The following is a 72,089-nucleotide window of genomic DNA, read 5'->3' on the forward strand; positions in this document are numbered from 1 at the left end:
TTGGTTTTGTTGTTGATATGGTCAATTAAGCTGATAATTTTCCTGATATTGAACCACCCCTACATTTCTGGTATAAATCCTTCCCAGTCATAGTGTATGATCCTTGTGATATATTGCTGTCATCTCTTTGCCAGCATTATTTTTTTAAATTGCGTATCAATATTCTTTAGGGAAATTGGTCTATAATTTTTTTTCTCTGTTTTGGCTCTTCCTGGTTTAGGTATCAGCACCATATTTGTGTCATAAAAGGAATTTGGTAGGGTTTCTTCTTCACCTATTTTTCCAAATAGCTTATATAGTATTGGGATTAATTGTTCTTTCTTTCTTATTATTATTAATTGTTCTTTGAATGTTTGGTAATCTTCTCATGAATCTATCAGGCCCTGGGGATTTTTCTTCAGAAGTCGATTGATGGCATGTTCAATTTCTTTTTTCTAAGATTGGGTAATTTAAATATTTTATTTCTTCCTCTGTTAATATGGGTAATTTATATTTTGTAGGTATTCATCCATTTCATTGAGATTGTCAAATTTATTGGCATATAATTGGGCAAAATAGCTCATAACAATTGTATTAATTTCCTCTTCATTGGTGGTGAATTTGCCCCTTTCATTTTTAATACTAGTAATTCTTTCTTTTTCTAATCAAATTAACCAATGGTTTATCTATTTTATTTTTTCATAAAACCAGCTTCTAGTTTTATTTATTAGTTCAATGGTTTTCTTAATTTCAATTTTATTAATCTACTCTTTGATTTTCAGGATTTCCAATTTGGTATTTAATTGGGGAGGTTAATTGTTCTTTTTTCTAGTTTTTTTTTTTCAGTTGCATGCCCAATTCATTGATCTGCTTTTTCTCTATTTTATTGATGTAAGCAATTAGGATATAAATTTTTCCCTAAGTACCACTTTGACTACATCCCATAAATTTCAGTATATTGTCTTATCATCATTTTCTTTAATGAAATTATCTCTTGTTTCTGTGAATTAATGCTTATTGACTTGACTTAACCATCATTTTTTCATAAATCTAAGAGATGGGTAATCCAGGTATAACTACCAACTTGCAATTCAAAGTTGGGGTGTGAAAATTGAAAGATCATAATAATGATGAAAGCTCACTCTTATATAGGTATATTTTTTTCAGGTGATTACTTCTTTGGCCAGGGTCATGCAATAAACAAAGAAAAATACAAAAATGACCCTTCTGAAGTGTTGGAAAAGTAGGCTTCTACCCAGTGGTGGAAAAGAAGTTAGGAGATGCTAAGACTTGTGCAGTTTCTAGATTATATATAAACATTAACTGTTAGTACTTGAAATGTGAGATAAATATGCATATTATTAGAAGAATTGGATCATTACCAATATTGAGATTTTTGCTATAAATGAAACAAGAACCAGGAAGATAATTGCAGGTTTTTCATTAATATTCAACTGAATATGTATTTATTAAGTACCTGCTATGTACCATGCACTCTACTATGCTATTATAAAGCATTAGGAGGTTGAAAAATTATACAAAGAACTTCCAAATCATATACATAGAGGCATGCATACACAATGTACATGCATGGATAGAGATACATGTTATTCATGTTTATGCATGTGTGTATACAGCTTGCTAAGGCAATCAGCACCATTTGGAATAGCCACATCAGTAAGATGAAGTATTAAAATATTCTTAGTTTATAAAGAATTTTTATTGCAACTACTCCATAAGTAATGTAAGGCAAGTGTCACTGCTCACATTTTACAGAGAAGGATGTTGAAACTTGAGACTTACCCATTATCACAAGGTAGTGTTTCTGTTGTTCTATTTGTTCTGGAAGAGGACCAATGACATCAGGAGGGTGATGTCTTGACTTGCAGGTGAATTGGATGTAAGTGAGGCGGGGCTGTGCAAAGTTACCAGCTTCACTCTCTCTTTCTCCGGAGCCTTCTAGGTCCCGTGGTCCATATAGAACAGGATGACTAGAGATTGTCCCAGATGCAGTGGGAGACCTTGGCCTTTTTAAGCTCACCTCTTTTCCAGGTCTCAGTTTGAGAAAACACCCTTTCAGTGATTAAAGGATAGGGAAGAATTGAGGCAAAAGATGGCTTGGTTTGCCTTCTCAAAAGCATCAGTCTGGGGGGGGTGGGGGGAGGAAGACCCTAAGGGCTTGTGGCCAGAACAGAAATAATCACGATTAATGCTCACTGTGAGCCATCAAAACCTAAACTATGACCAACTGAGGTTTAAGCTGGGACCTATTATTAGACAATCAATGAGAGCCAGAGTGATTTGGGTTTAAAGAAATAATCAAGTAGCTCCATCTTGGGGTTTGGTGGCTAGATTTTTTCTCCCCTACTTATTTATTCTGTTATTTTTTCCCCTGAAAAAACTGGGATAATTAACCCTTTTGTCTCATGTAGTTTTCATCTATGATTTCTTGAAATACAGCTCTGGAAAAGCTTGATAAAGTCCATTGAGATTCAAATGGAGCTACTTGCTTATCACAAGGTAAATCTTAATGTTGGGATTAGAACCTTAGGTCTCCTGACTCTGAATCCCATTGTGCTTTATGATGTATATATAATTGTTTTGGCTCTCCTGAAGACTAAGACATTAAATTTGAAATAACTATAAGATTTGCTGAATCTGGTTTAAATTGCTACTAGGAAAAGATACAATTGTGTCAAGAAATTGTCTATTAAGAAAATATCAATCAGTCTACACAAGACAATTTTTAAAAATCAAGAAAACATTTGAGTAGTAAAAAGGTAATATATTTTTTATTTCAGGAAAGGATTTATTTAATTCAGTTACTGTCAATAATACTTTACAAATGTTAATTTTATAATTTCATTATTTATACATAATTAATTTATAATGATGATGCATAATATAGTGACAAAGAATATACCAGTAGGCAAATGATCTGTGATTTCATCAGCTGGGGAATTCCCAGTATGGGAATTCTCTCCAGGAAGCAACCTATCTATGACTTGGTAGATAAGTCCTAGGGAGTAACCAATCAGAAGTTAAATGACTTGCCCCAGGTCACACAGCTATTAAGTAGGAGAGTCAGGATTTGAACACAGGTCTTCCTTACTCCAAGTCCAGCACTCTATCCACCTTGCCAGTATTTGCATCTGAGCAAAACTGTTTGCATTATCTTTCCTCCTGCTGCTTATTATATATGTGCACTAAAGAAACAGAGACAAGAAAGGAAATAATAATTTAAAAGTAAAAACAAAAAAAATTCTCCTTGATTTGATTTCTTTTTTTCTGTTTTGAAAGAAAATCATCATCTGATAACCTTCAACAGGGAGAGGTGCATTTGAATTGCTCATTAAAATCAAGAAAACTGTGTACCATTGGCACAAAAACAAATTTAATTTGTTTTCATACAAAGGGAATTAAGTAGTTTTAGTTATTTTCTTTAGCCTGGTACTCACATCATTATTCCTATTCATCCTATTAATGCTTCATGATAGCATTACCTTTTTTTTTGTTCATGAAATTAAAATTATTACTATAGATCCATATATAAATTTATAGCCCTAGGTAAACTGTATAATAAATATAAATCATTTTTGTCAACAAGCAGAACTGCTGGTCTTGTGTTCTGATCTTCCATCAGTCTGTCATAATTGTTTACAGGTAAGTAAAATAAAATTTAAAACATTATCAATGCTTATTTAAATTACAAATTATAGAAAATAAGCATTTGGAATGTGCTTTTTAATTTGCTGTCTTGAAACTAACACAGATGTTAGGTGTCCTTATTCTAGAGATCATGGGGGTCTTTGAAGACCTGGGCTTCAAATTCTAGATGGCTCTGCAAAATAAAAGTGAAAAAAGTTAGATATAGCTTTCACTAAACTCTTGTAGGATTCTTAAGGTGGCCCATTTCAAGTGATGACTTAATCATAAGTCTAATTAAAAAGCCTTTCCAAAGAGAGTCCAACAATTAAAATGTCTTAATCCTGTTAAGAAAGGAATGACAATTGGGGAAATGGGGAGAATTAAGTTGCTGCTGAGGGAAAGAGCTACTGAACTGGTGGGAGAAAGTACTTAAAAGTTGCTAAATCCATTCTGTATTATAAGACAATGATCTTATTATCTGTTGTAAATAATTTCAAAACTAGAATGTACAATTATGTACAAGAAATGCTGTCCATATCAAAAGATTGATTTCCTTACAATGCTTAGCAAGGGAGTGAGTAACGGATGAAGGGTATCCTTTTAGAATCTTGGGAAATACAAGAGAAATCTCAGATAAATCCACTCCAGAGATGAAGCCACTGAATCCCTTCCTACACTGTCCTATTACTGCCCATCCTTTAACTAAACCCCAGCCCTGAATTTCTGTTTCATTTTATCACTTTTGCTCAGTAGTTCCTTAATGCCTTTAGAATAAAATACAAACTCCCTTGTTGGTATTTAAAGACTTTCATAATTTGGCTACACCTTGTCTTTCCAGGCACATTACTCTCTCTTTATGCTCTTATCAACTACCATATTTCCCCATGTATAAGATGCACCCTTTTAAAAAAAAAATTGGGGTCTAAAAACTGGGTGCATCTTATACAGTGGTTGTAGATTTTTTTACTTACATTCCCCACTTTTTCGCGCTTGTTGTCTTTGTGCTCATTGTTTCGCATTTGTTACCAGTATATTAGGTTACGTTTTGCCATGTTCTGCCCAGAAATGGCTCAGAAAAGATTTTTGTACAGTGCTGAATTCAAGTGAAAAGTGATCCAGTTTGCAAAAGTGAATGGAAATCATGCTACTGACCGTAAGTTCGGTCCTCCTCCAACTGAGAAAACAATCCAAGACTGGCTATGGGAAGAAGAAACCCTACTGAGAACATCATGGCAGAAAAAGGCCATGAGAGGCAAGTCAGCAAAATGGCCTGATTTAGAGAAGGAATTGAAGAGCAAAGGACAATTGGAATTCCCATGTCCACAATTGTAGATGGTTCAGCGTGAGGCAAGAAGAATTGCTGACGAAAAAGAAGTTACTGATTTCAAAGGAGGACTCAATTGGTGCTTCAGGTTCATGAAACGGAATGGACTAAGCATGTGTACACGCACCAGACTTGCCCAAAAGATGCCTGAAAACTATGAGCAGATGAATAAAACTTGAGTTCAATAACTTTATGTGATACATTTTTTTTCAAATTTCGGGCCCCAAAATTAAGGTGCGTCTTATACATGGGGAAATATAGTAGCTCTCTTTCTGTTCCTCATACACAAAATTCCATTTTCCAGCTCTGTACTATCCTAATTCCTAGAATACTTTTTCTCATCTCTGTCTCTTGAAATACCTAACTCCCTTGAAAGTTCAGCTCTTCTGCCACCCCTCTTTCCTGAATACACCAGTGATTAGTACCTCTGCCAAATCACCACTCATTTATTTTGAATGTATCTTGTATTTGTTGTTACTGTTGTTCAGTTGTTTTAGTTGTGTCCAACTCTTCGTGATCCCCATTTGGGGTTTTCTTGGCAAAGATACTAAAGTGGTTTGCAGTTTCCTTCTCCAGCTCATTGATAGATGAGGAAACTGAGACAAACAGGGTTAAGTGACTTGCTCATGGTCACACAGGTAGTAAGGCCCTGAGACAATGTTTGAACTCACAAAGATGTCTTCCTGATTCCAGGATCAGCACTCTATCCACTGTGCCAAGTAGCTGCCTTGTATTTATCTGTAAGCATTCTTTATGAATATGAAGTGGAAATGATGAGTAGATTTAAGGGATTAGATTGGTAGATAAGTGTCTGAATAACTACAGACAGGTTCCCCATACAATACAGGAGGCAGCAACAAAAATCATTCCAAAGAAAAAGAAGAACAAGAAAGCAAAACAGCTGTCTAATGAGGCTTCACAAATAGGAAAGGGGAAGGGAAAGATATACCCAAGTGAATGCAGAATTCTATGGAAAAGCAAAATGAGATAAGGTTTTCTTAAATGAGCAATGCAAAGAAATATAAGAAAACAATAGAGTGGGAAAGACAGATCTCTTCCAGAAAATTAGAGATATCAAGGGAATATTTCTGGTAATAATGGGCATGACAAAAGACAACAATGGTATATAAAAAATAGAAGTTGAAGAGATTAAGAAGAGGTGGCAAGAATATGCAGAACTATACAAGAAATATCTTAATATCACTGATGACCACAATGATGTGGTTACTGATCTAAAAGCTAGACATCCTGGAGAATGGAGTCAAGTACTAGGAAGCATTGGTAATAGTGGAAATGATAGAATTCCAGCTGAGCTATTTAAAATCCTATAAGATGATCCTATTAAACTGCTGTACTCAATATGCCAGCAAATTTGGAAAACTTCACAGTGGCCACTGAATTGGAAAAGATCAGTTTGCATCTCAATCCTAAAGTAAGACAATGCCAAAGAATGTTCAAATTATAGAACAATTGTGCTCACTTCACATGCCAGCAAGGTTATGCCTGAGATTTTGCAAGCCAAACTTCAGGAACATGTGAAGCAAGAATTACAAGAAGAGCAGAATGGTTTTTGAGGCAGAGGAACTAAAGACCAAATTGCCAACATTCACAAGATTATGGAGAAAACATGGGAATTTCAGAAAACAAAACAAAACATCCACTTTTGGTTTATTGACCAAAGCCTTTGACTGCATGAATCACAACAAAATGTGGCCAGTCCTCAAAGAGATTGGAATATCAGCTCATCTTACTTATCTCCAAAGGAAACTGTGTGTGGGCCAAGAAGTAACACATGGAACTGATTGGTTCAAGACTGGGAAAGGAGTACAACAACATTTTATTTATTTAACTTATGCGCAGAGTACATCATGCAAAATGCCAGGTTGGCCAAACCAAAAGTCAGAATCAAGGATGCTGGGAGAAATATTAATAATCTTAGATTAAACAGACAATACAGAAAGTGAAGAAGAATTAAGAAGTCTTTTGAGGATGAAAGAGGAGAATTTAAAAGCTGGCTTGAAATTTTACATGAAAAAACCACACACAACTAAGATCTTGGCAACAGGTCCTTTTACTTCCTGGCAAACAGAAATAAAGTCAGATTTCCTATTCTTGGGCTCAAAGATCACTTCAGACAGCAACTGCTGCCATGAAGTTAAAAGACGCTTGCTCCTTGGAAGGAAAGCTCTGGCAAATTTGGACAAATCTGCAAAAAAGGTCTGTATAGTCAAAGTTGTGGGTTTTCCAGTAGCAATATACAGCTTGTGAGAGTTGGACTATGAGGAAAGATGAGCTCCACAGAATTGACACTTTTAAATTGTGGTGCTGGAAAAAAAAATACTTGAGAGTCCCTTGGATAAAAGGGAGATCAAACCAGTCAAATTTACTGAGGATTTCCCTGGTCAAATACTGAAGCTGAAGCTTAAATACTTTAGCCACATAATGAGAAGATGGCACTCATTGGAAAAGATCTCGATGGTGGGAATGGTTGAAGGCAAAAGGAAAAGAGAATGGAAGAGAATGAGATGGATAGCATCATGGAAACAATGGAACATGAATTTGTACAGATTTTCGGATATAGCGGAGGACAGAGGGTCTGAAATGCTATAAATCACGGGATCATGAACAGTCAGACATGACTGAACAACAACAAAACATGCAATAGTCCTTTGATACAATGAAAGCTCCAGGGATTATCTCACTTCTGTATTTGTACACACCCTGGCTAGCATAGTGCCTGCAACATAGAAAGAGCATTTAATAAATGCTTTCTGATTGATACAGGATGATAAACTGAGGAGAGGTTCAAATGAAGGCTTTGTTTTTATGAATGAGGATGATGTGGGCATGTTTGCAAGAAACTAATGGATAAGGACACATTTAAAAAAAATAGGAGAGAAAGGAGATGGTTGAGGAGGAAAGCTCCTGAAAGAGAAAGTAGAGAAAGACTATATCCCAAGGTTAAAGTCTATAGAGAAAAAATCATTTCACAATTCCCAGGCAGTGACAGCAGAAAGATACTCAAAACAAACCACAATGGCAACTTGACTGTGGGAAGCCCTGGGTGATACCTCATCTTGACAGATGGAAACTTAAAATATATTTCATATGACAAGAGAGGGCAACTGGTCTTACCCTAGTTCCACTGTGGTGTCTCACAGTTCCTTTGGATACTCTCTTTCTAGGGCTGAAAAGGTTCTTCAGAAGCTATAGAAAATAATAAGGAGCTGTGAGAGCATTGTAGTAGGAGACCCTAAGTACTAATCCACCTGTCCTTTCCTGTAGGTAGAGATTATTCTCCCCACATGGGAAAATTTGCTTGTATATGGCCACCTACTCATTTAGTTTAATGTTATTGAATGAATATGGGTATTTCCAGCGGCTGTTAATACCTTTGAGTCGGGTAAACATGGACCAAATGCTTCTAACAAAAGAGCTTCTTCTCTTACAGATGTTTCATAATCTGTAAAGGATAGCTTCCCATCATGGTCACGATCCTAGGAAAGATGAAGATTAGAAAGTCATAGATTTTGTGACAATAGTGGTTTTGCTAATATTATGTGTTATAATATGTGTAACATTACATACATGATAGAAAAGTAATACACATGATTTTTCTTTTTATCAAGGAGGAGAAGCCGCATGGCACAGTGGCTAGAGAGCTGTTCTCTGAGCCAAGAAGACCTGGGTTTTAAGTATTGCTTTTAATGCATACTGGCTCTATGACCCTGGGCAAGTCATTTAGTTTCCTCATGATCTTGGTATTTCTCTAAGACTATGAACTATGGAGGTACCTGCATTGGTAGAGGGACTTGCCTCATGAGGAATTCCTTGTACTAAGGAAACCACCAGTTCAGTCTCTGTCGTCTATCTCCACCAAAGAGGAACAAAATGGCTACTGAATTTCCCCTTTTTGCTTTTCTCCTATACCCAAATGGTTGTTCGAATTGTAATAAACTGATTATATTTTATTATAATATGCTTACCATTTTCTTAAGTGTTATATCAACTAAATCTTTAATCCCTTCATCTGGATCTTCTTCACTTGGTTGCTTGAGAAGGCTGTTTTTCAGCATGTGAAACATTTCCTCTCGTGAAATGAAACCATCACCATTCAAATCGTAAACTTCAAAGCAATCTTTTAAAAACATAACAAATTGTAATTTTATGAAGTTGACATTTTATTGACTTTCTCTTAAGTAATTTTAGGACATACATAGGGTAGGTAGCTAGGACATCAGCAATTTTAATAATTTTCATAGTGATTTCACTAGTATGTTTAGAGCTATATAATTTCAATTAAGATAAAAATTCATGCAATTAGCCTAATACTAGAGCCAGTTTTGTATTCATATATACAACATCTAAGCACATATCTATGACCTAATGCTGCAATTATAGCTTAGCACAGAGTCTTCTTTTCCTCTCTATTTAGAAACTTACTATATTGGGTAGATTGTCCTCTCATATTACTTGCCCCCTGTAATCATCTTTCATCATATTCACTATGTAATTTCTCTGTAAAGGGTGGGCTAGGTTAATAGAGCCCAGAGCATGCTTGAATTTTCTTAAACAGTGAATTTGGGGCCTGATTCTGCCCCCTTATGTTGATTGATTCCACATGCTATCCATCAGAGTGGCAATATCTACTAGCTTTATCAGTGTTAGAAAATTTGACCACCTCTCAGTAAATGTAAAAGCATCCCATTCTGATATATGCCTTCCAAATCTTCTCAGTGTTGGGGTGGGAGATGAACTTAACATATAAACTATAGGACTATGAAGTTCAAGGACTCCAGCAGGTCCCAGGCTACTTTGGGTGCTGCTTAGACCTATATCAGATTAAGAGATCTGTGTGAGTTTTTCTTACATTGAATATAGTGCTAAATTCAAGTTTCCATTTTATTCTGGGCAAGGTAAAAAATCTTTGTTCAGATTGAGATCCTGGCAATATCCAGAGTATATTACATAGTTCTGCTCCCTCCACACCAGCCCTATCCTCCTGAATATCGTATAATTTGCTAAAAGTAATCTTAGTATGAAACTAGACCAGATGGAATGGCTCTAGTGGAAAGTACATTGATGGTACTGGGTATGGAATACTCAAAGTGCTATATAAATGTTGGTTTTTGAGAAATTCTTAATAGTCCAGTGGGGCCCCAAAAGGTTCAGTGCTTTTTGGCCTTCTATGGGATATATAATGATTTAGCAAACTTCCCTTTTTATCATTTATTTAATATTTTTAGTTTTCAGCATTGATTTCCACAAGATTTTGAATTACAAATTTTCTCTCCATTTCTACCCTCCCCCCACTCCGAGATGGCATATATTCTGATTTCCCTGTTTACCAGTCAGTCCTCCCTTCTGTCACTCCACTCCCCCAACTCAATCCCCTTTTCCCTTATTTTCCTGTAGGGCAAGATAGATTTCTATGCCCCATTACCTGTATATCTTATTTCCCAGTTGCATGCAAAAACACCTTTTTATTGAACATCTGCTTTTAAAACTTTGAGTTCCAAATTCCCTCCCCTCTTCCCTCTCCAACCACCCTCCCTAAGAAAGCAAGGAATTCAACATAGGCCATACATGTATCATCATGTAAAACCCTTCCACAATACTGATGTTGTGAAAGACTAACTATATTTCCCTCCCTCCTATCCTATCCACCTTTATTCAATTTTCTCTTTTGACCCTGTCCTTTTTTGAAAGTGTTTGCTTTTGATTACCTCCTCCCCCTATTTGCCCTCCCTTATATTGTCCCCCCTTTTTTATGCCCTTCTTCCTTCTTTCCTGTGGGGTAAGATACCCAATTGAGTGTGTAGGTTATTCCCTCCTCAAGTCAAATCCAATGAGAGCAAGATTCGCTCATTCCCCCTCACCTGCCCCCTCTTCCCTTCCAACGAACTGCTTTTTCTTGCCACTTTTATGTGAGATAATTTACCCCATTCTATCTCTCCCTTTCTCTCTCTCTCTCAATATATTCTTCTCTCATCCCTTAATTGGATTTTTTTTAGATATCATCCCTTCATAGTCAACTCACCCTGTGCCCTCTGTGTGTGTGTGTGTGTGTGTGTGTGTGTGTGTATGTATGTATGTATATTCTCTTCAGCTACCCTAATACTGAGGTTTCATGAATTATACACATCATCTTTTCATGTAGGAATGTAAACAAAACAGTTCAACTTTAGTAAGTCCCTTATGATTTCTCTTTCTTGTTTACCTTTTCATGCTTCTCTTGATTCTTGTGTTTGAAAGTTAAATTTTCTATTCAGCTCTGGTCTTTTCACTAAGAAATCTTGAAAGTCCTCTATTTTATTGAAAATCCATATTTTGCCTTGGAACATGATACTCAGTTTGGCTGGGTAGGTGATTCTTGGTTTTAATCCGAGGTCCACTGACCTCTGGAATATCATATTCCAAGCCCTTTGTTTCCTTAATGTAGAAGCTGCTAGATCTTGTGTTATCCTGATTGTGTTTCCACAATACTCAAATTGTTTCTTTTTGGCTGCTTGCAGTATTTTTTCCTTGATCTGTGAGCTCTGGAATTTGGTGACAATATTCCTAGCAGTTTTCTTTTTGGGATCTTTTTGAGAAGGTGATCGGTGGATTCTTTCAATTTCTATTTTACCCTCTGGCTCCAGAATATCAGGGCAGTTTTCCTTGATAATTTCTTGAAAGATGATACCGAGGCTCTTTTTTTGATCATGGCTTTCAGGTAGTCCAATAATTTTTAAATTGTCTCTCCTGGATCTATTTTCCAGGTCAGTGGTTTTTCCAATGAGATATTTCACATTGTCTTCCATTTTATCATTCCTTTGGTTCTGTTTTAGAATATCTTGATTTCTCATAAAGTCACTAGCTTCCACTTGCTCCAATCTAATTTTTAAGGTAGTATTTTCTTCAGTGGTATTTTGGACCTCCTTTTCCATTTGGCTAATTTTGCCTTTCAAGGTGTTCTCCTCATTGCCTTTTTGGAGCAATTTTGGCATTTGAGTTAGTCTATTTTTTAAGGTGTTATTTTCTTCAGTATTTTTTTAGATCTGCTTTAGCAAGTCATTGATTTTTTTTATGGTTTTCTCACATCATTCTCATTTCTTTTCCCAATTTTTCCTCTACTTCTCTTACTTGCTTTTCCAAATCCTTTTTGAGCTCTTCCATGGCCTGAGACCAATTTATATTTTTCTTGGAGGCTTTGGATGTAGGCTCTTTGACTTTGTTGACTTCTTCTGGCTGTATGTTTTGATCTTTGTCACCAAAAAAAGATTCCAAAGTCTGAGTCTGAATCTGAGACTGTTTTCGCTGCCTGGCCATGTTCCCAGCCAACTACTTGACCCTTGAGCTTTTTGTCAGAGTACCACTGCTTGTAGAGAGTACTTTGTCCCAAACTTGAGGGGCTGTGCTGCTATTTTCAGAGCTACTCCTACAGAGCAAGCTCTGCCACACCAGTGCTCCTCCTCCCCCAAGAACCACCAGCCAGGATTACAGCTCAGATCCAGGCCGGGCAAAGCAGACTTTGCACTCCTGCCACTAATCTAATCTGCCACTTAATTCCTCCCACCAGGTGGGCCTGGGGACAGAAGCAACTGCAGCGGTAGCTCTGGAAGCAGCCTCAGAGCTGTACCACCTCTACCACCCCCGAGGTGGTAGCTGACCTGCAAACTCTTTTCACTCTGTTGCAGTAGCTTTTCCCACTAACCTTCTCTATTGCGTTTGGTTTTTGTGGGTTGAGAAGTCTGGTAACTGCCACAGCTTACTGATTCAGGGTGCTATGCCTGTTCTGCCTGGCTCCCGGTCTGGTTGGTCCTGGCACAGCCCATGCTGGGCTCTGCTCCACTCCGCTCCCAGCTTCTTGTGATAGACCATTTCCAGCAACCATCCAGGCTGTACTGGGCTGGAGCCCTGCTTCTCTTTGCTATTTTGTGGGTTCTGCAGCTCTAGAATTTGTTCAGAGCATTTTTATAGGTATTTGGAGGGACTGGGGGGGAGCTCAAGCAATTCCCTGCTTCCTAGCTGCTGTCTTGGCTCTGCATCCCAAACTTTCTTTTAATTCTTTTTTTTTCATAAATTTATTTATTTTTAGTTTTCAATATTGACTTCCATAAGTTTTAAATTTTCTCCCCTTCCCTTCCCTCCCGCCTCCCCAAGATGGCACGTAATCCTATATGGGCTCTACAGATATATCCTTTTAATTATAAGATGAAACTATACAACAAGATTACAAAAAATAAACAAAAATATCACACACCTTAAACTCAAATTGCTATTCCTTTCCCCCTTGCCACTAGGATAAATATATTTTATAATTTGTTAAATGAGGTTTATATTTTCTGGGTTTTGCAGATATTCTCTAACTGAAGTGATTTTGAAATAGTAATTAATTATGCAAATATCTCTGTGAAATCTTAAACATCCTTGTGATCCTATACAATAGGGAGAATGTAAACACAATACATAGAGGGAACTAGATGCCTTGAGTCCGGAAGACCCAAGTTCAAATCTGTTCAAATCAGACACTTACTGTGTGATCCTGGGCAAGTCACTTAACCTCTTTTTGCTTTAATCCATTGGAGAAGGAAATGGCAAACCACACTAGTATCTTTGCCAAGAAAACTCCATTTGAGAACACTAAGAGTTAGACCCTACTGAATGACTAAACAATGACAAATATAATAAATACCACTTCAGACAAAGAAACAGACATAGGCCAGACTTGGAATATAGACAGGGTGAGACAGCAAGGTGTAATAGATTGCACAGTAGTAAGGGAAACATGGATTCATAATCCATCCTCTTGCTATTCACTACAAGATCAGGTGACTCAATCTCTCTGGGTCACAATACTCTTATCTGTAAAGGGATGGAATTGAACTAAATGACGTCTAAAGTCTCTTTTAACTCTACATTCTATGATTCTACTGTCCAAGTAAAACAAAAGGATAGAATTTACTGTTTTGATGGTATCAAGGCACAGAACTTGTTTCTGAAGTCTTTTTGTTATCCAGATTGTTTGTGTTTGCTGAAAATGATTTTTAAAAACCAGGTGAAAGAACAACCATTTTTGTGTGGAATCCTTATTGTCTTTTAGGCTCCTGTTCACCTTGATAACTTTTAGTAAATTTAAAATTTCAGTAGTGTTTGCCTCAAACTAATTGCTTTAGCTTAGAATTCTTTACATTTTCTTTTAAAGTTAGGTGGTCACTTCTTTAAATATTTATGTCTGATATCTTTATTACTCTTAGAAAATATGGACCTATCCACTTAGAATTATTATTTTACCCAGGGCCATACAAGGTACTGATAAAAGCATAAAAAAACCCAACACATTAAAGTAGTGGTTTTCAAACTTTTTTTTGTTCAAAGTACATTATTCTTTGCTAAAGGGCACTGTAAATTACTGAATATTTAATTTAACATCACAATACAAAAGAGTTAGAAAACTCATGGTAATTAGTTTTTTTGCAAGTTCAAGGTCTGATGTGTTTTGAGGTTAGTACACAATCTTATAGGTAAATTGATTTTTTGTTTCAAATACTGTACTTAACATACTATCTATGTGGGATAAGCAAAATTTCTATTAAACTATTTATATAATTTTTATCTGCAATAATATCCAAAACTTCTCAGCATAATTAGTATGATTTGCAATATACTCTTTGAGAACTACTGCTCTAAAACCAAGAATAAAACTCATGAATGTCTGGCTGTATGCAGATTAATGCATTGAGTCAAGTTATAGAATCTAACAGTAAATTTATGCATTGTTTATTTCAGATAAGAGATCAATATGGAATTAAGAATTAAGTGCAAAGACCAGGAAAACTTCAACTATTTCTCAAAATACTATGTTACATTCTGGAAAACAAAGTTTGGGGGCATATCTAACCCATACATTAAAAAGTAAATTATAAATAAGACCAACACATTAGAAAGCATAAAAGCAAAGATTGAAATAAAAAATTATTTTTAGATAAATCACAACTTTGCTAAATTATGAAAAGAAATATTTTAAAGAATTATTTGAAGATTGTGGTTTATGTAGCATAATAGGGATATCACATTCTTTCTTTTAAGTAGAAAAAGGAAGAGAAAGACATCCCAGTCAGCAAGCCCTTAAGTGACATACCTAACACCCTGTCTGGTACACACACACACACACACACACACACACACACACACACGTATGTATGTGTGTATATGTCTTACATTATAAATTGGTTACAAAATACCAGAAAAAAGTTTTTCTATGTTATATCCATAAAAGGGGGAACCTGTGGTATTTTTGTGCAAATTTTGAATATGACTTTAGATTTTGTCTCTTTCCCATGATTCATTAGTAATCAAATTTTTATATTGATATTGTTGTTGCTGAACAAAATTGTATTGATGTAACCTAAAATGTAGCTACTGATGGTTCCCTGTTGTATTTTACATGTGGAAATCCTTCTGCAGTACTCAATTGTGGTCAGACAGCATACTTGGACTCCATTTACCCTGGCATTACTTGTTCATTATGGAGATTTCTTGATAGAAACATTCCCTGTACTCATCACTGACAATGCCTAGGTTTTCAGGAAGAAGTCCAAGTGTGAATCCAAGAAGCAGACCTGGAGCAACATGTTACATTCCATAACTATGGCCTTTGAGAAGATCATTGACATTTTCTTGGTAATGTTCTGCTTTGTAGTTTCCCAAAATGTATTTGGTCACTTAAAAGAATATTTCCATGCGGCTCTTTCACCTTCATTCATCCATTCTTCACAATGTTCATCACTTCTATTGTTTGAAGAGTCACAACATATTGTCTCTTTTATTTTACCCTATTTGATTTTTGGAAAATTTTTTCAGATAAAAATAACCCATATCATTTTAATATACTAAACTGATGAATTTTCATTAAGTCAAGTTGAATGGTCATAAGAAAACTTTTCCAGGACTAACCAGTAGTTTGATTACCACATTTTTCTCTCTTGAAGTCAGTTTTTTCCCTTGAGACTTGTGTTAACGTAGTGGGGTTTATTTTTGTCTCTGATGTCTCAATCAAATATAAAGCAGTTTTGGGTAATCAGTATTTGGTATAGCTAAGATGTAATCTTAGTAGTTAAGGAACAATTATGTTTAGAGTTCCACAGATATTCCATGACTGCTTCTGATACCTAATGAGGTATGGCATGAGTATTTTTCAAACTTACTGATTCAAATATTGAATTTTCATGTTTTAAATATTGTGTCCTACCTTGTAGGAAATGCTATTCTTTTATCCCAGAAGTTAAAAGTTCATTTTTATTTTCGTGTAAGTTAAGATGATGAACAATCATTTAGAGTTATTTGAGTTATTAAATGAGGATGCAAAGATAGAGAGGTTATTGCAAATGGGAAATCATACCTTGGTTGTCGTCCTACTTTGCCATGATGGAGTTGTTTACCTTTATAAACAGAAACAGCAGGTTCATCTTCGTTCAAATTCCAAGTTTCTAGTGGTTTTAGTCTTGTCTAGTATTTCTTTGTTTTGTTAAAGAGGTCTTATAGCAGATTTGGATATTGTACGTTAGGCTTCGTGATTTTTTAAAAAATAACTGTTATTGATGTTTTCTGTTTCTTACATCACCATAGTATCCACCACCACCATTTATCCTTCTGCCTAACCCTCTCCACGAACCATCTCATATGATAGAAGTATTTAGTAAATGATGAGATTTTTTAGAGAGAAAAAACTAGTCAGCATAACTGATCCATATAAAGTCTGAAAATGTAAAATATGTTAACAGCTATGGACCTCCCACTTCCATGAAGCAATGGGTTGGTGGTGTTTTCTGATACCTTTCAATTTGCATCCCACTTGCCTTTGATTTTTTGCTGAATCCATTTACATTTCTGTAGTTACTATGTGTGTGTATGGTTTTCTTGGTTCTCCTTACTTCACTCTGCATCAGTTCATATAGATCTTTCCATGTTATTCTGTATCATTATATACATCATTTCATACAACACAACAGTATTCCATTACGTTTAAGTACCACAGTTTGTTTAGCCATGTCCTAATGGGTGGATATCTACTTTGTTTCTTATTCTTAGCTATTACAAAAGGTGCTGCTGGGGCAGCTAGGTGGCGCAGTGAGTAGAGTACCAGCCCTGGAATTAGGAGTACCTGAGTTCAAATCTGGCCTCAGACACTTGACACACTTACTAGCTGTGTGACCTTGGGCAAGTAATTTAACCCCAATTGCCCTGCCTTCCCCCCTGCAAAAAAAAAAAAGAAAGAAAGGTGCTGCTAAAAGACTCCATAAGTAGTAATGGAATCTCTGGTCCAAAGAGTATGGACCTTTTAGTCACTTTATTTGTTTAATTACAAATTGCTTTCCAAAATGGCTGTACCATTTCGCAGCTTCACCAATAATGTATTAACATTGTTTTCTTACCGAAAACTCTCCAACATTGCTGCCATTTTTGTCATTTTTGCCAATTTGCAGGATGTGAGGTAAAACTTTAGAGTTGCTTTGATTTGAGTTTCTCTTATTAGTAATTTGGAGCATTTTTATATGGTTGTGAATTCTTTACAATTTTTCTTTTGAGAAATGTTTGGTAATATACTTTGACCATTTATTTATTAGAGAACATCTATTAGTGATTGTATGTGTGTAGGTAGGAATAATTTGGATAGAAAAAAAACCTTAAAAAATTAATACAAAGAGTTTTCCTACCATTTGACTACTTCCTTTCTAATCCTAGATGCATTAATGTCTGTGCAGAAGCTTGTCAATTTCAAGTAATAAAAGTTATCTATTTTATCTTTTATAATTACCTCTATCTCTTGTTTGGTTGAAAATACATCTCTCACCCATAGCTGTGAGAGGTACATGATCTGTTTCTCTTCAAAAATATTTCATAGTATGATCTTTAATATTAAGGTCACATTAATTTAGAATATATTGAAGAGTGAGGTAAGGTATTGGTTGAAGCCTAATTTCTTCCAGACTCTTTTCCAGTTTTCTCAGCAATTTTTAGTAAATGAGGAATTTTTCTCTAGGCAATATGCTTTCTGCTTTATTAAACACTGGTTTATTGAGTTTGATTGTAACTACTAGATCCCCCTTGTCTAGTCTGTTCTATTGTATAATCTATTTTTTAACCAAATTGGTGATTTTTCAGAGAAAAAAATGCAGTCTGCAGAATGGTCTTTTTATTCTACAAACCATAGTAATAGCACAGCAAATAGCATTTGACAAGATCCCTGCATCTGGTTACTCAATAGTCTCACACAAATGATACTACAAGGTGATGGGCACAAGTCTATCCTATAACCAAAACTGAACTCATGTTTTCTTAACCAGAAAGGTAAAGTATTGCTTCTCTGATGCAAAAAAGTTAGATCACTGAATATACATATATATACATATATACACACAACAGAACTATGATGGACAGACTCACAAAACGTATCGATAATTTAGTGAACACTAAGGTCTACTAAGTACAGTACAAAACAGAATTATAAACAATAATGAAATTTACCAAATGATCCCTTGTGTATAATTGACAAAACAGTTACATATCAAGAGTTGACTATATTTGGATGAAGATGTCACAGCCCACACTGCCACACAGTATATAAATTGAGGCTTTACAAACTATTCAAGGACAAACATACTGTAGAGGGCCAACTCTGAGAAAGTCCATTCTGGGATAAGATACAGGCTGGGTTTTCCCTGAAGCCTGTTCTTGCCCTTGGGCTGATAACTCAGCCCATAGGCTCTCCAAACCCCACATCGGCACACATGTGCTCTCTCAAAAGCTCCCTGAGCACACACATGCTCTCTCCAAAACCTCCACAGCACACACGTGCTAAACACCATCTGTGGGCTATTAACACAATATTGTTTACGGCAAAACGGGAACTAAGCATGAGTCAGTCATGCTATATAACAAATGTCTCACATCTGAATTTGTTGATCTGCTTGCCTAAAAAGGTATATAAGCCCTTTTCTTCAGCTTAATAAATGGAGCTGTCCTATACTCTCCCGCCTGGCCTGTGTAATCTTTCCACTCTGTGGCATTTGGCCATCTCCGGCCATTCAGCGCCACAGCCGCTGACGGCAACATACCAGTAACTTCTCACAAATCCTTCTCTATTTCCCATCTGTATTTTACTAAACTATGCCTTTTTGCTGAGTCTTATTACATAATGTTTGTAAAAATTGGGATACCATTCAATAACGAGAAATTCCTTTCACATTTTTAAATCAGCTAAAAATAAACACACTAAGAAAAGTCTGTGACAAAATGTTTTGAATAGTGTTGCTGTCAAAATATTCCTCCTCAGTTAGTACTTATGTCCTTGTATTACACTTCAAAAGTCAAGTTACCTCCTTCACCTCTTCCCCATTCAGTATTAATAACTTGTAACTGCTCATCAATTTGGCTTTTGGTGACATCACTCAAAAGGCAATAGTTTTCCATAAGATTATTAGTGATCTTTTATTTGCCAAATCCTCCTATTTTTTTTCTTTTTCTTTATCCTTCTTGACCTCTCTTTGGTATCTGATACTAGTCTTGACCATTCCTTCTTCCTCCTAGGTACTCTCTACTCCCTGGGTTTTCATGACATTGTTCTCCACTGTTTTTCTTCCTACTTGCTGCCTGCTCCTTCTCAGTCTCCTGTGTATGGTCACCATTCTTTTCTCAAGACCAATGTGGCAGTGTGCCTCAGGGATTTGTCCTCAATCCTCTTCTCTTTAAACGTTTTCCCCCATGGGGAGCTCATGAGCTTTCAAAGGCAATAGTTTTTGTTACTGCATTTATGTAGAATTATCTGTCTTTTTGCTCTGTCTTCCTCCAAAACACCCTCTTTTGACTACAACTGCCTACTGGATGTTGTCAAATGGATGTCTGGTAGTTATCTCAAATTCAATACATCCAAAAAAGGAGTCATTGCATTTCCTCCCAAACTTTTCTCATTTTAACTTCCCTATTTTTGTTGAGGGTACCACCATCCTTCTAGTCACCTGAATCCTCATTGGAATAATCCTTGATTCAACTCCCCCTTCATATCCAATCAATTACCAATAATTGATTCTACCTCAACGATGCAATCTCACATCCATCCCCTTCTCTCCACTCACACAGCTACCTCCTAGTTCAGGCTCACATCACCTCTCCTCTAGATGAACATCCTCTCAACACATCTGTTCGCCTCAAGTTTTTCCCCTTGATCAATCTGTCCTCCAATCAGCTGCCAAACTGATATCCCTAAAGTAAAAGCCTAGACACATGAATCCCTAATTAAGAAATCCCTTTTTTTCTTTTTGTAGATAAAACAAACATGATTTACCTTTTACCTCAAGGACAAGGTATAAACTCTTACTCTTTAAAGTCATTCACAATGTGGGTTCAGTCTATCTTCCCAGGCTTATTGCAAATTATTCTCCTTTATGCCCTTTACCCTAGCCTAAATGACCTGCTTGTTTGTCAAACACTACTTTTCATCTCTAATCACTGTGCTTTTATACAGGACTGTCCCCCATTCTTGGAATGCACACCTCTCCTCACCACATAGGACCCTACTAGCATCCTTCAAAATTCAGATGTCACATCTTGCTGGAAGTCTATCTTATCCTAGTTCTCCCCAGTTATTAGTATTTGTCCCAGAAGATTTTTTGCATCTATTTTGTATTTCTTCATCTGTGTACTTGGTGTTTCCCTCCAATAGAAGGGAACAATCTTCATTTTGGCCTTTGATCCCCAAGACCAAGAACATGATAGGTGGTTAAGAAATGAATTAAATCAAATCATCTTAATTTTAAATACAGTAACATTTGTTATTTGTTTCAATGCATATGATATGATATAAAACAAGTCAAAAAGACATGAGACGTAGCTAATTCCATACTTGTATGCATATGAATTTTTTTAAATTTGGTTCATTTTGTCTTTCTAGTTTAAACTAGAATCGCATCCTGAATGCTCTAATTTCAACCTCCTATCATCACAAAAATATGATACATTTAAAAAGATGATAGAATATGATTTCATTTTTTAGCTATTAGTCTTAAAGAAACATAAAAAGGTTTAAAGAACATTATATCAAGTTACCTTGTCAAAGAATACACAATGTAAAGTTATATCATGTTATGGAGTTACTTTGAATGTTGTTAAGAGTATACCTGGAAATTTACTTTAGGACCACTTTAGAAAAAAATATGAAAAAGATTTTTCAAAAAGTAAAAATGTGTCAAATATCTTAGATTTCAAAATAGCAATAAATGCCTTCTTTTTTGTCCTTAGCAAAGGTCCTAAGTAGAGTTACTGATATTAACATCTAACACCACCATCTTTGCCTATAACATAGATGCCTAACAAATATTTGCTTAATGAATGAGCTAAGCAAAGACCTTAAAATAAAAGCTCCAAATCCTGATAAATCATGTTTATCTGTGACACATACACTAACATGTGGCACATAGCTGTACAGAACAATATACTTTCAGAATTTCCTCAGTATCAGGATCTTTCCACTAGCACAAATAACAACTCATCTATGACTTCATAAGTCTTAGGGAAGTGCTTGAGTCACATAGAGGTTAAATGGTTTGCCCAGGGTCACATAGCTAATAAGTATTAGAGCAGGATTTGAATCCAGATATTCCTGAGTGAATGAATAAAGTATTTATTAAGTGCTTACTATTTTCAAAGTACCAGGCATTTAAATATCACAGTCTTTTCTCAGTTTTATTCCACAAGGAATAACGTGGAAAGTTTCAGCTGCAAGTCAGATAACAAGGTCTCATGTTCCCTAGGGTACACCAACAAAGCAGATGGTAATGCCTTTTCTCTAATGTCATTTGTACTGGTAAAATCACACTAGTTTTTGGTACTTAAATGTTTTATGGTGCCAAGAGCTTGGTGGCAAGCTCTTTTTTCAAGGTCTTCAGAAATTGTGGCAATAGTACCTATAGGAACAGTTGCCAGGTTGCATCTTCATACCAGTTGCTTCCCAGAATGATGGCTTTGGGCATTGGAAGCATTATTATTCCTAAGATTTTTGGGTTCAGGGTCCTGGACTGACTGTCTCCATCAGGGTCTGAGGGGCAATGATAGTGGTAGTTGTTTGAGCTGTCTGGTGTTCACTGCCTCCTGGTTTGTTTGGTATTTTTCTTCAGAGTACCCTGCTGCCTCATCTAGGCTGGCTTGCCCATGTGAGTGGCAGTTGGTAGGCATTTGACAAACATGGCTGACCCCTTTTCCATGGAACTGCCTTCCCAGATGACAAATGTGAGGGACAGGGTGGAAGCAGGACAGGCTTTAGGGAGAGGTTGTCCTTCTGCTCCCAGGGCTCTTCTGCCTAATTCCTTTTGGTAACAGTTAATCAGAAGTTATTGTTGGTCACATGAGGAATGTGGTCCCCTTCTCCACAATGATTTCTCCCCTAATAATGGCTGCAGGGGCTGTGCTAAAAAAGCTGGGTTGAGGTTTGGGGAACACTGCTATTTCCAAGGCTCTTGGTTCAAGGTCCTGGGCTTTCTCCTTTACAATCCAAGAGGAGATAATAATAAAGGTGCTGGTGGCTTGACTTGCCTGGCAAATGCTTCCTACTGACTATCCCAAGGTGCCTTGCTACTTCACCTCAGCTGGCTTGCCTGCCTTCTATGAAGAGCAGTTGATTGGCAGTTGGTCCCTTCTCCAGAGGATATGAATTTCCATCATTCCTGGATGATGGCTGTGAGGGCTTGGGCTAGAAACAGACTAGTGGTCTTGGGTGTGAGGGTGCTGCCACTCCCTGGGATCTTGTGCTTACCTTATGAATTCAAGCCTAAGACTCTGCCCACCATGACAGGTTGCTTCTATGTAATTGCCAATTCATATTTTAAATATCCAGAAATATTTCTGGAAGTGGCGTATACTTGTTAGATGAGGAGTGAAGACTGGATACAGAGAGGGAACTGTATCAACTCACATATACACACATATATGTAGTAACACATATACTTATTGTAATAATACGGTATAAATGAAAAGAGTACTGCACTTAGATGCTGCAAGTCTTAAATTGAAGTTACAGCTATACCACTTATTAGTAATTTGATCTTGGTTTATCATTTAATGTCTCTCAGTTTTCTCATCTAAAAAATGGAAATCATAATATGTGCATTGCTTATCTACTTTACGGGTTTTTCTGAGGAAAATTTCATTAAACTATAAAGCACTATGTAAATGTGAGCCATTATTTCATTCCCCATGGTGTCTAGCATAGTGCAAAAACCATCACTTGGAAGTAAGTCGGGGAGAAGGCGATCTGAACCTATATACTGAGAAGATAAGTGACTTTCCCTGGGTCACATGGTCAATATGTATCAGAATCTGGACTTAACAACTCAGGTCTTCCTGACTCTGAGGCAAGTATTTGATCCACGTTACGTTACCTCTCACATAGATGTACTTAATATATGGTGAATTGATATGCAAAAATGTTTGGACTCAGTCTTTGAATAATATTTTTTTTAGAATCAGCTATAAGTAAATGAGAAAAAAACACCACAGTGAATGCTAATTTTATAATGCCTTACCATGAAAATTAAACTGCATAGAGTCCAAGTCAAATATTGGTCTTGAACACAATTGCTAAGTGATATGGCTTAATGAAATAACTTTTTGGGGGGTTAAGATCTGTGATTTTATCGATGGGAGAAATCCCTGGAGTAAAAACTCCTTCCACAAATACATATAGGTGACATCTCTAACTTATACTGTAATAGCTAGGTGGTGCAGTGGACAGAGTGCCAGCTTAGAGTCAGGGGGATCTGCATTCAAATCTGACCTCAGATACTTATTAGCTGAGTGACCCTGGGCAAGTCACTTAACCCTGTTTGCTTCAGTTTCCTCATCTATAAAATGAGCTAGAGAAGGAAATGGCAAACCACTCCAGTATCTTTGCCAAGAAAATCCAAAATGGGGTCACAAAGAATCAGACAGGATTGAACAACAATTACAAGAGTTGCCTGAGATATTAGGAGGTCAAGTAACTTGCCCAGGGTCATACAGATAATATATATCAAAGAGGAGATTTAAATCTTGGTCTGACTCCAAGACTGGCTCTCCATCCATTGTGCCATAGAACCTCTCTAATATATACTTATTGGGTAAACTGAATTGAATTCTCTATTGGAACTTGTCTTCTACTATACCCACAATGTCATGATGCTTCTCATCCAATGAAATAATTAGGATTCTAAACATGTGTATGTATATATATATATATATATATATATATATATATATAAATTAGCATGAACCTATATCAAATATGCAGTTAATTTTCAGGCAATTAAAATAAAATAAAAATTCTATTACTTGATTTTCATTTTTATTGTCCATTACCTATTCACTGTCATTGGTTGATATTCATTTCAATAAATAGGATAGAAACTCAGACTTCAAAGGAAAGGTATATGAGGAAAATGAGTACCACCAGAAACTTCTGCTTGTCTACAGTTTAGATAATTTCAAATAAAATAATCTTTACATATTTTAAGCACAAAAATCCAGAAAATAACCATTTCTAAATCAAACACCGAAACCTTACATTTCATTTTTTCTTCCAAACTCCCTCGAAGAAATATACATAGTCCTGAAATCCACTCTGCTACACTCACAAATCCATCATTGTCTTTGTCAAAAGCACGAAATACTACAAAGAAAAATTTGAAACAAATATAATAATTTCCATAAATTTCTTTTTAGAACATTTTTAATGTGATATTTTGTCAGAAATTACCAAAGCATAAAAATTTTTCTCTAAATTTGAATTTTCTCTGTATTTGGGAAAAATGAAAATTTTGGAAGTTTTGTGGTATACATCAAACAAATGTCTGTATAGATATTTGTATAATCATAATGGGAATTTATGCCTATTTAATAACATGTTTCATCTGTAATTTTTGCACATAGTCTTTTATGTAAGAATACAGCATGTTTTTATGATGAAAAGTCAAAAATTCCTTAAAAACAAATTATATAGAAAATGAGCTGTGTATTAAATAGAAATATGACATAAATGACAAATTTTATGAACTTTAGGATTTTCCTATAAAATGAGGCAAACTAAATATGATGACTTCTCTTGTTCTTAATGTGTGCTTAAATGTTTTCGATTCTGCACATATGGCTTACAAAAGCTTATTTTCAAGCAAAATTTGAAACATCGAATGCTAATTTTGTTTTACAGAACACCTCTCAAACTCCAAAGCCACTGAAGTCTTGTTTTTGGCAGGGGTTGGTCAATGTGGATTGATTATGTCTTCTTACCCCTGTCCATGATCATGTCATCAGTCATTCCAAATGTAGTATGTAGGATGTTTCGAAATGCATTACGATCTATCCCAACGCTACCTTGTTTCTCAGTTGATTCTCCCATCAAGTTATGAAAAAGTTTTATGAGGCACTCTATTTCATATCTGTTAACTGTGATGAAAAAGGCAAAAGATGACAATAAAACATAAAACACTGAATTTGCAATTAATTTTTTATAATGGGTGGTGTACCAAATGTACAGTTCTCTATGATAGTCACTATATTTTGAAGTATTTTAGAAACTGAAGATTTTAAGATGATTTCAGAAGGTAAATTTGGCTTAACAAAGGGGAAGATTGGGAGTACCTCTAATTTTCAATAGTAAACTTTTTGAATGGGTTTAAGTCAGAGTATTATAAAATCATAGCTTTAGAGCTAGAAAAGACTTAAGAGGTCACGAGTCCAAAATTCTCATTTTACAGATGAGCAAACTGAGGCATAGAAAAAATAAGTGACTTATCTAAGGTCAGACAGCTACTAAATGTCTGGGGGTCAGATCTGAACCCCAGTCTTTCTGACTTGAAAACCATCAATCATTCTATGCTACGCTGCTTCATTAGAGTCAAGTCACATTAGAGTTTGGAAAAAAGGTATCTGACAATTATTGGCAAAATCAAACAATATCTGTTTTGTTGTTAAGTTGTGTCTGATTCTTTGTGACCCTATGGGCCATACCACACAAATACTATCCATGGTGTTCTCTTGGAAAAGATCCTGGAGTGGTTTACCATTTCCTTTGGCAAACAGAGGTTAAGTGATTTCTCCTGTGTCACAGGGCTAGTTAAGTATCTGAGGCCACATTTGAACTCATGTCTTCTTGACTCCAGGCTCAGTGCTCTATCCACTCAACCATCCAGCTGCCTCAAATATCTTTCACCTGGAACTTAACAAGTACGTTTGAGTGAAGATAAAGGGTTAAAAATTGGACAATAAGCCAAAAACCTAACTAATAAAAATGCTGAATCAAAAATACTTCTATCTATCTATTAATTATCCTTTCAACATCTTAGTTATGAGATTCCATGGGACTATCAACATTACTTCATATAGTGCTCCATTCTATTTCCATGGAAACAGGGGTTTCAGGCTTATGTAAATTATATGAGAACTAATTGTCATTTCAATTAAACATCGATCGATTCATAATTACTCTCGTTGAAAGTAGAAACATCTTTTAAATAAAACTATGATATTTATCCTAGCACCTACAAGTCCCAACTGATATCACTCATAAATGATTTCATGCTACCTGAAACATGCAAATAGTTAGAAAGAAGTAAACAAGGTTTAAGCTGGAAAGACAACAGATCTGGGAGATAGGAAAGCAAGGCTCTCTAAGCCTGCCTCTGTATCTGACTAGTTAGATCACCTTAGGCTAGCTGTAACCTCTCTGATCATCACTTCTTTTCATCTATTAGGGGAACTGAAACCCCCTAACATTTCTTCTACTGCTCATATGCTAAACTTGGGAACTTTGGAGAAAAGAAATTAATTTCTTTTTTAAAATGTTAACACTATAATGAATCTTTCATCTCAGAATATTTCTTCTATCGTGGAAGATCACAAACCATTTTCACTCTCCCATCTATAAAAATGTGGACATATACAATGAATATGTAAGCACACACATATACACACACATATATACATATATATGTCTATGGTCCTTTTTAGCTCTAAATCCTTTGATTTGCTGGGGTGGCATTGATACAGTTCTGGAGGATGGACTGGGTGATTTTTAAAGAAATTTTCTTATTCTAGGATTATATAAAGCTTATCCACTTAAGGATGATGGCACAATTATCTCTACCATCAACATAATTTGACTACCAGGGACAGAATAGATATATCAGTAAAAAGATATTTCATATTCTATCTCCTCCCTTAAATCATTTAAAGTTAGTTTGCAGACTTCTTTCAAATTTGATTAATTAATCAAAAGACATAAATGCCTGCTATGTGCCAGGTACAATGCACAATAACAATAGAGTAGTCATTAGGATTTCCTTTTTCCTTTTCTAGAATAACAGATGGCAAAAGTGTTTCAACCTTTTTTTTTGTTGTTGCCACCCTTTGAAAAGTATACTCCTTTCTCTCACTTGTTTGCATCATGGAGTCTATTTACAACATATTGCAAATCTACTGTGAAAGGGCTATGTTTCAGACAGTGTTCTGCATAATACCTATTGTATTGTTTTGTCAGAATGTTTATTCAAAACAACTATTGAAAAATTTAAGAACAGCTGCTTTTTTCCAGAGATAAAAAATGTTTTAAGTGAAAAAGCATCAGATTATAATAATCATAGTAATACTTTAAATGCATATGGCTTCTTTGTTCTAAGGAGTTTAAAATGTTCTCTATATAGCATAACTTTTATTTACAGTATAGTCCTGTAAGAGGTCTCTTTTGTTGCCACAGCCAAAAAGTAAATCACACTCATTACACCAGATACTGGTGATTAGAAATTGCTGAATCCTACAATCTCTAGGACAGCCACTAAAGAACACGTTTGTTCTTTCGCTTTATTCTTGGTAATGCAGGGATACTCCCAGGTTCACTGTTGCTCCTGTTTTTTCAGGTGGTGACAAGTATTAAAATAGTAAACAAATCATAATTGAATTGTCAGATATACCTCTTATTTATCAAAATAACTTTAGTTTTCTGTCTTCTATGTCCTGACCCTTGTGCAATGCAAGTATTCCATTTAACTCTTGAAGAGTTGAACCAATAATTTCCAGGGCTTCTTAAAGTGTGGTCATGATAGGGAGGGGGACTTGACTTGTGATTTCATTGACAGAAGGTATTTCCAAATGGTAATATCCTCTCTGCAAGTGCAAGTTGACACTTTTTCCAGAGTTTATAGTCTTAGATAGTTATAGAGAGCATTGAAAAGTTCAATGACTTGGCCAGTCAGTACTCAATTCAAGGTAAACCTTGAATGCATGTCTTCCAGGGTCCAAAGTAAGCTTGTCCCTAGCAAGGTGTACTTCCTCTTATGATCACGTTAGGTATATTTAATATCTATATCACCAACATCAATCTACCTTCCACCTGCACTTTTGAATAGTCTTATGGAAGATTCTGAAGATCACCTGGCACGATAAGATACAAGACACTGAGATCCTTTCTCTAACTAAACTGCCAAATTCAATTTCAAATTCGAATTCAAACTACTATAGAGAGTGCAATTCTGATGGGCTGGCCACATTGTTTGAATGCAAAATATACCCTTACAAAAAGGCTATTTTATGGATCACTCACATAGGGCAAGCATTCATCTGGTGGTCAGAAGAAGCAATACAAGGACACTCTCAAGGTCTCTCTTAAGAACTTTGGAATTTATTGTGTGACATGGGAGACACTGGCACAGGACCACTCAGCATTGCATGCCCTCATCAGAAAAGGTGCTGTGCTCTATGAGCAAAGCAGAATTGAAGTAGATCAAAAGAAACGGGAGATGCACAAATTTAGAGAATCCACCCCAAATGTTCACGAGGACTGTTTGTGCACAATCTGTGCTAGAACACTCCAAGCTCCTATTGGTCTGATCAGCTAGTCTGACACACTGTAACTTGACTCTAGCACAGTGATGTCATTTTGGACAACCAAGGACAACCAAGATACTCAGTCTAAAATATTTATACACATTCTCCATAATTTATACATATATTAAATGACTACTGTAATATGTCTCTATGGAACAATATAAAAGGAAAACTTGAAGGGAAATTATTTATCAAATATTCACAAAAACTGTGATCCTGAACACCATCATATAATGGACAGCTTGAGAGAAGGCAAAAATTGGGCAGCTGGAATGGGGAACAGCTAGTAGGCCAGTTTGTAATGTAGAATATATGATGATGGGGAGATCTATGGAAACTGGAGCAAGTAGGTTGGAGCTAGATTGTAGAGGGCCTTAAGTGGCAAGTTGAGCAGTTTTGAATTTCATCTTGGAGGTAACAGAATATCACTGAATATTTTTGAGCAGGATAGTGACACTATCAGACCTATATTCTGTTGATATTAATTTGGCAGCTGTTTGGAGGATGGACTGGGAGTGAGGGTACAGGAGCGAGAGGAGCGAGAATTGCAGGGTGATAGCACTTCCTCAAAAAGCTGAAAAATAGTATCACTTGGAACCATTATTATAACTGATCCCAAAACTATGGTTGTGCAAGTTGCATAGAGTAAATATACTATTCCTACATGTCCTTATTTACACTTTTGAGTTTTTATGTCCATTGGCGTAGCACAGTGTGTAGATCACAATAACCTGTTAATAAAGTCTTACTGAATTAAACTGAATTGTTCTTGTCCTTGGGAGACGGGGAGGAGTATATATTACATAGTATAGGATAATTATACAACTTTCTTGAACAAAGTAGTTGTTAGAGCACTGACAATTGTGATAAGAATCGACAATTGTCTTGTGGGAATATGAATTTCTTTTTCTTTCCCCAAAAGATTGTACAGACCATCTAAAAGGAGATTAGACGTGTGTGTAATGAGATCTGGGGTAGAGGACTGGAGGATAGCTGCTAATTCCCTAAAGAACCTTTACTATAAAGATGGGTTTCTGTCCCGAGGAGTTAAAAGGTGGAGGCAGTTACTTAGACTCATTGATTTCTCCTTCCCCCTGCCCCGCCAATTTTGTTTTTATCCATTCAGCATATATGGATAAAGGTCTCCTGTGAAAGAAGTTACAGGAGGGAGCTCAAGTTATGAAGGTCTGGAGTATTTTCTTTGGTGTAAATTGAAGGAATGAAGGGGGAAGGAGGCCCTGCTGGGATTGGAGACCTGGTAGTGGAAAAATTGGGGGCAAGCGCCGGGGAGAACATGGACATCTTAGGGCTTGGGAGCAAATCGTCGCTTTTTAAGTTTCCTCAAGAAGTAAATTTTAGAAGTCAGAGGGAAACCGGGACGATTTCTGTACGTGGAGCTCATTGATGTTAATGAAGGGGGTGAGGAAGAAGAAAGTGGGATAGCTGTGGCCTTGGCCCTGGCCCAGGAGACGGAGCGAGGGTCTCCTGGGATCAGAAACTGCCTGTCGCAGAGTCTGCACGCCGCTCGTCAGGGCTGGGATCATCGCTACTCACAATGCTTGGAGGTTTTACTAATGGAGTCCGTTAGCTTCTGCAGTCTCTTCCGGTTCACAGTATACATTGTCGGGCCGGGTGAGGAGAGAGCTGATGGTCTCTCGATGGTCTATCACTTCGAGCTCTCCGGAGTCACCTGGTGCCTCCCACCCGAACCCCTCTGGTGTGGTGGTCCACAAGGAGCAGGATCGCCCCTTCTCCAGCACCTCCCTGCCCCTTCCCCACCTCGCCTCCCTACCTGCCCAGACCCGCCCCGCCCCATTGCCCGCCCCGCCCCGCTCCAAACACACAACGTGACCATGGCAACCGACTCAAGGACCAGCCTGCTATTGGTTCGCGGGGAGATAAGTGTCTAGTGCGTCTGGAGAAACCCCTCCCGAATTCCAGGGTGACTGGCTGCCAGGTGCGGATAAATTGCTCCTGCTCTGGTTCTTGTGCCTTAGCCTTAAATTGTTTTTTACCTCTCGCTGTCTCTAGCTCTGTCTCCTCTATCCATTCATTTTTTCGGTTTTTGTATCTCTGTGTTTCTATCTGTCTCTCTGTTTCGGTCTCTGTCTCTGTCTCTCTATCCATTCATTTTTTTCTGTCTCTGTGTTTCTGGCTGTCTCTCTGTCTCTCTTTGTTCTTTGTCTTTCTCTGTCTCTCCCTCTCTATGTCTGTCTATGTATCTCTCTCTGTCTCTTTTTCCAATTTATTTTTTTTTTTATTGCCTGAAATTGGTAGAGACATGGATAAGGGTATTCACATTTCAAGTCTGGAGACCTAAGAGAAATCAGTTACAATTGCTTTAATAACTCTATGCTAATTTGCAAATTTTGATTCTGTTTGCCTTTGTACCACCTCCTACAGCTTATGGGAGTCATTGCCTCTTTCTCTCTACCTGTGATGACACTCATATAGGGAACTAACTTTATGTGAGGAAATTTCCTTAATTATGTAGATCTCTACATGCTCTGCAACTTAAAGCTTAGAGAGTTGCCTTGGGCACTGGGAGGTTAAGTGATTTGCTCACAGTCTTATTGCCAGTATTTATAAAAGGCAGGGATTGAGTCTATGTTTTCCCGACTCTGAATCCTGGATTTTGCCCGCTAAACTGATGAATGTAAATAAATTTCAGAGATGCTGAGATTTGTGTCTGACCTCCGGCATTGATGTTTACCAGGCTTGGGCTTGCGATTTACCTCGGAGATAGTAAGGAGAATGTTTGTATTCAGCTGTCTAGTTAGACTAGATGACCTAAGAAAAGACTGTTGGCTCTGGAGTCAGAAGCCTTAGGTTTATGTTTTACTTCTGAGTCTTACTATTTGTGTGATGTTGGGCAAATCATTTAGTTGTTCCCAAGGCTTCCATTTTCTCATATGTAAAATGGGGGAGTTGGACAGTCAATAAACATTTATTAAGTGCCTATGTCCTAGGCTCTGTTTTAAGCACTAGGGACACAAAAAGAGGCAAAAGAAAATAGCCCCTGCCCTCAAGGAGCTCACAAGCTAATGAGGAAGACAACAAGTAAACACATATGTACAAAAATTTACAAGATAAATATGAAATAAGAAAGGAGAGTCACCCCAATTTTAATTGGAACTTGAAGTCAGATAAGGACAGAAAGCATTTCAGGCATGGGGGACAGCTAGAGAAAAATACCCAGAGCCAAGAGATTGAATCTCTTGTTTTTGGAACAGCAATGAATGAACTCAATTGAATTCACTGAGTTGAGAAGAGTTTATATAAAGGCAGGCAATAAGGTATAAGAAGGCAAGAAATGAAAAAGAAGACTAGGTTATAAAAGGCTTTGAATGCCAGAGACAGGATTTTGTATTTTATTTTTGAGGAATTTGGGTGTCACTGAAGTAGGAAAGTACCATGATCAGACCAAGGTTTAAGGAGAATGACTTTGGTGGATGAACTGAGGGATGAGTTGTGGTGAGGAGAGACTTTTAAGGCAGGAAGACCCACTAACAGGCTGCTGCAATAGTCTAGGGAAGAGGTGATAGAATTTACACCAAAGTGGTGGTAGTGTCAGAAGATAGGAAGGGCATACTGAGAGATGTTGTGAAAGTGAAAAGGACAGGCCATGGCAACTATTTGGATGTAGGATGGAAGAAAGAGTAAAGAATCAAAGAAGTTGTGAGCCTTGGGAACTAGGAGGATTGAACTATCCTTGACAGTAATAAGAAAATTAGGAAGTGTAGAGGTTTGGGGGAAAGATGATGAGTATGGTTTTCAGTGTGTTGGGTTTAAAATGTCTACTAGACATCTAGTTAGAGATGCCTAAAAGGCAGTTGGTGATGTGAGATTTGATGGTCAGGAAGGAGTTTGGGGCAGGATACATAGATTTGAAAATCATCAGCATAGAGATGATAATTAAATCCATGAAAGCTGATGAGATCACCAAGTGAACTAGTATAAAGAGAGAGAAAAAAGAAGGTCTAGGATAGAACCATGAGGGACACTTGCAGTTAAAGAGTGTGATCTGGATGAGGATCCAATAAAAGATGCTGAGGAGTGGTCAGATAGGTCAGAGGAGAACCAGCAAGATTGGTGACCTAAAAATCTAAAGAAATTTTGATGGCCAGAAGCTGCGCAGTTAACTTGGGATTTATTAGCTAGATTCCTTCCTTCCTTCTTCCTTCCTTCCTTCTTCCTTCCTTCCTTCCTTCCTTCCTTCCTTCCTTCCTTCCTTCCTTCCTTCCTTCCTTCCTCAAAGACCAAACCATTTCACTCTGAAGTTCATAGATTGGACCACAATAGGTCCCTGCCCAAGCACGACTTACTGGCTATATTTTGGGCCCTCTTGGCTCAGAGTGAATGTTAATAGTAACTGTTTATCTTTTGACCAGCAACCTTCCCCTCCCAGTTTGATTGTTTTTAAGTTAAAGGGTCCATCCCTTGACTCATTTCTTAAAGAGGCCTATTCACTGAATGGGCAATACCTGACTCAAAGTAAGAACCTGAAAAGACCTTAGCCTAAAAGGGTCAGGGTCTACCATTGCCTCCTGGGCCATCTTCAGTCATCCTGATGAATATCTAGTCGCTGGACCCAGATGGCTCTGGAGGAGAAAGTGAGACTGGTGACCTTGCACAGCTCTCCCTCACTCAAAGTCAACTGCAAGTCATGTCATAATTTCCCTGATGTCATGGTCCTCTTCAAAAATGAGGGGAAAACGCACATATTCCTACCATTTACTCTGCCATCCAGTGACACTGGTGTCCTTGATCTTTATAGAATAAGACACCCCATCTCCTGACTCAGGGCAGTTTCACTGTGTGTCCTTTATGCCTGAAACAACTTCTTCTTCTTCTTCTTCATGTTCTTTGTCTTCATGTTCTTTGTCTTCTTCTTCTTCTTCTTCTTCTTCTTCTTCTTCTTCTTCTTCTTCTTCTTCTTCTTCTTCTTCTTCTTCTTTTGCTTCTTCTTCTGCTTCTTCTTCCTCTTCTTCTTCTTCTTCTGCATTTTCTGCTTCTCCTTCTGCTCTTCTTCTTCTTCTTCTTCTTCTTCTTCTTCTTCTTCTTCTTCTTCTTCTTCTTCTCCTTCTCCTTCTCCTTCTCCTCCTTCTCCTCTGTCTTTTGGGTTGTCTAGACTCCTTCAAGAATCAGCTAAAATCCTGTTTTGCAAGAAGCCTTCTGCAGTCCTTCCTAATCTTAGCAATTTACTTCTGAGAGTAACCCCAATTTATCCAGTATACATTTTATATTTGTGCATTGTTGTTTGCATGTTGTATGCTTCATTAGATTGTGAGTTCCTTGAAAGCAGGGACTATTTTTTCCTTTCTTTGACTCCCCTACTTAGCTCACTGCCTGGCACCTAGGAGACACTTAATGCTTATTGACTGATTCACTCACACAAGGGACCTTTCACATAATAAGCACTTAATAAATGTCTGTGTTAGCACTATACCATTATCCCTCGTTGGTCTGGGGCCAGAACAGAATAGAATCCAGTATGAGAGAAGACTTTTGGACCTTTGAGAACGTGCTATATGCTTTATGGTATAAATATTTTGAATCACTTACCCCAAAGAGGAAAAGTTGTCTTAGTTTTCCTGTTTCAGATGTAAGTTGAATGAATGGATGACTGATTGGAATGCTTTCTAGCTGGTAAACACAGGGATATATAAATGTTCAGCTTAGTACCTAAGTTTTTGCAAATACTTTGTAATATTAAATGGTATCAAGAATGAGTGTGAGATGCATCAGCACCTTACCTGAATAGTATTTATGTCACCTTGGCTATTAAATTCTTGTCTTTTATTTTTTAATATTAATTAATTTATTTTGAGTTTTCAACATTCACTTCTATAAGATTTTGAATTCCAAATTTTCTCCCCCTCCCTCCCCTACCCTTACCCCAAGGCAGCATGCATTCTGATATAGGCTCTACATATATATTCATTTTAAACAATTTTCACATTAGTTATGTTGTCAAGAAGAATTAGAACAAATGGGAGGAGCCATGAGAAAGAAGAAACAAAAAAGAGAGAAAGTGCAAATAGTATACTTTGATCTGTATTCAGATTCCATAGTTCTTTTTCTGGATGTGGATAGCATTTTCCATCATGAGTCTTTTGGAGTATCCTTGTGTTGCTAAAAAGAGGTAAGTCTATCAAAGTTAGTCATCGAACAATGTTGCTGTTACTGTGTATAAGGCTGTTAAATTCTTAATGGAGGTGGTAGAGAATAGATGGAAGGAACTATAAAAGCAAGATGATTTCACTCAGCTACGACATTGTAGTGGCTGCACTGCATTGCATCCTATGGGAAATTCCTACCTGTTTTCATAGAAAACATTTTGGTAGAGTTGATCCTTCACTCATTTCAGAAAATTAGGAGCTGAAAGGATTGTTTTAATGGTTCCTAAAGAGCCCACAAGCCCCACCTGTCTCTGGCTAGTGTCTCTTAAGTACCACCTAGCAAAGCATTCGGAACACGTAGGTTGTCAAGCCTTAGTGGTAGGCAAGCCTGCACTGGTGGATAGCACATTTATGTGGTGTCCACATATCTTTACAAACATTCTGCATACTTATCTCGCTGGGGAGCACCCACAGAGTGAGGTAATGAGTTCTTATTTCACAAGCTTTAGGCTCAGAACCAATCACCTGTATTCACTTAAAGTGGAAAGTGTGATATGTGGGTTATCATGGACTTGAGAATAAAATGGTTAAGTCTGATGGCAGCAATAATTACTTATTGAGAAATCATTTTTTGGTGAAGCAGAGATAGAACCATACCCTTTGCTATGCATAATTTTCTGTTTCAAACACAGTAGAAAAATATCCACTATGAGTTCATGTCTGAAACTTACAGCTCTCTTTAGAACAGCTTCAGTTGCAGTGCTGACCTCACCATGATGCTTGGCAGATCTTTTTCTCATCCTGTGCTAATAGAAGCAGAATCTTATATGCCTATGGCACGTTTCTTCAACATACTAATATTTAAACATAATGATTTCATAAAGTCCTTCTGTAGTTGTCACACTTACAAATTTTAATAGTCAAGTCCAATCAACAAGCATTTATTAAGCACTATGCTAGGTACTCTGCTAATCCCTGAGAATACAAATACAAGCATAAGGATGGTTTCTGCCCTCAAAGAGAGAGCTTACATTATAACATGGGCAGCAGCAACAACAAAGGAAGCTGAAAAGGGGGTATGGTACCAATGTAAGGCCATGTTAGAAAAGGTCCATATGGTCAGGAGTGTGGTAGGGAGAGGAATGGACATATCATTAAAATGGATGTTCTGGAAAGAACTAGCCAATCAGAGGAAGAGATCACAGGGTACTTCCAGTGTGAAGTGTCCAGGGTTAGAGTCAGCAATGTTCTAGGAAATTTTTAACAACTAGCTTGGGGGGTAGGATATAACATTATACACTTTTAAGTTTTATCTGCATTATTAGCATTTGCTCCCTCACTTTATTAAGTCTAGGCAATCATCAAAACAATAAATCAAGCTCTGATTTGCTAATTTCTAAGATGTGAATGATCATTCTGAAATTTTAAGAATTGGCTCTTGTGAGTAGTTCAAACTGGCCTTAGCACACCTGTGGGTAGAGTGAACTTCCAGGGTAAAGATGTTTCTATGGAATGATTATAATAACATTGATTAGAGTTGTTATGATAGAAACAATCTGTAAGGAATATTTGAAGACAAATTGAATTGACATATATCTGATAGGGATTCAGTGCTGTTACATCTAGGCAGAGCTGTAACTAGGACAGGGTGATGGGGATGTGATCTCAAGCACTAAAATTTGGTGAGTGCTATCAGCACTTGCATTCCTTTATAGCATAGACACAAATGAACTTAGCACCTAGTTAGCACCTAAACAGAGAACTATCAATGTTTATTTCCACTGGCATTGCAGTGGATTCTCTTCCTCGGCCTTGATGTATCCTGTCTCTTCTTCCCACTCAGGTGGCAGTTGTGTAGGGCATTTGTCTTTCTGCTACAGGTCAAGGTCCAAAGATCTATTCTTACTACAACTGAATTTACCTTTTTAAAAAAGTTGATTTGAGGGCTCATTTTGTGTTGCTTTCCCTGGATGTCAAAATTGCTAGTTCTAGGTATAACTACAGATTGCAATTTATCGGGAATGCCAAATTAGGGCTTTTCCCCTCCGTTTGTTAGAGGATATGAAACAAGAGTACGTTGAATTCAATTGTGTAGTATACTTACCCTGAGCCAAAGCATATGTACTTTTAATGTATTTTTTTCTTTAATAACCATAACCTAAGTTGTAGGAGGTTATGATCATATAAAGAGCTATACATTTTGGAGATAAAACACTTGGGCTTGATGAGGCAATCAAGTTGTGACCACATTGAACTGAGGACAACTGGAGAAGAACCCAAGATGGAAGGAGATAAGTCTTTGTCATGTTATTTCCCTAATTGCTAAGGACAGGAACAATATATTACTGAATATAGCTCCAAGCATTGAATCTTACATATGTCAACATAGGATCATAGATTTAGAGCTGATAGTGGGGAAAGAATCTTATCTGAAGCTGTTATTTTATCATGAAGAGCAAAAACAAAAACAAAAGTGAGGCACAAATAGTAACAGAAAAGTGACTTGTACAGGGTCACATAGTAAACAGCAGAGCTAGGGGGTCAAACCTGGAGCCCTCTGAACTGGATTCTAAGTACAGTATTATACCACAACGCCTCACATAGTAGGCATGCAGTAGATATATGTTACCTGATTGCTTGCTTGTTTAGTATGATTTCCTTATCCCGACATGTGTGGACCTGGTACTTTTTGTGATAAGATAAATGGACCAGAGCAATTGTTTATAAGGAATTCATGTATGATGGATTTTTCCAAAGCTTCCACAAAGGCATAATTTTGAATGCTGGAGTCTACTGGGAGATAGTCATTATATCAATATAAAGTATTATTAAATCCAATAAAGTGAAGATTAAGACTATATTGCACTTCTTATTAGAGGAAAACTCCTCATTAGTCTAAAAATTAATTGGACTCATGCCATGACAAACGTTATAGGACTGACATTTTAGCAGATCAAATGATGTTTTAAATAGTGTAATCTTTTATGTATGGAAGAATGTTTATAATATGACATCATGCTCTTACTCTAGCCTTATTACAAATCTCTTTTGCAGTCATGCTAATAGGAGGAAATTAAAAGTTTGTTATCTATGTGATCATAATTAATTTAAACTCAATTTTATTAATAGAATTCCATAAGTAAGGCATGTAATGGATATAAAACACTGGGAAGTAATTCTGACAGGTTGGGTGACTGAGCAGGAGAAGGCTATTGACTATGCATTGATAGTTAGTAATTCAGATAATTTGGTCAGTCCTTCTCACATACCTGGATGGTATTCCTTCCTTATCTCTGTCTTACTACTGTGTTCAGATGACTCCGGAGGAGAAAGTGAGGCTGGTGACTTTGCACAGCCCTCCCTCACTTAAATCTAATCTACTTGCAAGTCATGGCATCACCTTACTGATGTCACGATCCTCTTAGAGAATAAAGGAAAACAACAACTTTGAGCCCTAAAGAAAGAGGTTTCTCAAAGCATGGTGTTGAGTTTAGAAGTGATCAGCTTATCCTGAGAGGGGCATCTTGTTGAAATAAGGTAGAGGTGCAGATGGGAAGTGGATATAATATGCCATATCCCTCCCTCCCTCCCTTCCTTCCTTCCTTCCTCCCTTCCTTCCAAAATAGTAACACCAATTATCTACGGTAGCCACATCTGTAGGCACCAAGGCATATTTAAGTATTCACAGAGATTGAGATAACTTCAGTTGCCTTCTCAGTAGAAATAGTAACTTTGTTATCTTTGATTGCCTTTATGGTTCATTTTCTTCCTTTCCAATATGGATTTGTTAATTTGTGAAAAGAATAGGATTATAATTTGGATGCCTCACAATAAAAGGGGAATGTAGACACTTGCTACCAATAGGAGGTTAATTAGAGTCCTATAAGAGTGTTGACTGAATTAAGGAGTAAAGTTGGATTGATACTTATGTTCAGTCATAAACTAGGCATTGAAGACATACATTGATGGTATTTTCCTTTTCCCCAGGAGTATGTGTTCATCTAAGACAAACAAATGTTATGTTGGCCAACCTTCCCCACTCCCCCAATAACAAACAAGCAAGCAAAGATCAACAAAAATCAAATAATCATCAGGAAACAAAACCTGGCCTAGGAATTCCACTGCTACTCAAATGATTTGGACCAAAAACTTTTTATCAAAGCCTTCTGGAGTCAAAGTACTGCTCAGAGTCCTGGGCACTGGGAACCATTGTGAAGCTCTCATTAAAATACAAACTTCTGACTTTTAGAAAATAAAATCGAAAATATCTTGCAGGTATGATATGGACATTTGCTAACCTTGATCTTTGTTTGGGCTTTGTGAAATCTGAATTGATAGTTTTTCTGTTCCCTCAGATTCATGCATCTGAAACGTGCAGACCAAACAGAAGGATGTTAATGAAGATTTTCAGTGTTTTTTAATCACTGAAGACATGCTTTGGAAGTACTCAAAACAAAGGTAAACACCATTGTTGCTTTACAAGGGAATGTCTGAATTCAATAGACAAAACAATTAGCTATAAACTATACTAAGGCCAAGTATTTCAGAGGTAAAAGATTTCTTAGTCATTATGCTGCTGATGGTACTATGTGGGAGGGGACACTTTGTCAGAATAATGTTTTTGATGATTAATATTTGATTAGCTTTATTATAAAAATATGTAAGAAATAAATAACCCTTTCCACTATTGGGAAATGTTGAATCTTAGTATTGTCAGTAACTCGCTGAAGTTCAAACAGATCTTCCAAGTGCAAGGAATAAGTGAGGGTCAAATTATAACAGTATAGTCTTAGGGAGGTAAAATTTTTACATCACATGATTTGGGGGAGTAATCTATAATTCCTTAGCTCCTACCAAGAACAGGTGCACATACAACAACCCAACCTAAATAGATTGTTCTGCCAATGTTATGCCAAAGTTATTGATATACCTAGGTCATGATAAACTTACTAGTGGAGAAATAATGGGATGAGAGTTCTGAAAAAATAATTGCATTAAGATAAGTTCTGAGGAATAGTTATATTATCCACAAGTTACTTTTATATAACTACAAAAAAGAGCATTCTTGCTGATTTCTCTCCCTAGTCTCACGGGCTACTATGCTCTGCATGTTCCTATTTTTATCTTTTCAATCAACTGCATTATTTCAAAGATTGTCTCTCCATATACCTTTATTTCAACCTAACAATTTGATGTAATTAACGGTATTCCCAAGTACTGGAAGAGCAGTGAGCAGTCTCCCTGTGGGTATTTGTGGGAACTTTCTAGCAGGTAAGAGACTTTGATGTTCCACAATGTCTCCCTCTTGGGACTCTGATAGCTATGTGGTTCCTTAGGAAGTAAAGACCTGTGGAAAAAATTAGAGACTAAATATGGTAAAATTGGAAAATGTACAGAATTGGATCTAAAGAGATCTGGCCTGGTATGGTAAAACTGGAAAATGGGCAGCATGGGATTCAAAGAAAGCTGGCCTGGAGTTCCACTGGTTAGCATGGCAGAGAAATATGGGAAGCCTATGTGTTGCTGGCAGATATCTCTACCTCAAGAAGTTAAAATCTCACTGTCATATCTGGAATGCTTATACTTATGGAAGGTCAGATTTGTGGTGGTTGGAGGAAGAATGAAAGCAGGTTTATTTAATGGGATTTTTAGAAACCACACATCCAAAGCAAATGAATTATTGGTCTCTTTGGAGTGAGTATTTTACCTTTACAAACAAGAATGATTTGGATAGTCTGAAAGAAAAAGAAAAAAAAAACTAAAGACAATGAAGGAAGAAAAGAAACAAAAGTTCTGTCATTGAACCCTCCATTCAAATAGGACCTTTAATTGAAAGTTAGGCTTTTTTGTTAATCTCTTGGGAAGAGGTTTGGTATATAATTCAGGACAATGATATTCTATCAGTCTTATAACTTCTGTACCTTCTACCATGGTTTCTTTCAGTAATTGACCTACATTCTGCTTTCTTTTCCATTAGTTGAAGATTTTAAATTCTTGTTTGCCTTTACTAATGCGGAAATCTTAGTACAGATGGCAAATAATTTCTCAAGGATTTTATGATTCATCTGCTAACTTTCCTAGAATTTGCAGGAAAATGTAAAGCCCTTTTGTCTTAAGAAAGGGCAGGAAAAGAGTGGGAACATTTTTTTCAGCCAAAATCTCAAATCTTTCAAAAGATATGCTCTCATCTTTGTGTTCCTAATTCTGGCCAAATTGGGAATGCAAAGAGAAAGAGATAAGAGAGAAAGAAATCCTTTCCCTCTTTGCAGAAATTTATAGCATTGCAAACTAAATAGAGGCTGAATTTGTGAACTATTTACCAAATTGTTGTGAAAATCTGAAAGATCCTATTGGGATTTGGGGGCTGCAGCCCCTTAGGACTAAGGAACATATAAACAGCAGACCCTTCTATCACTCTTTCTTCTCAAGGGAATGACAGATTTATGGTTTTATTCTAAAGGAAGAGGGTGATTTCACTGACTAGAGAATAAACAGAACTGAAGTAATTTTAAAGTTTTATCTCTAGTGAAGCCTAAAAGTGAAGAAAAAATGACTTTTCACTTTTAAAGCATTCTCCGGTGCTTAAGAGCCACTCATTATTGTCTCTTCTTCCCATCTTGGAAGGAGGTAGCGTTGTTTAAATTAGAGAGTAAATGATTTGGCAGTAAGCAAAATCTCATTTTAAGAATGATGAATGATTTGGTGAATGAATTTGAGTAAATTAGAAACAAAGTCACCTAAAAAGAACTAGAATAAATTCTGCATTTGAAAATTCTTAAGACCTAAATTGGAAAATTTTTCCTGACAACATGAGAAATTGTCTATAAACCTTGTAGTTTCTATTTTGGGCAGAGTGTACATTTTCAGTTAATTGACATTGTGTAATAAAACTTGTCATAGATCTAAACTCTAAAGAAAAGCTGACAATTTAGCAAAGTAAATATTGCAGAAAAGTATCAGTCTCATTTTGATAAGAAGAGAATAGGAAGATTTCCATGCTTGTAAAATTATTATTCCATATTGAAATAGTGCTTATTTCTGTTTTATATAGTTCAAGTTAATTTTGAGATTTCTCATGATCTCCAAGATTTATTTCACCAATTTTATATTCCCATTGATGTAGAAAAGTAGGGGGAGTGATGTAACAAAATGTAAAATTGAGCAATTTAAGATTTGGATTTATATTGGGCTTTGATAAATCAATTAGGGAAAATTAACTGCTGATGCCACTCTTGTACCCATAAGAACAATTTGATCTATTCTGGTCTCTGATTGTAGCTAGTATAGAATACCCAAATTGATAGATGATGAATGGAATTTCTAGGTAAGATAATTCATAAATGCATTCAACTGAATTGATGTCATTTGATAGGCAGTAAGTTTTACTTCATGTTTTAAGTCTGTGATATTGTTTCTTGCTATTATTATGCTCCTGAATGTTTGCATTGTGATTTTGGGAAACAATTGTATAAGAAATGCTGTTGGGGGGGTAGAGCCAAGATGTCTTCATGAAAACAGGGACTTGCTTGAGCTCTCCCCCAAATCCCTCCAAACACCTGTAAAAAATGACTCTAAACAAATTCTAGAGCTACAGAACCTACAAAATGACAGAGTGAAACAAGTCTTCAGCCCAAGATGGCCTGAGTGGTTGCTGCGAAGGATCTATCTCACCTTGCTGGGAGCAGAGAACAGCCCAGTATGGGCCATGCCAGGACAAACCAGGCTGAAGCAGACCAGGCAAAGCAGGCCTCAGGGCCCTGAATCACTGAGCTGTGGAGGTTACCAGACTTCTCAACCCACAAATGCCAAAGACAATGTAGCAAGTCAGTGGGAAAACTGTTGGACATGAGTGAGAGAAGGGTACAGTCTGGCCCCCACCCAGGGGCCATGGAGGTGGCTGCAGTACCCAAGGTGTCAGCAGCAGCAGTGGTGGCGGCAGTTGCTTCTGGAGCTCCAGGCCCACAGACAGTGGGAGGAAGCAAGCCACTCATCAGAGCAGGAGTGCAGGGATCTCTTTGTTGGCACTGAGGCAGGATTCTTTTGCTTTGCTCTGCTTGGATCTGGGTCACAGTCCTGGTTGGTGGTCCTTGGGGGAGGAGGAGCACTGGGATGGCAGAGCTTGTGGTGGCTGTGGAGAGGGAATCCTCCTGGTAGTGACACAGCAGAAAGGAGTGCTGCCACTCACAGACCAGAACACAGGCCAGAAGAGGAGTATCATACCACCTCACAATAGAAGTAGCTCTGAAAACAGCAGTGCAAAACCCCTGAAGCTTGGGACAGAGCATTCTCCACTCTGAAAGCAATCATACCCTGATGAAGAGCTCAGAGGTCAAGTAATTGGCTGGGAAAAATGAGGAGACAGTGTAAAAGGATTCAGACTATAGAATCTTACTTTGGTGACAAAGAAGATCAAAACATATAGCCAGAAGAAGTCAAAAAAGTCAAAGATCCTACATCAAAAGTTTCCAAGAAAAATATGAATTGGTCTCAGGCCATGGAAGAGCTCAAAAAGGATTTGGAAAATCAAGTAAGAGAAGTAGAGGAAAAATTGGGAAGAGAAATAAGAGTGATAGAAGAAAATTATGAAAAATGAGTCAACAACTTGCTAAAGGAGACCCCTCCCCAAATACTGAAGAAAATATCTCCTTAAAAAATAGACTAACCTAGATGGCAAAAGAGGTCCAAAAGGCCAATGAGGAGAAGAATGCCTTAAAAGGCAGAATTAGCCAAATGAAAAGGGAGGTCCAAAAAATCACTGAAGAAAATAATGCCAAAATTAGAATGGAGCAAGTGGAAGCTAGTGACTTTATGGGAAATCGAGAAATTATAAAATAGAACCAAAAGAATGAAAAAATTGAAGACTGTGAAATATCTCATTGGAAAAACCATTGGCCTGGGGAATAGATCCAGGAGAGATAATTTTAAAATTATTGGACTACATGAAAGCCATGATCAAAAAAAGAGCCTCGGTATCATCTTTCAAGAAATTATCAAGGAAAACTGCCCTGATATTCTAGAACCAGATGGTAAAAATAGAAAGTGAAACAATCCACCAATTGCTTCTTGAAAAAGATCCCAAAAAGAAAACTTCTAGGAATATTGTAGCCAAATTACAGAGTTCCCAGGTCAAGGAGAAAATATTGTAAACAGCCAGAAAGAAACTGTTTGATTATTGTGGAAACACAATCAGTTTAACACAAGATCTAGCAGCTTCTATACTAAGGGATTGAAGGGCTTGGAATATGGTATTTTGGAGGTCAAAGGAACCAGGATTAAAACCAAGAATCACCTACCCAGCAAAACTGAGTATAATACTTCAGGGCAAAATATGGATTTTCAATGAGATAGAGGACTTTCAAGCATTCTTGATGAATAGACCAGAGCTTAATAGAAAGCATGAAAAGGTAAACAGGGAAGAGAAATCATAAGAGACTCACTAAAGTTGAGCTGTTTACATTCCTACATGGAAAGATGATATTTGTAACTCATGAGACCCTTCTCAGTATTAAGGTAGTTGAAGGGAATATACATACATACATATGTACGTGTGTGTGTGTGTGTGTGTGTGTGTGCACGCACGTATTTATGTATAGACAGAGGGTACAGGGTGAGTTGAATATGAAGAGTTGATATCTGAAAAAATAAAATTAAGGGGTGAGAGAGGAATATATTGTGAGAAGGAGAAAGGGAGATATAGAATGGAGTAAATTATCTCACATAAAAGTGGTGAGAAAAAGCTGTTATAATGGAAGGGAAGAGGGGGCAGGTGAAAGGGAATAAGTGAACCTTGCTCTCATCTGATTTTATTTAAGGAGGGAATAACATACACATTCAATTGGGTATGTTACCCTACAGGAAAGTAGGGGGGAAGGGGACAAGAGAGGGGGATGATAGAAAGGAGGACAGATTGAGGGAGGAGGTAGTCATAAGCAAACACTTTTGAAAAGGGAGAGGGTCGAAAGAGAAAATTGAATAAAGGGGGACAGGCTAGGATGGAGGGAAATAGAGTTAGTCTTTCACAACATGACTATTATGGAAGTGTTTTGCATAATAATACCTGTATAACCTACATTGAATTGCTTGCCTTCTCAAAGAGTGTGGGTGAGGAGGGAAGAAGGGAGAGAATTTGGAACTCAAAATTCTAAAAAACAAATGTTAATAATAATTGTTTTTACATGCAATTGGGAAATTAGATATACAGGCAATGGGGTATAGAAATCAATCTGGCCCTACTAGAAAGTAAGGGGAAAGGGGATAAGGGCAGGTGGAGTGGAGTGATAGAAGAGAGGGTACACTGGGGAAATGGGAGGAGAGAGTAGAGATGGAGAGAAAATTTGTAACTCAAAATCTTGTGGAAATGAATGTTGAAAACTAAAAATAAATTTTTAAAAAGTCTCAAAAAAAAGAAATGCTGTTAATTTGAAAATTGATACCTATGGTGCACTGTATTGATATTATTGGGAGATTAGCTTCTCATTTGATCTGATTACTCTGAAATTATGAATTTGAGCACTCACTTATTAAGAGATGTTTATCATTATGGTTTAAAATATGTCTGAAGTCTTTAATCAGATATGTTTTACTTTAAATTAAATAATGATAATTACTTAGTGTTTGGGAAAGTTAAAAAAAGAAAACAACCCTTGTATATTCTCATTATCTAGAAAGTTCTTTGGAGTCTTGCCAGGTTCTCTGGACCTTCAGCCTTGGCAAGGTCATAAAATCTTAGTAGCTATGTGAAAGAAGTGACTACAAGAATGTATGTGACTAACAAGAGTCTTGTCTAATGATTGATTTTTGTGTCCGGACTTTATTAAAATAGAAAGGAATAAATAAATGTTGTATGAATGTTTTTTTTAAATACCTTATATGTACTTAACAAGTACTGAAGATAAATGTTATTTATTGTTAACTAACTGTTACAGCAACAAAAAGAAAAAAAAATTACCCTTCTCTAAATTTGAGCAGTGGAATGTGCTCTGTGAGGTGGAACTGTAATTTGCCTTGATCTGAGTTTTAAATTTGAGTATAACTGTTTCAAATTATTGTTAATAATCCACTGTTCAAGGGAAATGTCATCAGCTCCTCAAAGGAAGTACGATCTGAAGATGGTATAGGTAGATGTGGGGAGATGATAAGGCTGAGAAGATGCCTTATAAATGTAATGGAAAGATCCTCTTGACTCTGTTTTCCCCACCAGTTCCTTTTTGAGCAGGAATATTTCCTACCTGGTTGATTTTGGGTCTGGCTATCATACCCTATGAATAATTATACAACTCTGTTGCATGAATGGCTATTCCAAAAGGTATGTATGACTTCTACCTGAAATTAAACAGAGGTAAGGGAATTTAGTCCTGGTATACCTATACCTATACCTGTGTTTGTCACTCTAGACTTAGACCTAAAGGAAGTTTTGATACTGTTACAGCTATAATTATATCCTTCTTTTTAAAATAACAAAATTCTCTCACCATGGAAGAGAACTGCAAAGTTTATAATGGATCTTAATGTTACAAATATCAAGCATCTCTGTACCACTATAATGGGAAGTAAGTATAAAGGATGCTATTGCTTTGTTTTTCCTTTCCTTAATTTATGATCAGTTACTGTCAACTTCCTAGCCTATACAGTTAAGACAAACAGGTGTTTATGCTATCTCTGGACTCATTGATTCAATAGTTATATATTCATGTATAAAATTATGTCTGTACAGAATTACATATTGACTGAATGATATGAGGATAACATCCTCAAAGGGGAGATAGGATAAAGATATGTGTAATATAGGTGTAGAAGTTTCAATTTTTAATGGATTAGTAAACTCCACTTTGGTAGAAGCAACAAAATTAGACTGTTTCTACTTGAAAATTAAGAGATATGCGATTAGCTTTAAGGCATTTTCCATTGGGTAAAAATATATACTAAAAGGATCCATGATAGCTATAATTGTTTCAGTAGGCTTAAAACTTTTGCTGTTGTGCTAGTGAAAAACAGTTTTGAAATGTTAATGTGAATAACAAAGGAAAAGGCCTAGTAAAAATTATCATCCTAAATGCTAAATTTTAGATTTTATCTTGGTGACAATAAGCAACTATCGAATTTCTTTAAGGTCCATTTGAATATCCACAGCTACTTTTCCATTAAAATGTCTAAATGCACAAGCTTTGAACATGTTTTAGTAACTGTCTAGTGATTGTCTATAAAGTCTTAAGTTAGATCAAGGATTTCACATACAGATTGTTTTATTTAGTTGTCAAGAAACTTTTAAATAATGATTTTTTGAAAATGAAAAGAGAAGATTAAATGTTACCTACCCATCTCTTTCACAAAACAAACTACTTGGAGGTACATACATTATATGTACATACATTGGGAAAAGAGAAAGGAAAGCTTGTGGTCCTCAGGATAACCAGAAATAGAGCGTCTTGTCAAACTACATAAGTCAGGAAGGATTCAATAAGATTTTTAAAGTATTAACTTGACACTCAGGAAAATCAAGGATGTCTCAGTAAGACATTGTCATTCTTTATAAGCAATGTATTTTTAATATATTTGCAAAAAAAGAAAATCCTAGAAATCCAATAGCTTACCTTTACAAGGAGATATATGGACAGTAAATACAGAATTCAGTATACTCTTACACAGTAGAAATGGATGCTTGCCCTAAGTGAAGAACCAAAGAGGACTTCCCTATTTTTCTTAATACATGTGACTATATGTCATGCAAAATAGTTGAATATAGGTTCATTAAAAAGATGAGTTCTTTATAGTCACACAATTCCAAAACATTATTTTTGGTAGATATGTCTCAAATTTTGAGGTTTTTGGACTGATTGTCCAAAGTATTTCAGTATGTTCAAGATGGTTTAAGGGCATTAAATTAAAAAAGAAAAGCCTGAAGTATGATCTAATTGCATGGTTAAAAAGCCAGTTTTCAAATTTTCAAACTGGAGAGTTACTAAAAATAAGGAATGGGCTTTAAATATTGTAGCTAAATTTTGTATCTTATTTTGAGAGATTTTCTTAAATGGGAAATTAATTTTTAAAATTTTTCTGTTTGAGGTCTTTCTCTCTTTCTCTGTATCTCTGTCTTTGTCTCTCTCTCACACCCATTCCTCAGTATTGATAGACAGAAGGATTTATTTTATAAAGTCAGGTCCTCCAGGATCCTTTTTAAGAATCTTCCTCTATCCTTTAGATAATTTATCCTTTTAGATGGTATTATCTATACCATGTACAAGATAAAGATAAAGATAGAAAGAACAAATTATATGTGAAAATTGAAATTCTCCAAGTAGCTTAATTTAATGTTCTTCTTATAGCTTTGATGAGCAATACTAAAGTTTTCTAGAAACTGGACATTGGATCTAGTGGAATAAACACCTTCACAAATCTGCCCTATAGACAAGGTTCATTCTACGTTCTGTTAAGAACTGACAGCCGAATTAAAGGTGCTGAGATGTCACTCAGGGATACGTCTCTGAGTCTGAGTGGGTCAAACTGCACAATTTGAGAGCAATGGTCAAGGACAGACCCCTTTGACATAGAATTTCCAAGGGAAAATATTTCCCAGCAGACTTCGTGAAGTAGAGAGTTAAACCCAAGGTAACAGAATAAGAAACTCATTGTTCAAATGGACATTAACCAAACGTAGCATACATAGTTTTTGTGTGTATGTGCCTAAACTATTAATATTATCCAGCATCTATATTTCAATAGGGAGTTAGGGATTATTCTTCCAAAGAAAATATTGTTCAAATTTTATGATTCATCCTATTGTCAGTTGTGTTAGTATAGTAGAAGAGACCTCAGAAACCATCTATTATAACTTATACAAGAAAGGAATCCTCATGATAACATAACTGACAAATGGTTAGTCAGCCTCAGATCTCCGATCAGGTGGAAGTTTATTCCTTTCCAAGAAGTCCATTCCACTTTTGGAAAGGTCTAATGGCTAGAAAGTTTTTTTCCCTGACATTGTCTTAATTTTCCTCTTTGTAGCTTCTATCCATAGTTACTGGTTCTGCTCTCTTGGGGCCAAACTTCAAAATTCAACCTCCCACCGGAAGCACAAATGTCCTCTACTAGATCCCTTCAAAGTGATCATCCATCTACCTTTGAAAAAATGCCAGTGAAGAAGCACTTACTGCCTTCTGAGTCAGTCAGCTTATTCCATTTTGGGACAACTTTAATTGTTAGGAAGCTCTTTCTTTTTTTTTTTACAAGTAAATATTCAGATAAATCTGTGATACAATGTAGATAATCCTTCCAACTATACCGATCATAATTAATCGACCAATCAACAAACATTTCTTTTAAGAGCTTATTACAGATACTCTGTTAAGTGCTGAGGTTACAAAGAAAAAGTAGAACTAGTCTGTCATCTGGGACTTTACATTCTAATGGAAGAGACAACATATGTAAATCAGAACATAAATGATAAGTATAAGGTAGATGCATGTTAACCTTAGAGGAGATGGCACTATCAGCTAGGAGTGCCAGGTAAGAGCTCCTGGGGGAGACAGTGGTTAAGTTGAGTTACAAAGGGAGTTGGAGGTTTGAAGAAGCAGAGACTGAGGAGACCATTTTAGATACAGGGATTCAGCCAGTGAAAGGTAGAAAGGTGGGTGATGTTTGAGTAGCAGTAGTATACCAAAGAGCTGAGATATAAAGTACATGCAGTAGAATAGAATGTAAGCAGATTGGAAAGGTAGGAAGTAGCTACATACTACTAGCTAATCTATTATAGACTCAGTTCTCTTCCTTTTTTTGAAAATCAGGGGCTAATGTGCTTCTCTCTAATCTTGTGCTATCTTTCCCATTTTCCATGGAATTTCAGGAATCACTGAGAGTGGCTCAGCAATCATGTCTTTCAGTTCTTTCAGTATTTGAGACATTTCACCTCTACTAAGTGACAAATTCATCAAGGGAAGCTGGGTGCTTTTACTATGATCATTATTTTTCTTGAATATTAACTCATTTAATCATTTTTGGTCTCCTATTTCCAGTGCATTTCTTCTTGGCAGAGAAAACAGAAACTAAGAATTAGAGCAGCTTCTGCCTTCCCTCTGATATCAGTTCTCATCATCTCATCCACCTCAGTAAATACCCTATTTCTTCATTCATCCTCCTTTATTTCTTAATATAGCTAAAGAACTTTTCATTGTCCTTGTCTTCTCTAACTAGGCTAAGATGATTATGAGCTTTAGTATTCCTGATACTATTTTTATAGGATTCTCCTCTTCTTTGATATTCATCTTCTGTTAGGCAATCTAGATTCCATCATCTGTATGTTACAGAGTTAAGGGGATGGTATGGTGAACAGGATTGTGCAGCCACTCTTCTTTACTATTCATTTATTGTTGCCCAGATGAGTTTCCTGGTATAAATGTTCCTTTTCCAGTCTGGGAAGTAAGATCTATAATTATCTATATTTTTTGTTATTTCCAAGCCCTGAGCTAGAGACAGGATTTCTCTCTTTTCTCTAGGGATATTTAACCTTCAGCTGCCTTCCCACAGCTGTATGCCCAATAACTATACCCCACCTAAGACCATGCCAGTGATCTGAAACAGCTCTCATCAAGAAGTTCAAGAGGAGAAAGTAAAACCCAGGAGATTTTCAGTAATACAGTTTCTTAAACTTTGTAGCTGAGGAGACTTTTGATAATACAGTTTCTTTCCAAACACCCCTTGTGCCTAATCGGCCCAAATGGTCTCCCTACTAGAGTCATGGATTCTCTCCTTATGGTGATTGTTTTCACCTGTTCTTTTATTCTACCAACTTCATGTGACTTCTTATACCTTCCGATTCTGCAGCTCCATGGATCTTTAAGTATCTCTCCCATATTCAGTGAATTAGCTTTTAGAGATCACCTGGGAGTGTGGACTATTTTTTTTTATTATATTGCTGGCTTTTCTGCCCCCTCTCCTTTTCCACATTTTTACATTTAGTTGAACACTTGTTATCTGGTCCCCTCTCTGTGATGATGTCTAAGAAAGATCAGCTCCATTAGATTTATTTTATTTTTGTCTTCAGGATTTCATTCTTGAATATCTCTAATCTCTCCTGGGATGACCTTTCTGATAGTGTTTCAGTCCATGGGATCCTACCTATCTTTCCTCTGAATATTTTGAAATCTGCATTCCCAGGTGTAAGACTATGTGGTATTTAAAACTCTAGGAGGGAGGGGTTACTCTCTGCTCCTCTACTCCCCATATTTGAAATCTAGCAATCCAAATCCGATTCATGTATACCACCTTATGAGCCAGTTTTTCATTTCACAAATTAAAATTTCTCTTCTGCATTCCTTAATTTTGAAGGGAAACAGTGGGGAAAACACAACCTCTACTCTTGTGACTTTGTTATTGGTTCAAATCTTCATAGTTTTGGCAATACTTTATAATTTCCTTCTGTCAGTTTCATTTGTCCCAAAATGAATTACCAGAAGTAGGTAGCTGTCCTCCATTTTGATAATTGTTGAGATATTCTCTCTTATGTCCTGGAAGATTAAAAAAAAACAAAAAAAAATTTCTTAATCATTACCAGGTCAACAAATAACTGTTTCAGTATCCATGAACAGGAAAATCACCAACTATTCCTATACGCTTCCCTTTACACCCTTACTAGATTATCCTTCACCTGATAGCTTCTATGACTATACTATAACATTCTCTGAAAGATTTGTAGCTTCTTCATCCTTATCAGGAGGAGAATAAAATCTGTATATACCTGTCTTTTTCCTTCCCTATATCTTCTTTGTAATATGCTGCTATTTTCCAACATACTAAAAAGGGTCAAGTTTCCTTTCCTCCTCTTCACATCCCTTGAAAAAAATATTTCCTTGGAGGTTTCAATACTTCTGTTTCCTTTAAGAACTCTTCATTCTTCCCAAAAACATGGAGTGTAGAAAGTTATGTTGTTGTTTTTTTTTTAATTCCCTTTCACCTTCTCTTCCAGGATGTTGATCAGTCTACCTCCGGGACACAGATTAATAATTACTTGCCTATGGCAGATTGCAAACATGGCACACATTTGAAGAAGGTCACATCACAATTCTCCATGCTCTTCATCCTGGTTGAGATTTTTTAACCTTTTAAAAAACTACTTTTGGATGTTTACATATCAACCCTAAGCACCTAGTTAAATTTTTAATAGCCAATTATCACCTCTTAATAACTTGAGAATCCCACTCAACTTTCTTTCTTTAGCTTCAACAACTTGATAACCCCTTCATCCTTTTACCATCTTCCTATTTTGCCAATTTGCCATACCCACCAATCCACTCTACCTTTTTTTATTCTCTAATTCAACTTGCATTCTTTTACTTTACCTTGCTTTGACTTGCCCCCTACCTTCTCCTTCTTCAGTACTCCTTCTGTATCTACTCATTAATACTACTTGATTCTTCTTAATCTGTTTATATCATCTTTAATTATCCTTGCTCCCGATATTCTTTTAAAATTTTCTGAAAAATTTTCTCCTTAATTTTTTTGTAAGTTCCCTGAAATTTCACAAAAATTTTCTTCCACAAATTCAAATTCTGAATTACATCACTGATCCATTCACTCAAAGTCACCCTTATAATTTCCTTCTTATTCTGTTTGAGCCTCCTCTCTTCTCCTCCTCCTCCCAAAGAATCTATAAGTCATTTCTTTTAAACTTCCAAACCTGGATTCCTTCGTGATTGATCTGAGCTTTCCTTCCTTTTTTGGTCTTTATATCAGTCATTTTATAGCCATCCAGAGACAAAACTTTCTATTTTGCTTTTTATTCAATTTTATTTTCAGTTCAAAAATTCTCTTCCTCTTCTGACTCCCTTCATCATCCATTGAGAAGGCAAGAAATACAAAACACCTTAAAAATATGAAGTCATGCAAAACAAAGTCCCACATAAAGCCATGTTTCAAAAAAAAATCAAGAAAAAAAAGAAAGAGATAAAAAACCCACAATGCTTCAGCCTATGCCCTGAGTCCATTGACTCTTTATCTGGTGGTGGATATCATGTTTCAACATGAGTCCTTTGGCATTGTGGTAAGTCGAAGACTTAGTTGATTAGCTTTACAATGTTGTCACTATGCAAAATGTCTTGGTCCCATTCATTTCACTCTGCATTGGTTTACATGTTTCACCAAGTTTTTCTGAAATCATTCCTTTCAAAATTTCTTACAGCCTAATATCGTTCCATCACAGTCATATATTATACCTTGTTCGGCTATTCTCCAGGTGATGGGCATCCCCTGTTTCCAATTCTTTGCCATTACAAAAAGAGATGCTATAAATATTTTGTATGTATGACTTCTTTTCCCCTTGCTATTTGTTTATCTCTTTGGGCTATAAACCTAGTAGTGGTATTGCTATACCCCAAAGAGATCAAAGAAAGAGGAAAAGATCTAATAATGGTATTGCTGGGTAGCTAAGTGGCATAGTAGGTAGAGTGCCAAAGAGTCAGGAAGACTTATTTTCCTGAGTTTATATCTGGCCTCAGACACTTACTAGCTGTGTGGCTCAGGGCAAAGCACTTAACCCCATTGGCCTCAGTTTCTTTTTCTGTAAAATAAGCTGGAGAAGCAAATGACAAACCATTCCAGTGTCTTTGCCAAAAAAGGCCCCAAATGGAGTCACAGAGGGTCAGCCACAACCAAAAGGACTGAGCAGCAACAAAAGTGGCATTGCTGGGTCAAAGACAAGCACAGTCTAATAGGGTTTTTTTGGCTTGTTTTTGTTTTTTCTGCGTAGTTCAAATTGCTTTCCAGAATGGTTGGAGTATTTCACCACTCCTTGAATAGTGCCTCTTTTCCCACATTCCCTCCAGAATTTGTCATTTCCCTTTTCTCTCACCTTAACCATATATTTCTGCAATCTATTTTTCTAGTATTTTATTTAAAATATTTGCATCAATATTCACTAGGGTAATTAGCACATAGATTTCCTTCTTTGTTTTTGCTGTCTTTGGTGCAGGTATCAAAAACGCATTTGTGCCATAAAAGGAATTTGGTAGGACTCTTTACCCATTTTTCCCCATAGTTAATATAGTATTGACATTAATTGTTCCTTAAATGGTTGGTGGAATTCACTTATAAATCTATCTGGTCCTCGGGTTTTTTCCTTAGGGAGCTCATTTATTGCTTATTCAATATCTTTTCCTAAGATAGGGTTATTTAAATATTCTATTTCCTCTTCTGTTAATCTGGGCAATTTATAGCTTTGTAAATATTCTTCCATTTCCCTTAGATTGACAGTTTTGCTGGAATATAATTGGGCAAAATAATTCCTAATAATTGCTGAAATTTCATCTTCATTGGTGGTCCATTCACCCTTTTCATATTAGATTCTGGTAATTTGGTTTTATTCTTTGTTTTAGAAAATCAAGTTAGCCAGTGTTTTATCTATTTAATTAGTTTTTCACCCCCCCAAACAGATTCTATTTTTATTTATTAGTTCAAAATTATTTTTACTTTAAATTTTATTAATCTCTCCATTGATTTTCAGTATGTCATTTTTACTGTTCAACTGGGGAGGTCTCATTTGATTCTCCAGTATTTTTAGTTGCATGCTCAGTTTATCCCCCCCACCTCTTTCTCTCATTTAGGAATAAAACATTTTCCCTTAAGTACTGCTTTGGATACATACTAAAATGTTTAGACTTTTCTAAGTCTGAGAGGGGTAAATTAATATTTTCCATTATTATAGTTTTACTTTCTATTTCTTCCTGTTACTCAATTAACTTTTCCTTGAAGAATTTAGATGCTATGCCATTTGGTATACATATTCTATAATTGATATTAACTGATTTGCTATGGTATCTTTTCAGCAAAATGTAATTTCCCTGTCAGTGTCTTTTCTTAGTCTGTTTTTGCTTTTCCTTTGATTGAGATTACAATTGCTAACCCTGAATTTTTTTTACTTTGACTAGTACATAATAGATTCCACTCTATTTTCATATTTTTATTCTATTTGTATCTATCTTTTTTTATTCTATTTGTATCTTTCTTATAAGCAACTTACTATTGGGTTCTGATTTGTAATTCATTCTGATATCTGCTTCTATTTTATGGGTGAGGTCATTTTATTCACATTCACACTTATAATTTCTGACTGTATATTTGCTTCCATCTTATTCTTCTATACTTCTTTTATAAAACCTTGTCTCCCTTAATCTACCCTTTTTCTTCTTTTTTCTTTTGCCCTTTTCCCTCCTACTTCCATGTTGAGCAAGTTGAATTTCTGTATCCAAATGTGGGTATATATATTCTTCCCTCCTTGAACCACCATCTGAAAGTGATGTTCAAATAATGCCCATCTCTCCATCCTCACCTTCATTGTATAATCTCCTCCTTGTACTCCCCATTTATGTGAGATCATTTTTCTAATTCTTCCTCTTTCTTCCTACTCTCTTCCAGTGCATCCCTCTTTCTCACACTTCCATTTTTCTTCTGAGATCATCCCAACATAATAGACTCACACCTATGTGCTCTATGAAGACTTCCTCTAACAGCAGTAGTGATGATAAAATTCTGAGTGGTTATATGTATTATCTTTTTATACAGGGATGTAATTAGTTTAATCTTGTTTCATCCCTTATTATTCCTCATTCATGATTACAACTTATGTTCTCTTGAGTCTTGTGCTTGAATATCACTTTTTCTATTTAGCTCTGTATTTTTATCAAGAATGCTTGAAAGTCTTCTATTTCATTAAATATCCATTTTCCCTTATAAAATATTATATAAGTATATAATGTGCATATATATATATACATATATGCACACATACGCGCACACACACATATATATACACATACATATATATACATATATATATATATATATATATATATATATATATATATATATATATATATATATACAGCTCCTTACCTTCCAGAATATTATATCCAAGCCCCAATGCCTTTGCAATGGTAGCTGCTAAATTTTATATGATCCTGACTGTGGCTTCAAGATATTTGAATTATTTCTCTGTTGTTGTGGAGGAGCCAAGGCAAAAATGCTACCTTTCACTTTTGTATATCTTGTACATCTTGACTCTCTCCCCTTGAACTTTTCATTTTGACAAAGAAAACAATTAAACAAAAGTACCTGATATTGACATAACATCTATCAATATATAAAATATTCTGTCATAGTAGTCTACTGTCTGCTACTGGGGATGGGGAGTTATTTTTCATTATCTGTTTTCTGGAGTCTTCATTATTTAAAAAATAATTCAATGTTCAAAAGTTATCTTTTAATTTATATCATTGTAGGCATTTTTATATATTGTTCTCATGATTTTGTTTATTTTGCTCTATATCAGGTTATACAAATCTTTCCCCATGTCTCTAGATTCCTTGTATGTGTCTTTTCTTGATGCAAAAATGTTATGCTATCTTCATATACGATAGTTATTCAGATAATTTCTAATTAACTTTTTTATCCAAGTCTTCAATGCTAATAAGAAAAAATCAAGCCTGCTGTCAAACACTACATTATTAAGAGTGAGTAACAAGTGTTATCCCTATAGATGCTATACTGTTTTATAGGACAGAAAATGGATGAAGAGAAGTGAGCACAATATAAAATTGATATTATACACTGGTCAAAATGTAGTCAATGTTATTCCAGGAATTTAATAGGAATCCTTGAAAGTTTTATCTTATTTTAGAATGCGATTCTGCATGTATAAATAATATTTTAAAACTTTGTTAGCCTAGAAAATGATAAAAAAAGGAGGTAGCAGGAACTAGGAAACAAAGATTTGACTGAGCTAGAAGGGTTCTAAAGATGTAGTTTCTGGTATCAATGTGAGTTTAGGTAAGTCACAACCATTCTGTATTTCAGTTTCCTCTTCTCTAAAATTAGCCTGGTAGTCTGGATTCATTCATCTAACAACAATAGTACCTATTATAATACCCACTATGTGCACAGTGGTCTCTAAAGACCCTCTTCACACTATAATGCTATGAAAAAGATTTAGTACAAAATACACCTTCATCTTGGCTGTATTCATCTTGAGTCCACATCCATCCTGATAATTTCATATTTAATACTTTCCTCATGGCTTCAAATTATTTGAGCAAAAGCTGTATCATCTAAAAACCTAAGCTAGCTTTATTAACCTTTTATTCAAATGCCCTTTTCTCATTTCACATTTATGAGTTATTTTAAAGGCAGAGAATCCAACTTCATTCTTCTCCTCTCCTGTCCTCCATTCCTTCCCTTCTCTTCCCCTCTCCTCTCCTCCACTTCCCTCTTTCCTCTGCTCTCCTGCCATTTTACATGTTTTCTTGGGAATATCAAATAGCTATTATAAAATCTTATGGGACTTGAGCAAGGCATCATTCATGGTTTGCCATTGAAACATTTTTGTGCCCTGAGGAAATTGGACATACATCTCATAAAGAGAGACACATAAAACCATGTGGATATATCTTCTGGCCTTTCATTAAAATTAATAGTGCCAAGCCACTCAGAGTACATTTTGTTCTAGAACTTCAAAATATAAAGTCTGTGTTATAAGAAAATCTTCTTCCTGTTCTGATCTAATCTTTAACATGGGGTTATATGTCAGGATCCTTAGGAGCATTTTTTGGTAGTATGAAATTAAATGACTTAAAAAGGCTATTTCTAGTTATTATTTTAAAACAGATTTGGCCAGTAGCAATATCCAAACATTTATGGATTTGTGTAATGGTTTTCTATGTTCAGAGGGGGCATACTGGTTTATTTGACAGACTCTGGAATGAAAGTATGGAGTCCTTGATTCTATTTGCAGATTTTCTGCATGGTTCTAGGGAGTATAGATGTAGCTGAGGAATGGTGGCAAAAGCTTTGTTCCCATGGTACAGCAACTTAGAGGGCACTGACAGAACTTTCCTTTGATAGGTAGAGACAACTGAACTTCGATCTTAGCACCTAGCCAGCAAGATTAATACATTCAACTAAGACACTATGAGATGTAAGTCTTTCTCTATCTTCCTTAGTTGTGGGCTAGCCCAAGTGAGTCCTAATCTCTGCGTTTCTGACTTTCCACAGTGGGACTGCATGATCTGAGGTCTGAAAGCTTTTTCTCACCAAATTAATTTTTCTTTAAAAATTTGATTTGAGGAAAACTCTCTTTTTTTGCTTATTGCCTTGATTGACAGAATTCATAGGTACACCTGCTGAGAAAGTTATTTTGAGAAAAATGAGATCAGTAATGCTCTTCCAGCATATACACTGGGGCTATTCTCCCAATTTCACATGTACTTGTAAACCAGGTGCCCAGAGTTTTAGAGGAATCTTAAAAGTTCCAGAGGTATGGTTTTCTTCTTGTATTGTAGTTAGGACCCATTGGTGTCCTTCATCCATGGTTTCTTATTAATATTGATTAGCAACCAGAATTAGCTATTAGAAAGGGAGTATTTATTAAAGTGCCATATTAAGACGATTTGGTACAAAATTTCCCACTCAAAAGTCCATGACACATTTCTCCTATTAGTAGATATAGAGGTTAGGGGAGTGGCCTCAAGCTTTGAGTAAGGGGGAGACTCAGATTTCCTGCAAGTCCCTTTGTTGATGTCCCCACTTATTCCCCTTAGCTGTCATTCTTCATAGAGTCTAGAAGCTGATCTTCCTTGGTTTAGATCTACTTAGTTTGTCTTTGGTTCTCAACAGTTTTTTCAGTTATTTTGGGGACATTGCTAGGGATCTAGTGAGATGTGTTGGTCCTCTGACCCTCTGAAGTCAGGAAAAAGACACAGACTCTTCTTCTCCCCCTGCATGTGATTGCATTTCAGAGACTGGGCTGAAACTTGCCTCTCCTGGATCCACATTAGAATCTTCTGAGTATTTAACTGGTCTGCTATTTTATAAAAAACCCACAGGACATGACTGATTTCTTCAGCCAATTCCAAGATGTCTCTTGTAAAGAGTCAACACCATTTCATATAATGGATTTCAAAGACTTCTCACACCTAGTCTAATGTCTGTTACTGATTGGTTCAGAGACATCAAGGCCTTGTTCATATTTAAGTCCTACCTCTTGGTTGGTTGGTTGTTGTCCTTCATTCTTGAAGAGGACCAAAATGACATCACTATGCTTGAGTCAAGATTCAATGTGTCAGACTGTGGCTGATCAGGACAATACAAGCTAAGAATACTCTACCACAGGTCGGGCACAAATAGTCTGTGTGAACAATTGGGGTGGACACTCCAAACTTGCGCATCCTGTGTTTCCTTTACACTGTTTCAATTCTACTTTGCTCATAGAGAACAGCACCTTCTCTGATGTGGCTGCGCCATGCCAAGCACTCCTGTGCCAGTGTCTCCCATGTCACATGATCAATTCCAAAGTTCTTAAGGGAGACCATGGGGGGGGGGGTGGAGCCAACATGGCGGCTGGAAAGCAGGGACTAGCGTGACCTCCCCATGGAGTCCCTCCAAAAACCTATAAAAATGGCTCTGAACCAATTCTAGAACTGCAGAACCCACAAAACAGCAGAGGGAAGAAGGGCTTCAGCCCAGGACAGCCTGAATGGTCTCTGGGCAAGGTCTATCCCACATGGAGCTGGGAGTGGAGCGGAGTGGAGCAGAGCCTAGCACGAGTGGCACGGACCAACCAGACCAGGAGTCGGGCAGAGCATGCCCTAGCGCCCTGAATCAGTGAGCTGCAGCAGTTACCAGACTTCTCAACCCACAAACACCAAAGACAGTAGAGAAGATTAGTGGGAAAAGCTGAGGGAGTGGAAGGAGTTCGCTGTTTGGCCACCGCCCCCGGGGCAGTGGAGGTGGGACAGCTACAGAAGTTCAGCTGCAGTTGCTTCTGGCCCCAGGCCCACCTGGTGGGAGGAATTAAGTGGCAGATCAGAGCAGGAGTGAAGAGCCTGCTGAAGATCTAAGTCCAGTCTGGGTTGGGGGTTCTTGGGAAAGGAGGAGTGCTGGTGTGGCAGAGCTGGCACATCCCCCCAGGCGAGGAACATAGTTCTCTAAACTCTACAAGCAGTCATACCCCACTGAAAAACTCAAGGGTCAAGTTAGTTGGTTGGGAATATGGCCAGGCAGCGAAAACACAACCAGATTCAGTCTCAGACTTTGGATTCTTTCTTTGGTGAAAAAAGAAGACCAAAAAATACAGCCTAAAGAAGTCAACAAAGTCATAGAGCCTACACCAAAAGCCTCCAAGAAAAACATGAACTGCTCTCAGGCCATGGAAGAGCTCAAAAAGGATTTGGAAAAGCAAGTTAGAGACGTAGAGGAAAAATTGGGAAGAGAAATGAGAAGGATGAGAGAAAAACATGAAAAACAAGTCAATGACTTGCTAAAGGAGACCCAAAAAAATACTGAAAAATATACTGAAGAAAACAACACCTTAAAAAATAGACTAACTCAAATGGCAAAAGAGCTCCAAAAAGCCAATGAGGAGAAGATGCCTTGAAAGGCAGAATTAGCCAAATGGAAAAGGAGGTCCAAAAGACCACTGAAGAAAATACTATCTTAAAAATTAGATTGGAGCAAGTGGAAGCTAGTGACTTTATGAGAAATCAAGATATTATCAAACAGAACCAAAGGAATGAAAAAATGGAAGACAAAGTGAAATATCTCATTGGAAAAACCACTGACCTGGAAAATAGATCCAGGAGAGACAATTTAAAAATTATTGGACTACCTGAAAGCCATGATCAAAAAAAGAGCCCAGATATCATCTTTCAAGAAATTATCAAGGAGAACTGCCCTGGTATTCTAGAACCAGATGGTAAAATAGAAATTCAAAGAATCCATCGATCACCTCCTCAAATAGATCCCAAACAGAAATCTCCTAGGAATATTGTCGCCAAATTCCAGAGCTCCCAGATCAAGGAGAAAGTACTGCAAGCAGCCAGAAAGAAACAATTTGAGTATTGTGGAAACACAATCAGAATAACCCAAGATCTGGCAGCTTCTACATTAAGAGATCGAAGGACTTGGAATACGATATTCTGGAGGTCAATGGAGCTAGGATTAAAACCAAGAATCACCTACCCAGTAAAATTGAGTATCATGCTCCAAGGCAAAATGTGGATTTTCAATAAAATAGAGGACTTTCAAGCTTTCTCAGTGAAAAGACCAGAGCTGAATAGAAAATTTGACTTTCAAACACAAGAATCAAGAGAAGCATGAAAAGATAATCAAGAAAAAGAACAAGAAAAAGAAATTGCAAGGGACTTACTAAAGTTGAACTGTTTTGTTTACATCCCTACATGGAAAGATGACGTGTATGATTCATGAGATCTCAGCATTAGAGTAGCTAGAGGGAATATGAATATATATATATATATATATATATATATATATATGTGTGTGTGTGTGTGTGTGTGTGTGTGTTTATTATATATATATATATATAAGTAAATGTGTATGTGTGTATATACAGAGAGAGAAAGAGAGAGGGAGAGAGAGAGGGAGTGTGAGAGAGAGAGAGAGAGAGAGAGAGAGAGAGAGAGAGAGAGAGAGAGGGCACAGGGTGAATTGAAAATGAAGGGAAGATATCTAACAGAAATAAAATAAAATTAAGGGATAAGAGAGGAATATATTGAGAGAAGGAGATAGGGAGAGATAGGATGGGGTGGATTATCTCGCATAAAGGTGGCAAGAGGAAGCAGTTCTGTGGGAGGAGGGAAGAGGGCAGGTGAGGGGGGAATGAGTGAATCTTGCTCTCATCAGATTTGGCCTGAGGAAGGAATACCATACATACTCAATTGGGTATCTTACCCCACAGGAAAGAAGAGGGAAGAAGAGAAGATAAAAAAATGGGGGATGATGGAGATGAGGGCAGATGGGGGTGGAGGTAATCAAAAACAAACATTTTTGAAAGGAGACAAGGTCAAGGGAGAAAATTCAATAAAGGGGGATGGGTTGGGAAGGAGCAAAATATAGTTAGTCTTTCACAACATGAGTATTGTGGAAGTGTTATACATAATGATACACATGTAGCCTATGTTGAATTGCTTGACTTCTTAGGGAGGGTGGGTGGGAAGGGACGAGGGAGAGAATTTGGAACTCAAAGTTTTAAAAACAGATGTTCAAAACCAAAAAAAAAGGTTCTTGCATGCAACTAGAAAATAAGATACACAGGCAATGGGGTGTAGAAATTTATCTTGTCCTACAGGAAAGGGAGGGAAAAGGGGATGGGAGGGGAGTGGGGTGACAGAAGGGAGGGCTGACTGGGGAAGAGGGCAACCAGAATATACGCCATCTTGGAGTGGGGGGGAGGGTAGAAATGGGGAGAAAATTTGTAATTCAAACTCTTGTGAAAATCAATGCTGAAAACTAAATATATTAAATAAATTTTTAAAAAATAGAAAAAAAGAGAGACCTTGAGTCAATGGACTCCCCTGCCCTTTACTTCTTTTATATCTTAAATAGGCTATTGGATGTGATGATGGCATGAAGGTAAGAGTATTGCAACATATTACTCTGTTGGGGGCTTTCTACTCCTTCAAGGATTATTGAGGTAAGGACACCAAGTAGAGCACCATGAAGGAGTTGGGTCTTAGGGAGAAATGACAAGAAGATGCAGAAGCATATCAATACAGCTCCCTAGCCATGATCCCAATAATGTGACCTGATGGAGACTGGGAATTTGATTAATGGAATAGCTGAGACTATCCCCCTGATTGTACTTTATTGTCAAACACAGAAGGAAAGATAGCAAATGTAATTGCATGAAGGTGGAAGATAGGCATATGCAGCTATAATACTGGCATATGGTAGAAGTTGGCACCACTGCTTTGATATTGTTGTTTGTCCTTTGTACTCAGAAAGGATAAAATGACATCATGATGATGGGGTCAACCGACAGTGTGTTCAACTGTGGCTGATCAGATGAGTACGAGGTCAAAAGGTTCTACCACAGGCACAAATAGTCTGTCTGAACATTTGGGAGGGAGATAGCTCTAAATTTTAGCATTTCACTTTTTTTTGAGCTACTTCAATTCTGCTTTGCTCACAGAGCACAGCACTTTTTTTTGATGCAGGCATGCCATGCTGGGTGGTCCTGTGCCAACATCTGCCATGTCACACAAACATACTAAAGTTCTTCATAGAGAACTTAAGAGTGTCCTTGTATCTCTTCTTCTGACCTACAGGGGAACCCTTGCTTTGTGTGAATTCTCTGTAAAATAGCCTTTAGGTAAACATATGTTTGGCATTCTGACTAGACTGCCTGCCCATTGGAGTTGAAAGCAGTAGAGTTTGAGTGTTTGGCAGTTCAGAGCTACAGAGGACTACAATGTCTGGTACCTTATCTTGTCAAGTAATCTTCAGAATCTTCTTTAGGACAATTCAAATGGAAGCAGTTCAATTTCCTGGCATGGAGCTGATAGACTGTTCAGGTTTCATAGGCATACAACAATGAAGTCAGCACAGTGACTGTAGAAATTCAGTGTGGTAGACAACCTAATGCCTCTTCTCTCCCATATTTTCTTTCAGAGCCTCCCAAACACTCTGGAAATGTGTACATTAACCTCATCATACCACCGAGGTAAGTGAACTTATCCACAGCATTCAAAATTTCTCCATTTGATGTAATCCATGATTCCATGTATAGATGGTACAGTGCTGGCTGATGGAAAAACCTCTGTTTTCTCATAGTTCTCAAAGAATTTTGAGTAAACAGAAGATCAAGGCATAATTTCTTGCCAACTTCTGTTGTATCTGTTTCCACAATATCTCTTCAATCTGCCTCCCCTGTCTACTCACAATTCTACCTCCTAATTCAAGCCCTCATCACTTCTGGTTTCTGTATTCCTACAAATAGCCTCTTATTTCTTCAGTTAGCATTCTCTGACTCTTGTCTTCCTCTCTATTTAAATATCAAAATTATCTTCCTAGTGCACTATTATGATCATATTACACTCCTACTCAAAAACCTTCAATGCATCTCTATTGCCCATTGGGTAAATATAAACTTCTTGTCTTTAAGGCCCTCTGTAAGTTATCTTTCCACTTTTATTTTATACTACTGCCCTTCACGCACTCCACGTTCTAGCCACGATGACGAGTAGCTATTGTAAAATCTTATTCTGTGTTCTCTCACTTCCACGAATTCACACAATGGGCCTAGAAGGCACTTCTTCCCTCATGTTTGCCTGTTGAAATTATTTTCTCTCTTAAGGGTGGGGTTCAATGCCACAATCTAAGTAAAAACTCCCCATCGTTTCTTTCCTACTCTTAGATGAAAGTGATTCCTCTTTTTCTAGGCCTCTCATTTATCTTTGTCATTTTTATCCTATATAGTGCATATTTGAGTACATATAATACTCTTCCATTCCTATTAGATTAATTTTTCCTCAACAGTGAGGACTTTTCTTATTTTGGCATCTAGGTACCATAGTAGCAAGAATTTTGGCCTTAGAGTCAGGAAGATATGAGTTGGAATCTTTCCTCAGATACTTACTTAGCCATATGACCCTGAGCAAGTCACTTAATTTCTCTCAGCCTCATTTTCCTCATTTATAAAATAAAGGGGGTGGGGTGGGGTGGGGTGGGGCATAGCAATAGGACCTACCTCAAAGGATGTTTGTGAGGACTGACTGAGGTGATATATGCCAAAAGCATTGTAAACATTTTAGTGCTCCATTATTATTATGGCCACATGTGTAACTATAGCAGTGTCTTGCACATAGTCGACATATGTTAAATGTTTGATAAATTGAAGAATTATACTGAATGACTCCTGTTTTCTTTGTCAGTGAAGTCATTTTGTAAAATCCATGTATCACATTTTAGATTCAGCGTCTGAAAAAGCAATAGAAGCCCAGAATCTTGTCTGGTGAAACAGCCAAAATTCTTTAGAAAGATGAGCATTCTTCATTTGAAGAAATCTTTCTTGGCAAGGTTATGTATATCTGGCTTACCAATTCCTTGTATGAGTAACTACAACTGTGAGAAAAGTCCTCCCTTTTCAAGCTAAATGGCAAAATGCTGCCTTGTGAGATAAGTGCCATTATCAAACCCATTTTATAGTTGAAGAAACTGAGGTTAAGGGAAGTTAAATGACTTGCCCAGGGTCACACAGCTAGTAAGTGTCTAAGGCCAGATTTGCATTCAGGTCCTCCTGACTCCAGGTCCACTCTCTACCCAGTGTACTACCAGCAACCTCATGCTGGAACCCAGAACAAATAACAACCTAAAACTCTAACATAACAATCCATTGAATCATAATTTCTCATCATCATATAATAATCACTCATAGTTGTATCATACTTTAAGGTTTTCAATATCTGCCTTTTACTTGTCACCTTTTATTATCATTCAAATTCCGTCAAAGTAATGTAATCTTACTTTTTTCTTATTCTGACATATTTCTTTTTTTCCTTCTATTTAGTTTGAGAGCTTTTTTTCTTGTGTTATGCCTCTGAATATAGGTTTTGGCTAATTTGATATTAGTTCCTAACAGTCTACTATAACTAACTCTTTTGATTATAATTCATGTCTTTTTGCAGCTTCTAATTTAGCAAAGTGGGTTACCTTAATTTTCCACTATTTTTTTCTCATTGGGAAAGTTTTAGTATTGTTTCCTTAATGGGCATGTAACTTTTCTGTATTCCTAAAAGCCCTTTGTGTCTAGCTGTCTAAATATGTTAAAATATGCTTTCTTTAAATTTGTTCTCTTTATTTTGATTGTTTCTGAGATTATAAAAAGCCTTGAACTACACTGTACCTTATTATATGTTATCAGGTCCCATTTTAAAGAGATGCCTGTAAGATAATAAGATGGGTCATTTGGAGGTGCATTTACAATTACATCATTCTCCATGTCAAAGATTAGTTTAAATTCTGTGGATAATTAATTTCCTACAGTTTTTCTGGGCCATCACCATCACATTTATTAAGCCTCTCTGATGAGTCAACCTCAGAACAGTTAGATTCTTCCTTTTAAGCCCTATGACTCCCTTTACCACCCTTTTTTGCTTTTTATGATGAACAGCAGTCACAAACATTCACATCACTGGTCTTTCCTTTGTTCTTAGCCACACACAGAGTTTAGCCGTACCAACGGAGTTACAGGCCAAGGTTTCTCTACTTTAATAAAATATTGATTTTATAGGGGCCACATAATGACCTCAGTTTGGTTAACATAGGCCTTAGAGAAATCCAAATACATTCTTCTTCATCATCATTCATCTTTGCTGAAATCAGTTCCTGATTGAGGTCAAGTTTTTGCTTTGGCAAATCTTAGAGACGCTTATTAAAGCTCTGATTGCACAGTCGTGATTATTCAAAAGGCCTAGTAAGCAGAGGGTCAAGGTACAAAGGATGAAGTTGTTTTGCTTCTTTTCCCCAAAGCATACAGCATGTGGAAAATATTTGTCAACTGTCTGTATGTGTCAATGAAACTTCACTATTGATGTGCCTTTTTAGTATCCCCTGAGGAGGCCTATTAAAGTCAGATCTATGGAGCTATGAAATGAAGTGTGACTAATGCAGGTTTTAGAGGACATGGTTAACAAGATGACTGCTATTGATGATTTCAAGGAGAAAGGTTAAGTCACTGAGTAAGCAGCCTCATGCTCTAATCACTGCTGCTTTAACTTATGGATTACTCAAAGTGTGTGAAATCCAGAAATTTGGCTAGCAGCAAGCAGATGCTGGTGCACTGGGGATGCTGTCTGTCATTGCTGAGGTCCATAGCCATACCACTGATGTAGTTAAATGAGGGTGGAGGCTACATTGAAACAATAGGGGTGATCAAAATGTACCGTGGAAGAATGGTGAATCACAGCATGCTTAAGCTCATCTATTAAAGCTGCTCCTGGGTACACTCATAGAAAAATCATTCTAGAGCAGGAGTTCTTAACCAGAGATCTATGGATGCCCAAGGGTGTCTTTGGATACATTTCAGGGGAAATTATATCTCTATTTTCACTCCTTTGCAATCTTATGGATTTTGTTTTATACATTTAAAACATTTGGAATAGTTCATAGGCTTTGCCAGACTTCCACAAGGGTCTGTGACATAAAAGAGGTTAAGAACTCTTGCTTTAGAGTACCCTAGTACTAAATGCTAGAGGACCTAATATTAAGAACTAGAGTAAACTAGAGGGTGAAATGGGCAGCAATTAAAATGTAGTCTGAGATTATCTACTTACCCCTTATTTGTCATTTAAAATAACAAAACAAAAGCTTTCCCATTGGGGAAAAATCCCTCCATATTTATCAGGATTCCTATTATTTATTCATCATCTGGCATTTCCAATGTGCATAGGGTACCCTGAAATGTTATAGTTTAACCACAAAAGATTTATTAGAACTTATTTTATGTTTTAATGAGTATATGTAGGTGTAATAATTCTAACTAGCTAAGATGTATTTGCTTTAATTGGCTTTGTTCTTACTCATATGAAAAAGGTTCATGTCTAGGAATGTTTCCTCCCTATCAGCAAAAATTATTTTAAAATGCCACTTCTTCACTCGATCCCTAAATCTATCCCTATATCACTGCTCCATTTCCACATATGACATTATGTTCCGCTTTATTGAGAAGAATGAGTCTACCTGTCACAAGCTCTTATTTTCTCCACTTCATATCCACTCCTCTGTATCTCAAAACCTTTTTATGTTGTTTCCATGCTCTTAGTTGCTCATTGGATAGAGTGCCTGGCCTGGACTCAGGAAGACCCGAGTTTAAATCTAGGCTCAGACACTTGTTGGCTATGTGACCTTGGATAAGTCACTTAACCCTGTTTGCCTCAGTTTCCTCATCTGTAAAAAGGTTTGGAGAAGGAAATGGCAAGCCACTTTAATATTTTTGCTCAGAAAATTCCAAATGGGGTCATGAAGATTCAGATGTGACTGAAATATGCTCTCTTTTTTCCTCTCCTCTTGTTTTAGTTGTTGTTTCACTAACCTTCAAGGCACCCTGGCTCCAAACACTGCAGTTATCTTTGACTTTTCCCTCTCTCACCCCATCTTACATTTAATTAGTTGCTGTAATTTGTTGATTGTCAACAATATCCTCGCATCCTTAACCTCCTCTACTTTCCTATTGTTTCCACCTTAGGCTAGCTTGCATTATCTTTCACTTATATCATGGTAATAGTATTTTAATTGGCTTCCTTCTTCCACACTCTTCCTTCTCTAATCTATCCTTTACAGCACTGTCAACATCATTTTCCTAAAGCTCCAGTTTTACTATATTATACTGCTGCTTGAAAATGTCCACTGTTTATTGCTAAATGATAAAACAACAACACATTGGCCTAGCTTTTAAGAACATTCCCAGTGTGACGCCAGCCTATCCTTGCAACTTTCTTTTTCTCTTTCTCTCTTCATGAACAATTCTAGACAAATTGTACCACGACTTGTCTTTCAGTCTTGTTCTGTCCTCTCCGCTGCTGCTCATTAGCACAGGTCACCCCCCGTGCTTGGAAACCACTCTCTTAAAATCTCTGTAACAGTGGCTCCAGACATATTTTCCCAACCCACATGCACACTAGCAAGTAGGATCCCCAGATTTGTGCTGATTATATCACCCTCTCAGGGCTTCAGGGATAGGTTATTAAGGTGCTGAAGCGGCTGGGTTATTCTTTTATACTATTGCCTCAATTCTCTACCAGCATATTTCCTTCAAAGACTCAATTGAGAATTGTTTTAGTCATTCATTCTTAAGTAGTTTTAGGAAAGAAGCGTTTACAAAGGCTCAGAAAACATCTCCCCTAATAACTCTGTGGCACATTATGGTACAAGTGCATAAAGAGTCTTGGAGAAAGTGGTCTTAAGCTTGGAAAGTACATGTGAAAAAGGGATAACTCATAGCTCCTGGATGCTGGTAGTTCTTTTCTCCCATTTGTGGGGTGCTCAAAAACTTCCCATTAGAGATGGTGACCTTCTGGCCAAGTCCTGAATGTATTTCCAACCTGTCTTTACCTCCCAATGTAGATGCTGCTGCCAGCTGATCTAGGGACACCATGTGGACTCTGCTAGGAATAGAAGTCCAAAATTCTCCAAACTTTTCAACATTGGCAAGGTCTTCCTCTGACTAAAGGGTATTGGGTGGGAATTAAACTTAGACAAAGCCAAAGCTGAGGTCTCTTCTTTCCCTCTCTCCCTCCATTCTTTTATTTTCCCCTCCTTTCCACCCTCTCCAATTCTTCCTCAGGGGTTTTACCAAAAAGCTGCACTAGCTCTAATCTCCCAAATGATTTGAACCTGAACTAGCTTGATAATTTATAGATGACCTCTGGGTATGGCCAAGTTTTCTCTGTCAAGTCTTTCCACACTACATCATTCCATTTCCCAAGTACTTTTAGTAATCAGTCTAAAGCCCAAGATTGAGATTAATTGGGACTTCTTATCGCTTACTTTAAGTGGGGTGGGGTGGGGTGGCTTGGCTTGAGGGTTTGAGTAAATCAATCCACCCTAGCCTTACATTGCCATCTGTGGAAATCCTTCTTATCCTTCATGGACCAGCTTAAGTGGTACTTCTCTATGAATCTTTCTTTGAAACTCTTTGTTGAAATTAATATCTCAGGGCAGCTAGGTGATGCAGTGAATAGAGCACTGGCCCTGGAATCATCAGCAGGACCTGAATTCAAATCTGATCTCAGACACCTGACACTTACTATCTGTGTGACCTTGGACAAGTCACTTAACCCCAATTGCCTTGCCTTCCCCCCTCCAAAAAAAAATCTCCCTCCTTTTACTGTTCCATGAAATTTCATCCAGATTTCTCCTTTGCATTTATCCTAGTATCGTACTTATTTCTATGCATATTTCACCCTTCTACACAATTGGAAGCTTATTGAAAATAAGGACTGTATCATTTTTCATCTTGTTATGCTCAGTACCTAACACTATCTTGCCTATAGGAGGAGGCTAAACAAATGCTGGTTGATTTGATGTGGTGATTGTAACAAGGTACAAATTCAGCATGGAGGACAACTGAATTCAAAAACAACAACCCCACCAGATTCCAGGAAAAACTTTGCACAATTAATTATAACACTAAAATTTCTTGATTTAGGGTCCATATAAGCTTTTTTATACTCTCTCTGTGTAGATACACATAAATGTAAACTACTCATTGGTACTGTGAGTTTCAGGCTAGACAGAAATGCATTTCAAAGCACTTTGGAAATTATTCTCTTAATGGATCTGAAAAATGGTCATTTAATAAGGAATTTCCCAAGGGGAACCTAAACCACAGTTTTTCCATAAAGGAAGTGTCTATTCCAGTGGGCTCTGGTGTGGCTATTACAGTTTCCTCTTTACCAAAAGTAGAGGGATTTTATTTCAATTTAGACAGTGAGGGATTGCTGATGATTCTCTATTTGTCTTTTTTTTTCATTTGTCAGCTCATCCTTTGGCCAGAGTTGTATGAATGCTTCTCCTGTCCCCATTTCTTTCCCCTTTAGGATGCCTGTTTCAAATCATAGTTCACTTGTTTGAATGCATTGACTTCATGCAGCAACTCTATTTCTGTATTCAGAAAAGAGCATAGCCACTAAGTCATTCTTAGTTTATCTAAGAGTTACACCTGAGCTGGGTAAGAATCTCTTTTTCCTTAAATAGATAAGAGTCTTCCTCAAGGGCTCTAAATGGAAGGATATGATTATGTTATCAAGTTAAGATAAGCTGGCAGGAGTGTGTGTTCCCAAAAGGTGAAATTCATCACATAAAGACCAAAGGTAAATACTCTTAGGGACAGTTAGGTGATGCAATGATAGGGTGCCAGGCCTGGAGTCAGGAAGATTTGAGTTCAAATCAGGCCTTAGACAGTTGCTGGCTATGTGACCCTGGACAAATTACTCAACCTTGATTTGCCTCAGTTTCCTTTTTCATAAAATGAACTGTAGAAATGAGCTGGTGGTCAAGGGAGAACTGTTTTCTTCTCAGGCCAAGTGTGTTTCTGTGCTATATTCTTCAGAGCACAGAGGTTCCCAAACTTATTTGGCCTATTGCTACCTTTTCAAAAAAAAAAATACTCGCATCCCCCAGGAAATCTACTTTCTTTAGCCCTTTAACCATTTTTTAAAAAAAAATTTTCATCTTTTCAAAAAATATAAAACATATGTAATTTTAAATGATGCATCTTAAGTTAATAATTTACTGTAAATTTGTGGGTTTTTGCATGCAGTGAAATTTTGATGATGCCATATTATGTCATGTAACTGTATAATATTGTAAGTCAGTACGCGTACATATTCCTGCTGGTGCATGCTGGACTTCTCAACAATTTGTGACATGCTCACCTGCCAACCCTTGCTTGTTAAAACCTGTTGGCAGACTTGAGCACCGATTGGTTATAACTTGCATTTTGTGTGTTTATTTGGAAAATAATATAATCATTAAAACTTTTACCCTGTTACACAACAGGTGAAATATGTACAAATGGTTTTCAAAATTTTCTTCTCTTCTTTCCTTCTGCTTTTATTCAATGCCCCCAATTTCACCCAAGGCTACTACTGCCCTCTTAGATTGTTCTAATGCCCCCCCCCCCCCAGGGGCCAGTATCACCAATTTTGGGAACCTAAGACACTAGGACAATGTATCAGTAATTAGGGTGGGACATTTTTACTGTTTTCCCTTTTAGAATGCTAAAGTAATCAAGTGCCATTGATTAAGTCTTGATAGGAGTTAAGCCCCATGCCCACACCCTTTCGCTGATTAGGTATGGAGCCTTCTGGGCCTTAAGAAGGGTATATAAACTCAGAGATTAGCTTCGTTTGGGGCTCTCACTCACTGGAAGAGTGTTGGCCTGGACACTCTGGGTAGCCATTGTTAAGAGCCCCCCGCCTTGAAGAAAACCCAGATGTTGGTGCTTCTCTTTTTGGTAAATATATATGTGATGTCTCAATCAGACAAAGCCTGTCTGTTGAATTGTGTTATTTGCTCTGTTTATATTGTCTCTGTTTGTAATTTGTTTGTATTTGTTCTGAAGTTCAGGCTGCTAGCTCTTCCCCCTGAACTAAGTGAATGATATATGTATGTTTGATTAAAGTGAGATTGTTAACCCCTTAAAGTTGCTTTCCTTAGAAAAGCAGATCAAAGAACCTGTGCTAGCAGCTTTTCTGTGTGCTGTCATTGTTGGTCTTTCATACCCACAACAGCTGCTAGCAACATTGTTGCTACAGACAATCATCAGAACATCCTCTAGGAGAGTAACTGAGGTTCTC

At 36.9% G+C, this 72,089-nt stretch overlaps 1 protein-coding gene across 1 annotated transcript; it reads right to left on the bottom strand.

The window, feature by feature from the left end:
- Nucleotides 1-3,050: 3,050 nt before the first annotated feature.
- Nucleotides 3,051-30,458, bottom strand: EFCAB1 (EF-hand calcium binding domain 1). Its single transcript, XM_036742165.1, has 6 exons — nt 30,392-30,458; nt 25,247-25,402; nt 24,525-24,629; nt 8,938-9,089; nt 8,344-8,448; nt 3,051-3,185 (listed from the first exon to the last, which is right to left on the bottom strand). Exons 1-6 carry the CDS (start codon nt 30,456-30,458, stop codon nt 3,051-3,053), a joined length of 720 nt encoding a protein of 239 aa, XP_036598060.1.
- Nucleotides 30,459-72,089: the final 41,631 nt, after the last annotated feature.

This window comes from Trichosurus vulpecula, chromosome 1 (assembly GCF_011100635.1).
Source record: "Trichosurus vulpecula isolate mTriVul1 chromosome 1, mTriVul1.pri, whole genome shotgun sequence".
Lineage (NCBI taxonomy): Eukaryota > Metazoa > Chordata > Mammalia > Diprotodontia > Phalangeridae > Trichosurus > Trichosurus vulpecula.

Excerpts from the sequence above, each read along its gene's own strand:
- EFCAB1 (XM_036742165.1), bottom strand. The coding sequence starts at position 30,458 with ATGTATACTGTGAACCGGAAGAGACTGCAGAAGCTAACGGACTCCATT. Across the intron at positions 24,630-25,246 it reads TGACATGATCATGGACAGGG|TATTTCGTGCTTTTGACAAA; the intron begins GTAAGAAGACAT and ends TTTTCTTTGTAG. Across the intron at positions 3,186-8,343 it reads CATGTTTACCCGACTCAAAG|TGCACATATATAATAAGCAG; the intron begins GTATTAACAGCC and ends CTGTTTCTTTAG.